This window comes from Odocoileus virginianus, unplaced genomic scaffold (genome assembly GCF_023699985.2).
Source record: "Odocoileus virginianus isolate 20LAN1187 ecotype Illinois unplaced genomic scaffold, Ovbor_1.2 Unplaced_Contig_5, whole genome shotgun sequence".
NCBI classification, from domain to species: domain Eukaryota; kingdom Metazoa; phylum Chordata; class Mammalia; order Artiodactyla; family Cervidae; genus Odocoileus; species Odocoileus virginianus.
In genome coordinates, this window is record NW_027224322.1 from 2,104,212 (window position 1) to 2,173,453 (window position 69,242).

Below are 69,242 nucleotides of genomic sequence, written 5' to 3' on the forward strand. Positions count from 1 at the left end.
AGTCTTCTGCTGGTACCAAGACCCGAGCACTTCCTGTAGCAGGCACTTGGAGTACATGGCCTGCCTATCACTGTGACCCCAGGTGCTTTCTTCTGCCCCCTCCCGCCTCACTCTCACTTCCCTGCACAGGAGGCCAGAGCTGAACAGGGTGGAGGAGGGTGCTCAGCACCACGTCATTATCCTCAGCACAGACCCGGGTCAGGAGTCCTGTCCACCCCGGGAGCACAGGGTCCTGGGTGAGCCATGCCCCTCCTGACATCACAGGAGCACTGCAGTCATCACTCCACAGAGCGTGGTCAGCATCACTGACAGGTGAGTCCTGGGAGCCTGGACCTGGACACATCACCCCCTGTAGCCCCACTGCACTGGGCAGTGCCAGTCAAAGCAGCAGTTCTGAACTTTAATGACAGTAGAAATAGTTAAGGGGTCTTGTATCACCATAGGCTTAAATTCAGTGGCCTGAGATCTTGCATTTCTGGCCAGCTTTAGGTTATGCTCTTGCTATCGGACCTCAGACCACACTTGATGAGCTACAGTTTACGAGGAATAGACACAGAACACAGTCTTTAAAAACAGAGGCTTGTAGACAACACTACATTCTTCTGCTTCCCCTATTAAGACATTTATCAGGCTCAACTCACAGGCAGGTTTACTGAAGCCAGCACTACAGTCACACTAAGTCATTGCAACAACCAAAGGAATGTGTGAGTTTGTTTCTTTCAAAAACCAAGAGCTTGACTTCCCAGATGAAGATGTCAGTCTCTGCTCGTGTGCTTCCCCAGGCATCCTAAGGGTCACTGTTGTGATGACCAAAGGTCACTGAGGCAGATGAATGGTCTTGGGAAACAGAACAGAAACAGGAAGCTGGGAAAACTAGTGGCCACGGGAGCAAGACAGCCAGCCCGGGGTGGTGGGGAAAAGATAGTCGCTCTGGGCACAGTGGCTCTGCTGCGTGTAGGAGCAGGGGGTGGGCAGAGAGGGAAGCAAAGCCTTGGCCTTGGTGAGTGTGAGCGTGTGCAGAGGACAGGGCTGGTAGCACAGGGGTGGGCAGCCATGGAGTGTACAGCAGTGACCAAATCCGCTTTTAGCACCGGCTCCAAACCAATATTACAGCGAACCTGCCTAGACATCCCAGGTCATACTGTCCCTTCTGCTTTCATGTGATGGTTGGAGTCAAGCCTCCCAGGAGAGGGAAACTGGACAGCCTACACTGTAATCAACCTCTCCTTTTTTTGGAAAGTATGGATTCTCTCAACTACCTTCTAAGAGACTACCTCCCCTGCTTAGGGGAACTTGGGGTAATCTCCCCTCCACAGATAGCACTGGTCACCCAACCTCTGCCTGTATACCCCCACTCCCAGGGAACTGACTCCCTCCAAAGAGAGCCAGCTCCATGATACTGCAGATCTGACCCCACAAAATGTGGAATCTGCCCTGAAATAGACTTCCACCCACTCACTAATCTGCTTGCCTTCCAGGGAAGCATGATGGCTCAGCGTCCAACTTCCTTTTTCATTCCTCCGTCTTTAGGCAGAATTCCCCTCAACCACACTTGTGACCATCACACAGCTGGGCCCCAAGTCGGATGAGAGTGTGGTGGTCAACCCTGCTCAAGGCAGACAAGGGAGGTCTGGGCTGTGACAGGGACAGGAAGCAGCACCCAGCAGGAGGACCCAGTCATTGAGCAGATGTGACCATGTTGGTGGCTCCCATTGCTCCAAGCAATCACCCCACAGGGTGTGCCAAGGTGCCAGGGGCATGCAAGTAATGACAGGGGGAGGAAATGCCATGTCCTGAATGCATCACAGCCCCTGTCCTGCCGTTCTCAGACCATGCAGCTGGGCTTTCCCCTGCCCGTGAACTGCCTAACATCTGGGCTTTGCAAGAAAGAGCCCTTAGATTTGCAAGGATGTGGAGAACTCTGTTGTTGGTTGCCATCATGGTCTTATCAGAGATGAAGATGCTGGGATAGATCTCAGGGTCTTCAGGAAAGACCAACACAGCTCCACATTAGCCTGGTGAGGGCTGGTCCCTGATCTGCTCCTGGACTGGTCTGGAGTTAGAACCATCACTGGATTAGTTCCTGATAGTATTGGGTGCTTAATGATTTCTGAAATTTAAAATGAGTAAAATGGGCTGGGAGGTGCAGGATTAGATACTTGAGCAGGTGCAGGAGTGGCACTTCTCAGGACCATCCCCATGGGAAGGGACAGTGTGTCCTAAAAAACAAGGACAGGGAGATGGAAGGCATCCTTATGCTGGAGACTCTCAGCTCAGCAGGACCCCTGGAGCCGTCTCATAGAGTGAGTGTTTCAAGCATACTTAGGATTTAATAAGTCAGAGGAAATGTTTACATTTCAGGTCGATCTGAGCTCATCTGGAGGAGAACTGGGTAGCTGGTGGTCTCTTAGTGAATAGTAAAGTGCTGAGGGGTCCCTGTTATCCAAGAGAAAATGACCTGGTGACCTAGATTGACTTCCTCTTGCTGTCTCCACTTGTTCTCGGCTATCCAACCCTTGTTGCCCAGCACAGGGCCATGCAACCCCACAGAAATGGAAATCTCTCAGAGATTCCTCTTCAGGAGTTCATGCTGGAGGGATTTGAGGGTGGTCCGCAGACCCAGGCCCTGCTCTTCACCCTGTTCCTGGCCCTGTACGTGGTGGCCGTCCTGGGGAACCTCACCATGGTCGTGCTCATCACCCTGGATGCCCGTCTGCACTCCCCAATGTACTTCTTCCTCAAGAGCCTCTCCTTCCTGGACCTGTGCTACTCATCTGTCATCGCCCCCAAGGCCCTGGTCAACTTCCTGTCCTCCTCCAAGGTTATCACCTTTGCAGGTTGTGCCACCCAGTTCTTCTTCTTCTCCATGATGGGCACTACTGAAGCTTTCCTCTTGGCAGTGATGGCCTATGACCGCTTCGTGGCCATCTGCAGCCCCCTGCGCTACCCCATCTCCATGCGCCCCTCGGTCTGTGCCCGCCTGGTGCTGGGCTCCTACTGCGGGGGCTGCCTCAACTCCATCCTGCAGACCAGCTTCACATTCAGCCTCCCGTTCTGCAGCTCCAACCACATCGACCACTTCTTCTGTGATGTGATCCCCTTGCTCCAGCTCACTTGTGCCAACACAGCCGTCAACAAGCTTGTCATGTTTGGCATCTGTGGCCTCATCATAGTGAGCACAACCTTTGTGGTCCTCATCTCCTATGGCTACATCACAGGGACCATCCTGAGGATGCGCTCAGGAGGAGGGAGACACAAGCTCTTCTCCACCTGCGGCTCCCACATGACAGCCGTGTCCCTCTTTTATGGGACTGTCTTTGTCATGTATGCCCAGCCGGGAGCTGTGGGGTCCATGGAGCAGGGCAAGGTGGTCTCTGTCTTCTACACGCTGGTCATCCCGATGCTCAACCCCCTCATCTACAGTCTGAGAAACAAAGAGGTGAAGGATGCCCTGCAGAGACTAGTTCAAAAGCACACAGCCATTTGAAGGAGGGTGGCTGGAGGGACAGAATGTCCTGAGCGCTGGACATGAAAGCTTTGGGGGAGACAGAGGTTTGGTTTGAAGTGTTCGTTCTTCATTTATCCAAGTGATTCTTTCATTCATTTCATTCAACACTGTGGAAGCACATCATGAACCCCACATGCAAGTATGAGATAATGAGACAGATAAGGTACCAGAAAAGTGATGGTGAATGATGGGGCAAGACCCTAATCTTAAAGTTTGAATAAAATAACTGTCAGAGCAGTGGACGGAATATTGAAACAGAATTTATGTCTCAAGTTCAACAACTTCCAGTGAAGGTATGCAACTAGATAAGCTCTCAGGCCATTCCTATCGCTCATTCCCTGAATCTAATGTAAATATGTGCTTGGTAATCTCCCCCTGAACCACCTAGAAGGGGAACCTGAGGACACTCAGCCTTGCCCCTTCCTTGGTGATAGCCTGGGGTCACCAGAGCCAATTAGGGGGAGTTAGGAAGACCACGCTTCCCCTCAACCCTGCAGCAAGACTGTTCCTCCCCTCCCCCTCCTTCACTGATGCTGCCTCCCAGCAAGGCAGCAGGGAGCACCTGCTCCTGCTTCAGAGGCTCCCAGTGCTCCCTGTCCTGGGTCCTCCCCTCAGTCAGCAGCTGGGATCCCCAGGGAGTCAGCACGGACGTTTCATACCCAAAATCCAGTGACCTTCTACCACACAGCCTGACTACTTCTGACCACAGAATGGTGCTTTGTCAGCTCAACCACCTCTGGATAATGATGAAGGTCCTGATGGCTGCCCTAGAGACAGGAAATGGAGAGAGGCAATGCCCTTTCTTGGCAGAGAGCACAGCTCCCTGGCCTTCTGTCCCACACCCCTTGGGAGATCCTGGACTCTCTGTCTTGACCTGCCCATTCAGAGCTCCACCCTCATGCTCCATGGACCCAGCACACTGCCTGGATTCAGAGCCCAGTGGCCTCATTATTGTGTCTCCCTTTGGTGGGGTCATCCACTCCCATGGTCACTATGAGGAGGTGGCCCTGTGGACACAGGGGTGGTCTGTACCCTGTATGGTCAGTAGGGACGTGTCCTGCCTCTCTGATCACAGCTCTCCCTCTCCTTCTCTGCCTGCTCGGGAGGACTGTGGGAGAGGCTGACAGCTTCGCTGCTCACAGTTACTCAGTAGGAAGTGTCTCCAAGGTCTCTGCTTGATTCTTGTCCCCATTCGTCTCATCTCTGAGCTCTCTGCCATATATTACTGTATTTGTCTGATATAATGCATTTCTTTCTTTGAGAAGTTCCCCCAATGTTCTGCTCCACATCTGGCATGCCTTGGTATCTTATGCTACATGACTTTTCCATCTTCCAAATTCTTCCCCTCATTTTTCTCTGGTCATCCTCCTCTCTTCCTCGTAGTCTTTCTCCTCCTCCTACTTCTCTTCCTCCTTCTCCTTTTTTTTTTCCTTCTCCTATTCCTCCTTATTCTCCCTTCTCCTCTCTCTTATTCTTCTTTCATTCCATAGATTTTCAAAGGGATATTTCTGGACTTATAGTATCTTAATTCCTGGATTTATAGTATCTTAGGGCCTTCCCTGGTATCTCAGCTAGGAAAGAATCTGCCTGCGATGCAGGAGACCCCAGTTCAATTCTTGGGTCAGGAAGACTCTCTGGAGAAGAGATAGGTTACCAACTTCGATATTCTTGGGCTTCTCGTGGGCCTCAGATGGTAAAGGATCTGCCTGCAATGGGGGAGGCTGGGGTTCAATCACTGGGTTGAGAAGATCTCCTGGAGAAGGGCATGGCAACCCACTTCAGTATTCTTGCTTGGAGAATCCCCATGGATAGAGGAGCCTGGTGGGCTACAGTATATGGGGTCGCAGAGTCAGACACGACTAAGTGACTAAGAACAGCACATAGAATCTTAATCCAAAATGAGAAAAGGAAACACATTTTTTTCTCTTACAGAATAGTACAATTATCATTCATATGTAAATTAATTATACATATGATAAGGGATTAGTGGTTCTAGTAGAAAAGCATTAATTCTGACTTTGGAATAAATTTAGGAAGTTCATCAGATAGTCAATGGAGTAGAAATTCTCCAATAGTCTGGAAAACATGATTTTTAAAAACTCTGCACATCTCCATTTGTCTGTTACCCAGATTTCAAATTGTAGTGAACATCTCTTTACAATTTGAGAAGTAGTTTATTTGGTTTGTTCATCTTATACATGCATTGCATCCTGTGCCACATAGCAGGTTCTCAGTACATATCTCCTGGCTGATTATAATTTGAGTTCAGTGCTAACTAGCCATTGTACTCCAAAATATACCTGACATAGCTCTAGTTATCTTAATGTGATAACTGTAGAATAAAATTCTTAAATTTGAAGACCATGTTGTAGTTTTAATTCAGTTTCCTTACTTTTTTAAAAGACTAACAATTTTTATTGTTTAAAATAACATTTATATTGTAACCAATTATAAGTGTACAGCTTGTTGTTGAAGTTCAGTTGTTAAGTCATGTCCAACCCTTTGTGACCCTGTGAACTGCAGCACACCAGACTTCAGACTTCCCCATCCTTCACTATCTCCCTGAGTTGGCCCAAACTCATGTCCATTGAGCCAGTGATGCCATCCAACCATCTAACCATCATAAGTGTACAGTTTAGTATTGCTCAATATATTCACCTTGTTGTGTAACAGGTCTCCAGAAATTTTTCATCCTGCAAAACTCAACTGCATACTCCTTCAGCAACAACTCCTTATTTTCCCCTTACCTACACCACTGATAGCCAACATTTACTTTCTATCTCTATGGAAGTGACTACTTTAAATTCCACAGGTAAGTGAAACACAGAATATGCCTTTTCTCTCTGGTTATTTCACTTAGCATAATTTTTTCAAGGTTCATTCATATTGCTGTAAATGAACATATATTCATCTTTTTAAAGGTTGAATAACATCACATCGTGTATATATGCCACATTTTGCTTATTTATTCATCTATCATTTTGTTTGTCTATTCAACACCGAGGTTACTTCTACCTTTCACCTGTTGTGAAGAAGGCTGCTATTGTTGTCCAAATATCTCTTATAGTACTGCTTTCTAAGTTCATACATGCAATTACTGGATCATATAGTAAATGTTTTTTAATCTGGGGGAAAATCTTCAAAGTCCTTTCCATAGTAGTTGTACAAATTTATATTCCCATCAACAGTGAAAAAATCTTGCCGTTTCTCCACTTTCTAGTCAGCCTATGTTCTTTTCCTTCTAAAACTATCCAGAAAACAGGAATAGAGGGAACATACCTCAACATAATAAAATCTATATATGACAAACCTACAGCAAACATTATCCTCAATGGTGAAAAATTGAAAGCATTTCCCCTAAAGTCAGGAACAAGACAAGGGTGCCCACTCTCACCACTACTATTCAACATAGTTTTGGAAGTGTTGGCCACAGCAATCAGAGCAGAAAAAGAAATAAAAGGAATCCAGATAGGAAAAGAAGAAGTAAAACTCTCACTGTTTGCAGATGACATGATTCTCTACATAGAAAACCCTACAGACTCTACCAGGAAAGTACTAGAGCTAATCAATGAATATAGTAAAGTTACAGGATATAAAATTAGCACACAGAAATCCCTTGCACTCCTATACACTAACAATGAGAAAACAGAAAGATAAATTAAGTAAACAATACCATTCACCATTGCAACAAAAAGAATAAAATACTTAGGAGTATATCTACCTAAAGAAACAAAAGACCTATATATAGAAAACTATAAAACAGTGATGAACACAATCAAAGAGGACACAAACAGATGGAGAAATATACCGTGTTCATGGATTGGCAGAATCAATATTGTGAAAATGAATATACTACCCAAAGCAATCTATAGATTCAATGCAATCCCTATCAAGCTCCCAGCAGTATTTTTCACAGAACTAGAACAAATAATTTCACAAATTGTATGGAAATACAAAAAAAAAAAAAAACCTGAATAGTCAAAGCAATCTTGACAAGGAAGAATGGAATTGGAGGAACCAAGCTGCCTGACTTCAGGCGATACTACAAAGTTACAGTCATCAAGACAATATAGAACCGGCAGAAAGACAGAAATACAGGTCAATGGAACAAAATGGAAAGCCCAGAGATAAATCCACCCACCTATGGACACCTTGTCTTTGACAAAGGTGCAAGACTATACAATGGAAAAGGGACAACCTCTTTAACAAGTGGTGCTGGGAAAACTCATTAACCACTTGTGAAAGAATGAAACTAGAACACTTTCTAACACCATACACAAAAATAAACTTCAAAGTGGATTAAAGATCTAAATGTAAGACCAGAAACTATAAAACTCCTAGAGGAGAACATAGGCAAAACACTCTCCGACATAAATCACAGCAGGATCCTCTATGACCCACCTCCCAGAATATTGGAAATAAAAGCAAAAATAAACAAATGGGACCTAATTAAACTTAAAAGTTTTTGCACAACAAAGGAAACTATAAGCAAGGTGAAAAGACAGCCTTCAGAATGGGAGAAAATAATAGCAAATGAAGCAACAGACAAAGGATTAATTTCAAAAATATACAAGCAGCTTCTGCAGCTCAATTCCAGAAAAATAAATGACCCAATCAAAAAATGGGCCAAAGAACTAAACAGACATTTCTCCAAAGAAGACATACAGATGGCTAACAAACACGTGAAAAGATGCTCAACATCACTCATTATCAGAGAAATGCAAATCAAAACCACAATGAGGTACCATTACACGCCAGTCAGAATGGCTGCTATCCAAAAGTCTACAAGCCAATAAATGCTGGAGAGGGTGTGGAGAAAAGGGAACCCTCTTACACTGTTGGTGGGAATGCAAACTAGCACAGCCGCTATGGAAAACAGTGTGGAGTTTTCTTAAAAAACTGGAAATAGAACTGCCATATGACCCAGCAATCCCACTCCTGGGCATACACATCAAGGAAACCAGAACTGAAAGAGACACGTGTACCCCAGTGTTCATTGCAGCACTGTTTATAATAGCCAGGACATGGAAGCAACCTAGATCCCCATCAGCAGATGAATGGATAAGGAAGCTATGGTATATATACACAATGGAATATTACTCAGCCATTAAAAAGAATTCATTTGAAACAGTTCTAATGAGATGGATGAAACTGGAGCCCATTATACAGAGTGAAATAAGCCAGAAAGATAAACACCAACACAGTATACTAATGCACATATATGGAATTTAGAAAGATGGTAACAATAACCCTATATGCAGAACAGAAAAAGAGACACAGATGTATAGAACAGACTTTTGGATTCTATGGGAGAAGGCGAGAGTGGGATGATCTGAAAGAATAGCATTGAAACATATATATTATCAAGTGTGAAACAGATCGCCAGTCCAGGTTGGATGCATGAGACAACTGCTCAGCGCTGGGACACTGGGACAACCCAGCGGGATGGGATGGAGAGGGAGGTGGGAGGGGGGATCAGGATGGGGAACACATGTAAGTCCATGGATGATTCAAGTCGATGCATGGCAAAAACCACTGCAATGTTGTAAAGTAATTAGCCTCCAACTAATAAAAAAAAATGGAAAAAAAAAAGAGTAGCCATTCTGGTACTTGTGAAGTAGTTATCATATTGCTGTTTTTTATCTTAATGTCACAGAAAATCAGTAAGGAGACAGTGCTTTTAAATGACTCATTATACCAGATAGAATGAATTGATATATACAGAATATTTTGTCCCCAAACAGCAGAATACACATTCTTCAAAGTGCATGTGGAACATTCTCTAGGATAGATCACATGCAAGGCTACTAAATAAGTCTCAATAACTTCAAGAATATTGAAATCATAACACACCTTTTTTTCTGACCACAAAGGTATAAAACTAGAAATCAACTACAAGAAAATAAAACTGCCAAAAACCCCACAAACACAGAGACTTAAACAACATGCTCCTAAACAACCTACAGGTCACTGAATTAAAAGAGAAATTTTAAAAATACCTGGAGTCAAAGGAAAAGGAAAACACAACAATCAAAAATCTATGTGATTTGATTGCTAAAACAGTTCTAAGAGTAAAATTTATAGCAATACAAGTCTAATTCATAAAATAAGAAAAATATCCAATAAAAAACCTAACTTTACACCAAAAGAAAATAGAAAAAGAGAACAAACAAAATCCAAATTTACTAGAAGAAATAAAATAATAAAAGTCAGACCAGGGACTTCCTTGGAAGTCCAGTGGTCAAATTCACCTTCTAATGCATAGGGTGCAAGTTTGAATCCTGGTTGGGGTGCTAAGATCCCTCATGTCTTGGGGCCAAAAAAATAAAACATGAAACAGAAGCAATGTTGTAACAAATTCAGTACAGACTTTAAAAGTGGTCTACATTAAAAAAAAAGTCTTTTTAAAATATCAGGCCAGAAATAAATAAATCAGACTAAAAAAATTAGAAAAGATCAATGAAACCGTAATTGGTTCTTTGAAAAGATAAGCGGAACTGATGAGCCTTTAGCCAGATACATTAAGAAAAAAGAGAAGGCCCAAATAAATAAACTCAAGTATGAAAGAGGAGAAGTTACAACCAACACCACAGAAATGCAAAATATTTTAAGAGATTACCATGACCTATTATAAGCCAATAAAACTGACAGCCTACAAGAACTGGGTAAGTTCACAATAATGTAGCTTCCAAAGACTGAATTAGGAAAAAACAGAAAATCTAAAAAGGTCAAAAATGAATAAGAAGATTGAATCAATAATGAAAAACCTTCTAAGAAAGAAAAGCCACAGACCAGACGGTTTCATGGTGAATTCTACCAAACACAAAAGAATTATCAATGCCAATACTTCTCAAACAATTTCAAAGTATTGAAGAAGAGGGAACATTTTCAAACTCGTTGTTCAAGTCCAGCATTACTCTGATACAAAAGCCAGGTAAGGCCACAACAGGAAAAGAAACCTACCAACTATTATCTTTGATGAACATAAATGTAAAAATTCTCAACATATTACTACAAAACTGAATTCAGAAATTAAAATGATCAGTCATATACCATATTCAAATTGGATTTATTCCTGGGGTACACACAAATTTTAAAAAAAGTGATGCAAGACATTAACAAATTGAAGAATACAATCGGATGATTATCTCCGTCCCTCAGCTAGAACAGTGAAGGTATTATGCTGTCCTTGCCAGGTAAAAGCAAACTGCCTCACCACCCTCCTGGGTCTGATGCTAGACCCACCATAACAAATTAACACAAAGCATGACTTATAATGGGAATTTATTCTCTAACAGATCAGCAGGGACCGCTGCCCTTGAAAGCTATAGGAAAACAACAACATCCTTGACATTCTTTCCTCTGTTCCTGCGTCGCTCCAGTCTCAGCCTAGTCTTCTCATGCCATTTGTCCTTGTGTCTTTGTGTCTGTGTGTCCTTTTCTCTTCGTATAAAAACACCAGTATTTGGATTTCTGTTAGTTTTTCAGTGGTATCCGACTTTTTGTGACCCCATGGACTGTAGCCCACCAGGCTCCTCTGTTCATGGGGATTCTCCAGGCAAGAATACTAGAGTGGGTAGCCATTCCCTTCTCCAGGGGATCTTCCTGACCCAGGGATCAAACCCAGGTCTCCAGCATTGCAGGCAGATTCTTCACAGTCTGAGCCAACAGGGAAGTCTTTTGGATTTAGGGTCCTTCTAATCCAGTATGGCCTCTTCTTAACTAATTCATTTGGAAAGAACCTATTTCCAAATAGGGTAATAGTCTGAGTTACCAGGACTTCTCTGGTATCTCAGCTGGTGAAGAATCCACCTGCAAATCAGGGGACCCCAGTTCAATTCCTGGGTCAGGAAGGTCCCCTGGAGAAGGGATAGGCTACCCACTCCAGTATTCTTGGGCTTCCCTGCTGGCTCAGATGGTAAAGGATCCACCTGCAATGCAGGAGACCCAGGTTCATGGGGTCACAAACAGTTGGACACAACTGAGCCACTCTGCCGTCCTCTTAGTATGGTGGTGAGCACCCCTGCCTGTGACGTGACAGACCGGGGTTTAATCCCCTGATGGGGAAGCAACACGCCCTTTGGGCTTCTCTGGTAGCTCAGCTGGTAAACAATACACCTACAAGACAGGAGACCCCAGTTCAATTCCTAGGCCAGGAAGATCCCCTGGAGAAGGGACAGTCTAGCCACTCCAGTAATTCTGGGCTTCCCTGGTGGCTCAGATGGTAAAGAATCCTGCCTGCAATGCAGGAGACCTGGGTTCAATCCCTGGATTGGGAAGATCCCCTGGAGAAGGGAATGGCTACCCACTCCAGTATTCTTGCCTGGAGAATTCCATGGACAGAGGAGCCTGGTGGGCTACAGTCCATGGGGTCACAGAGTCAGACACGACTGAGCGACCAGCACTTTCATAGGCACTACCTGCCCACTAAGTGTGCAAATATCAGGGTGGATGACGATAAGCCGTGGTGAGGGGAAGGAAATGCAGATCTTTGTGAGCCATTGGGAGAAAATAAGTTGTCCACTTCTGGAGGAAATAGTATTAATCAAAAAATAAAGATAAAGCAAGCTGTCTACGCCGTAACCAATGATGTGGTAGTAGCACCCTAACCTACAGAAATATTAGCAGGAGCCCAGAGTGAACGTAGGTTGAGTCGTGGTTTGTGAGAGGAAGGAGAGTGAGGGAGTGGCCGTGAGGACAGGAAATCCATGACGCTTGCTGCGCCCACACAGGGGAACACTGCAGAGAATTTCAGAACCGACCCGGGAAGACCCCCTTGCTGGGCTGTCTGTTAAGTGAAGGCCCCAACTGTGAGCTAAGGACAGCATGACCCGATTCACACAAAGATCATAAAAGAAAGGCTTCACGGGTGTGGACACACCTTGGGCAGACACACACCCAACTGCTAAGAGAGGTAAGGCTTTATTGGGACCAAAGAAAAAGGCATTTCTATTTTACCGTGTGTGTGCTCAGTTGCTCAGTCGTGTCTGACTCTTTGCAGCCCTAGGGACTGAAGCCTGCTAGGCTCCTCTGTCCGTGGGGTTTTCCAGACAAGAATAGTGGAATGTGTTGCCATTCCTTCTCCAGGGGATCCTCCTGACCCAGGGATGGAACTCGCATCTCCTACATTGGCAGGTGGGTCCTTTACCACTAGTGCCACCTGGGAAGCCATCATTTTACTGTATCACATCTTAATTCTTGAATTTCATCAAGCATGTATTTATTCTGAAATTTCACACACACACACACACACACACACACACACACACACAAGGAGAATTTTAGACATGCCAGCAACAACAAAAGCAAAGAACAGAGGGGATTCAGAGTTCATCTCCACATTCCCATTATTCAAGGGGGTAAGGATGTGCCCACATTTCAGGCCTGTGGAGGCAGAGTCTCTGTGTCTGGAGTAGAGACTGCCGTGTGCTGGCCTGGGCACACACTGCCCACCTGCCCCACTTCCTCATGCTGACAACCTCCAAAGATGGGCAGGAGTGAAGGCTGAGGGCCAGGAAGTCACACCTGCCCCTGGGGAGACCCATCCAAGGAGGGGCACTGGGTCCCTCCAGCTTGTCTGTATTCCTCTCCTGTTGGCCCCCCACTGCTTGCTGAAGAATTCAGGCTTCCTGTCTGTCCTGCCTTAGGTCGAGGGGGGTCAGGGGAAGATTGGCCTCAGGACTGCAGCTCCAGGGACCTGGGGGTTGGGAGTCCCAGTGCACTCAGAGCCCAAGCCTCACCTAATTGGCCATCAGAGGCCTCGAGTTCCAGACCTGCAGGGTAGAGAACACCTTACCCCGCTGAGTGACCCAGAGGTGTGGATAGGGCATGGAAGGGCAGGTGAGCTTCCTCAAAGATCCAGTAGCTCCCACTCCAGAATCTGGGGCACCAGTCCGATGCTCTCTGAGACCCCGGGCACCCTCCTAGGCCCCTCCCCACTCTCACTTCACTGCGCAGGAAGGCAGAACTGAAAGGGCAGAAGTCAGGGGTCCTGGTGCCGACTGATTATCATCAGCACAGACCTGGGTCAAGAGCTCAGGAGGCCCTGGGAGAGCATTCCTGGCTGTGTGGGGCTGGGTGATCACAGCCCTCACCTGGACAAGGTAAGGCAGGGCAGCTGCCCTCGGGCCTGCAGGAGCGGGAGGAAATCATGTGGGTAAAGGGGGCAGGGCCATGTGTACAGTGAGCACTCTGGGCGGCTCTCAGCAGGGGAAGTGGGGACACCCTCCTTCCTGGCCAGCCCTGGACTCATCTCGCAGATAATGCCACAGTCCAGGCTCAGAGGCAGTGATGCTGAGTGATGCTGGGAATCTAGACGTGCAGGGGAGAGAAACAGGAAACACTCACATGAGTCCAGTGAGAACTGGCCCCTGCCCCGCTCTCAGCCTGTCCAAGACCTGGTGGGCAGAGGTGCCCAGGAAACATTTCTGAAATTAATGAAGGGTAAACTAAGGAGTGGAACGTGCAGGATTAGACACTTGAGAAAAGAGTGGAAAGCTGGCAGCATCACTGGGAAGACAGGAGGCTGCAGTGCCATTTCTACACTCCAGACCCTCAGCTCTGCAACCTTCCTGGCACCCCCACCCCACCCGACAGTGACTTCAGAGTCCCCACAGGCTGAGTGCTCCATGCATATTTCTGAATTAGAGAATCAGAGAAAATGTTGTCTTTTCAGGTCAGTCTGAACTCGTCCAGGGGACTGGGTACTGAAGGGTTCCTATGCTCCAAGAGAGTATGACCTTGTGAACCTCACCTCCTCCCTCTCCCTGCCTCCCGCCTGCTCTCTGCTCTCTGCCCCGTGTCACCCAGCGCAGGGTCATGTCACCCCACAGAGATGGAAACCTCTCAGAGATGCCTCTGCAGGAGTTCGTGCTGGAGGGATTTGAGGGAGGTCCGCAGACCCAGGCCCTGCTCTTCACCCTGTTCCTGGCCCTGTATGTGGTGGCCGTCCTGGGGAACCTCACCATGATCGTGCTCATCACCCTGGATGCCCGTCTGCACTCCCCAATGTACTTCTTCCTCAAGAACCTCTCCTTCCTGGACCTGTGCTACTCATCTGTCATCGCCCCCAAGGCCCTGGTCAACTTCCTGTCCTCCTCCAAGGTCATCACCTTTGCAGGATGTGCCACCCAGTTCTTCTTCTTCTCCATGATGGGCACCACTGAGACTCTCCTCTTGGCCGTGATGTCCTATGACCGCTTCGTGGCCGTCTGCAGCCCCCTGCACTACCCCATCTCCATGCGCCCCTCGGTCTGTGCCCGCCTGGTGCTGGGCTCCTACTGCGGGGGCTGCCTCAACTCTGGGGTGCAGACAATCCTCACATTCAGCCTCCCATTCTGCAGCTCCAACCACATCAACCACTTCTTCTGTGATGTGATCCCCCTGCTCCAGCTCACTTGTACCAGCACGGCCGTCAATGAGCTGGTCTTGTTTGCTGTGTGTGGACTCATCATCGTGGGCACCACACTCGTGGTCCTCATCTCCTACGGCTACATCACAGGGACCATCCTGAGGATGCGCTCAGGAGGAGGGAGACACAAGCTCTTCTCCACCTGCGGCTCCCACATGACAGCCGTGTCCCTCTTTTACGGGATCCTTTTTGTCATGTATGCCCAGCCGGGAGCTGTGGAGTCCATGGAGCAGGGTAAGGTGGTCTCTGTCTTCTACACCCTGGTCATCCCAATGCTCAACCCCCTCATCTACAGTCTGAGAAACAAGGACGTGAAGGATGCCTTGTGGAGACTGGGGCAGAAACACACAGCCACGTGAAGCAAGGTGGATAGAGACCCAGTGTCATGAGGGCTGGACAAGAGGACTTGAGGGGAGGCACCAGATTTGGTTTGAGGAATTCATTCTTTATTCATCTAATTCATTCTTTCATCCAGCATTTTAGCCAACCCTTCTTTGAAGCACATTATGGACCACACACTACATGTGTGAGATGTAGAGATGAATAAGGCATCTTGTTTGTCACCAAAAATCTAATGGCCCACAGTGGGGCAAGATGCAAAACTTGAAGTGTGTGTAACACGGTGGCAGAGTCATGAGCTGGGAGTCTTTGAAGCACAGCATGGGTCCCAGTTCAACATCAGTTGGTGAAGGTATGTGGACTAGACAAACTCTCTGACCATATCCTTCACTTCTTTATTCAATCTAATGTAAGTATGTACCCAGCGACCTACCCTGGGACAACTAGCAGGGGGCCTTAGGACACTCAGCCTTGGTGATAGCCTGGGCATCCCCACAGCCGATTAGGGGAGTTAGGAAGACCACGCTTCCCCTCAATCCTGCAGCGGGGTTGTTCCTCCCCGCGGTCCCCTGTTCACTGATGCTGCCACCCAGCAAGGCAGCAGGGAGCACCTGCTCCTGCTTCAGAGGCTCCCAGTGCTCCCCGTCCTGGGTCCTCCCCCCAGACAGCAGCTGGGAGCCCCAGGGAGTCAGCGTGGGTGCCCGACACCCAGAGTTCACCATCCAACCTGACAGGTGACAGTGTCCTGACTACTTGTGACCCTAAGAAATGGGACCTTGTCAGCACAGACATCTCGGAATAAGGATGGAGGGCCTGGTGCTGCTGCAGAGAGCAGGGGTGGGGAGGGAGGGGGCAGTTTCCTGGCAGAAGCACAGCTCCCTGGCCCTCTGTCCCACACTCCCTGAGGGAGCTGCATCATCAGTCTTGACCTCCCCATTCAGAGCTCCAGCCCCCTGCTCCATGGACCCAACACACAGTCTGGACCCAGGGCCCATCGTGTCTCCCTGTGGTAGAGTCACCCATTCCCATGGTCACTCCCGAGGGGTTGTTCTGTGGACACGAGGATGGTCTGTTCCCCATAGGGGCAGGGGGACCCTCTGATCACAGCTCTCCACCTCCCTCTCTCCCTGCTCCAGAGGACGCAGGGAGGGGCTGACAGCTAAGCTATCAGACTGCCGCTCCCATTACTCAAGTGGCACCTCCTCCAAGCTGCCTGCTGGATTCCTATCCACATGGTCTTTGGGCTCCAAAACGAGTTCTAAGTCTGCCGTAGATTACTGTATTCATCTGATAACAAATGTGTGCTTGGGGATTCCCCAGATACTCTGCTTCACAATCACAGACCATGTTGTCGTCTCAGGCTACAGCTGTGCCCTCGCATGCACTATCCTCTGCCTCTCTGCCATGATTCTGTTTGTCATTCCATGGAATGTTAGAGGAATATTCTTGGGTCTTCTACTTGATCCAAATTTGGAATATGCATACACATAATATATATTCTTTCCATGCACAAGTGTAGATTTGTCTTAATTCTGTAGAATTTAAAGTCACACACAGTAAGAAACCAGTTATGGGTTCACAGTAAAACCACATTTATCCTGAATCAGGAATAAATAAAAGATCTGACTTTAGATGGAACGAAAACCTGACAATAGTCTGCAGGAGAAAATGTAAAATAAACAAAAAAAAAGCCCAGAAAGCTGTAGATTGTTTCCACCTAAATCACCTACATTTCAGATGGTAGTGACAAACACAGTAAAATGTTAGAGGCGATTCATTTTCCTTTGTTAATCTTATGCGATGTTTTGTATACTAGCTCCACAGAGTAGATTCTCAGTGGTACATGTCTACTGGATGATTATAATTTGAGTTCCTTGTTAACTAGTCACTGAACTCCAAAACATACCCGGCATAGCATTATAGTTATGCGCTCAGATTTGGCGATGATTTCTTGGATATAATTGAAAAGCACAGGAAGCAAAAGTGCAAACAGACAAAAGGACTACATCAAACTCAAAACTCTGTGCATCAGAGACTTAAATAACTGAGAAAAGGCAACATGCTTGATGGAAGAAAATGATCGCAACTCTTATGTCTGATATGGGGCAATATCCAGAGTATATGAGGAATTCCTACCACTTAAGACAAACAGTCTTATTTAAAATGTGCAGAGGATTTGAATAATTATTTCTCCAAAGATGACCTACAGATGAGCAACAAACATATGAGGTGCTCATCATCACTAATCACGGGGGAAACATAAATCAGAACCACAAGGAGATGACCCTCACATCCATTGGAATGGCTACTATTAGAAACGAAAAGCAAAAACACAGGAAAAAAAAAATAACCAGTGTTGGGAAGGATGCAGATCGATTGGAGCTCTTATGCACTGTTGGTGGATAGTAAAATGATGCAAACATTATGGGAAACAGTACAGAATTTCCTCCAAAAATTAAAAAAAGAATTTCCACATGATCCACATTTCAGTATATATCCAAAAGAATTAAAGACAGTTCTCTAAGAGATATTTGCAAACCCAGGTACATAGCAGCACTATTGGTGGTGGCCAAAAGGTAGAAGCAAGCCACATGTTCATTGTGGATGAGACGATAAACAAAATGAAGCTCATACCTATGATGGAAAGGCATCCGCCTTAAAAGGGATGAAAATCCTGTCACCGGATGCACCGCAGATGAAGCTTAGGATGTTGTGCTAGTGAAATAAGCCGGACACAAAAAGACAAAAGCTGTATGATTCTACTAACATGAAGTGAAGTAGTCACATTCACAGAGACGGAAGGTAGAAAGGTGGTTCTCAGTGGTGAGGTATGGAAAAAGAATCATTTTTAAGGGGGGATGGAGTCCAAGATAGAAAGTTCTGGAGGTCTGTTGTACAGAAATGTGGATATACAAATCACCACTGAACTATGTGGGCTTCCCAGGTGGTGTTAGCGGGAAAGGACCCACCTGCCAATGCAGGAGGCAGGAGGCACAGGTTTGGACCCTAGGTCAGGAAGATCCCCTGAAGGAGGGCATGGCAAACCCACCCCAGTATCCTTGCCTGGAGAATCAGTCCATGGGATTGCAAAGAGTTGACACAACTGAAGTGACTGAGCAGGCACTGAACTGTACACTGAAAATTATTTACAATTTTAAAGATTTCTTTGAGGTCAAAAAAATATATAACATGAAATTAACCATTGTAGTCTTGCCTCGCTGCTCTGATTAGGACTTCCAGTACTGTGTTGAATAGATGTGGTGAGAGTGGACATCCTGTCTTGTTTCTGATCTTAATGGGAAAGCTTCCGGGTTTTCATCAAGTATGAAGTTAGCAGTGGGCTTTTCATATATGGCTTTTATTATGTTTAGGTGTGTTCCTTCTATTACTACTTCATTGAGTGTTTGTCAAATGCTTTCCTTGAATCAGCTGAATGATCAGATGTGTGGGAGGTTTTGTGGGGGGCGGAGGGGGGAGTTATCCTTCATTCTGTTAATGGGGTACATACAGTGATTGATTTTCTAAAAACACCTCTTTTGATAGTGTTTACTTACATTCTAGCTCCGAAGTGATCTTCTATCCTGCCACTTTTCGCCTCTTCCCCATCCCTCTCTCTCCCTCAGTAGAGAAAGACATAGATAGATGATAGATAAAATGTGTTGTCATTCAAGCATATTTCTGTAGAAAATGTGGAATTGGGCATGTTGTATCACATTGACAAAAATTTTAAAAGGAAAATCCATAGTAATTTTCAAACACAGTGTACATCCATCCCCCCTGACCCCACCAAGGTGCAGGGCTTAGCCATCTCCTCTTGGCCACTCATCATCCTTGACCGATGGGCCCCTTGCCTCCACTTTAACTATTTTCAGCCCATTTTCAATGCCACTGGCAAAGAAATATGATAGAAAAAGAAGGAAACTCAAATGAAAATACTTTGATAAATTATTGGAACTTATCTGCAGTTAGGAAATCAAATATAAAGTAAAAGATAAGAGATTAACCTATCCATCAGAAGGAAGAAGGATGAGGAAAACAGGGACTCCCACATCACTGAATGTTCTGCATTGGTACAATCATTTTGAGAGAAAGTTGGCCAGATGAGTGGATAAAGAAGGAAGAATTTCATATGATGCAGTTGCTCACCAAGAACAGTGAAAGGACAGAATGATTTACAGCAAGAACAATTCACACGCCTGTCCTTGTGAAAGTTATTGGTGTGAAGAAACTGCCACAGAGGAGAGGGATTGTCATGGATAACTTCCCTGCTGACCCTTAGACGATACTGTGTCACTACACCACCTGATAGACTGCTTCAGCCCCACGGAACCAGAGCCTCTTAAAGGGGAAGGCCTCTAGCCTTTGAGTAATTGGTTAACAAAAAGAAAGATGTAAGAAAAAGAACCTCCATAATGTAAGATTAATATGAAGGTTAATGAGGTTGAGAAACAATATGCCTTTCTACTCAGGATTCACTTCCAGATATACACTTTGGGGGAGGAAAATGTCCATTACATAATTTTCAGTATTGAAAAAAACAAATAAAAAAAGGAAGTGGAAGTAACCTAAAAGTCTCTGTAAAGAAGATCCCACAAGTGGTTGGGGGCATAATTTCACTTCTAAAGCAATTGAAATAAGTGAACTAGAACCTGGAAGGATTGGGAAATGTGATCAAGATCCCTGCAGAATGCATTTTGACATAGAGCTGGAGAGGTGACATAGCCCTGAGACAGGAGAGTGAAAGTGTATGGATGACCTTGCCCGGTGAAAGCAAATTCCCTCACCCCCTCCTGTGTCAGTCGCCAGAGCCACCATAACTAGGTAACACAAACTTGGTGACTTAGAGCAACATGAATTTACTTTCTCACAGGCCTGGAGGATAGATGTTCAGAAGCAAGTTGTCAGCAGTGTCTGCTGTCCTTGAAAGTTCTAGGAAGACACACGCCTCTTCCTGGAGGCTCTGGGTATCCTCGGCACTCCTTCCCTCCTCTGCTCCTGCGCCATCCCAACCTCTGGCCAGGCTTTCCATGCCCTTAGTCCTTGCATCTTTGTGTCTCTGTATCATTTCCTCTTCCTAAAAGGACACCAGTCATTGGATTTAAGGCCCATTTAATCCAGCATGTTCTCACGCTAGCTTATTTGGAAGGACCTCATTTCCAAATAAGGCCACATTCTGCATTCCAAAGTAGATGATTTGTGGGGAGAAGATATTATTCACCTTTGTACAGTGATTTCCATGTGCTTCAAGGGGTATTTATACTCTACAGTTGCTGAGTGTGTTGTTCTATCTGTGTCAAATAGGTCCATATGGTTGATATTTTAATCCAGTTCTAACAAACTATTATCTGCTTGTTTTATCAATTACTAAGAGAGGTATACAAAATATCAGCTATGATTTGGATATATGCATTTGCTTTTAATTCCATCAGTTTTTGCTTTATACATTTAAATTTTCTATTAGCATCATATACAAATTTTTTAATTTTCACATTATCCAGTTGAATTTAATTTTCTTTGTGAAACGCCTCTTTATAAGCTTTTTTTTTCCTGAACCCTACTTTGTGTAATAATTATTGAGCCACATCAGCATTCTTTTTCTTAGAATGTTTGTAATACAACTTTTTCAGGCTTTTATTTATATACTGGTTTTTTATATTAAACATACACCACCTTTGTACTTTGGTTTTTATTTCTATTCGAAATTAAAATAGTTTTTAAACAGATACCTTTACTCTTTATGGATCGAGTGCATGGCCACTTGAAGCATAGAAACAGCTGTGCTGCTGCCCCGGGGAAATATTTCCTGCGCGTCACTCTTCTCATCACTATACAAGGGTGGGGGTGGAGGAGAGCAAGGGCTGTGGGCCCGGAGATCACACTGGCTGCCTGGGGAGACTCTTCAGAGGAAGGGCACTGGGTCCCTCCAACTGGTGTTCCTCCCCTGTTGGTCCCCCACTGCTTCCTGAGGACCTCAGGCTTCCCGCCTCCCCTGCCTTGGGCCGAGGGGGGTCAGGGGAAGATTGGCCTCAGGACTGCAGTTTCCTGGGACCAGGGAGTTGTGAGTCCCAGTGCAGTCAGAGCCCAAGTCTCACCTAATTGGCCATTTGTGGCCTCAAGTCCCAGGTGTGGCAGGTGGAGAGAATCTTTCCCAGCAGGTACCCCCAGGGTCCAGGCACCTTGACATGCTTCTCAGACGATGGGACAAGATGTGGAGGGGCAGATGAGCTGAGTTCATCCCCTTCTCTGCATGCACCAAGCCCCAGGGACCTCCTGCAGCCAGACTCTCGGTGGGACCCCAAGTGCCCCCTCCCATCCTTGTTTCACTGCACAGGAAGCCAGAGGCGGGAGAGGCAGGAGTCCTCAGTGTCCACCGGTCTTCGTCAGCACAGACCTGGATCAGGAGCTTGGAAGACCCTGGGAAAGCAGATCCTGGCTGTGTGCACTTGGGTGTGTCATGACCCTCACCTGGAAAAGGTAAGGTCAAGGCAGCCACCCATCAGGGTTGCAGGAGTGTAAGGCGGCAGCAGGGTTCTGTCTACAGTAAGCCCCCAGGCCTTGTTCTCAGCAGCTGGAATGAGGTCCACTCTCCTGCCTCCCTACCCCTGACCTCAGCTTCAAGGTTGTGGAAGCAGTGCCTCTTTAGCCAGTGAGTGAGTCCTCTGAGCAACCTGATCAGTAGCAGGTTCTGACTCAACAGGTGTGTTTGACTGGAGTGTCTGCATTTCTAACCAGCTCGCAGGTGGTGGTGATGCTCCTGGTCCCTGGGCCACACTTTCAGTCGGGAGGCTTAGCACTGAATGTTAGTACAGGTTATGTTCCACTGCAGAGAGGTGTCCAGCTGCCTTGACCTCATCGAGTGCATCCCTTAGGCTTGGATTAAAGGCCTCCTCATGTCACTGATGTCCATGGGTGACCCTCAGCAGGCTGGAGACCCCTGCTTGTTTGTTGTTCAAAAAACAAAGAGTCTGGCTTTGGAAATGGAAATTTCTATTTGTTTTCAGCTTACCAGGAGTCACTATTTTATCATGCTAAGGGCTTGTCAAGAGAAATGGTCAAGTAATACTGAGCACAAAACCATGAACCCAGAATCTTTGCGTTCACCACAGAAACACCTGCTTCTTGGGGTGTGGGAGGGAACAGGCGGGCCACACGAGCCACCTGTCCCCACTGTGTGTGAATGATCCCCGGGGGTGGGCAGCAGGGATCCATCAGCGTAGTGCCAGCGGGATACAGAGCAGACCGCTTCCGCCCCTCCACCCACGCCCGTCAGCACAGCAGCTCCGTGAATCCGCACGGTTGCCAAGCGGTATCTGTTGCACAGCCCTGCTCTGACCTGAACGGTCTGTGCTGTGACAAAGGCAGGGAGCAGAAAGACCTCAGGGAATTCCAGAGAACAGACAGAAGCCCCGACCTCTAGTTCCAAATGGAAAAGGCTGTCCTGGAGTGATTTGCAGAGCATGGGCTGTGAGTCACCAGTGACCAGCTGGGCTGTTCCCCCTCCACGATTTGGCAAACATCTGCACATGGGCAGGAAGCCCCATGAGAACCTCACGGGTGCAGAGAGCTCTGCAGATGAAATGCCACTGTGGTCCAGGCTAGGAGGCCATGATGCTGAGATGGGGCTCAGAATCTGCAGGGGAGATGGACACGAAACACCCGCAGTAGCCCGGTGATGGTGGGACTTTGATCTCCTTCCAGTTTGGCCTGGAGATGGAACCATCACTAGGTCAAGTCCTGGTGGGCCGGGGGTCCTCGGTAAACATTTCTGAAATCAGTGAATGAGTTTATAAGGAACAGAAAGCATAGGATTAGCTATGGGAGCAAAGAGTGGAAATGGCAAAATTCAAGAGCACCCTTGAGGGGAGGAGAGCATTTACTTCAAAGGAAGAGACAGGGGGCTGCAACTCCATTCTTGCCCTGGAGACTCTAAACTCTGTAACCCTCCCGGCGCTCACCAACCCCTGTGGTAACAAGTCAGAGGGTTCCACAGAGTGAGTGCTCCATGCATATTTATGAAGTTCTGAGTCACAGGCAATACTGCCCTTTCAGGTCAGCCTGAGCTCATCTGGAAAGAGAACTGGGCGGCTGGTGGCCTCTTGGTCAGTAGGCAGAGAGTCATCAAAGGGTCCAGACCATGTCACCCCACAGAAATGGAAACTTCTCAGTGATGCCTTTGCAGGAGTTCATGCTGGAGGGATTTGAGGGAGGTCCACAGACCCAGGCCCTGCTCTTCACCCTGTTCCTGGCCCTGTACGTGGTGGCCGTCCTGGGGAACCTCACCATGATCGTGGTCATCACCCTGGATGCCCGTCTGCACTCCCCAATGTACTTCTTCCTCAAGAACCTCTCCTTCCTAGATTTGTGCTACTCATCTGTCATCTACCCTAAGGCCCTGGCCAACTTCCTGTCCTCCTCCAAGGTCATCACCTTTGCAGGTTGTGCCACCCAGTTCTTCTTCTTCTCCCTGCTGGCTACTTCTGAGACTGTCCTCTTGGCCGTGATGGCCTTTGACCGCTTTGTGGCCATCTGCAGCCCCCTACACTATCCCATCTCCATGCGCCCCTCGGTCTGTGCCCGCCTGGTGCTGGGCTCCTACTGCGGGGGCTGCCTCAACTCCATCCTGCAGACCAGCTTCACATTCAGCCTCCCATTCTGCAGCTCCAACCACATTGACCACTTCTTCTGTGATGTGCCTCCTATGATCCAGATTGCCTGTGCTGACACAACCCTCAATGAGCTTGTCTTGTTTGGCATCTGTGGCCTCTTCATCGTGGGCACCACACTCGTGGTCCTCATCTCCTACGGCTACATCACAGGGACCATCCTGAGGATGCGCTCAGGAGGAGGGAGACACAAGCTCTTCTCCACCTGCGGCTCCCACATGACAGCCGTGTCCCTCTTTTATGGAACCCTTTTTGTCATGTATGCCCAGCCGGGAGCTGTGGAGTCCATGGAACAGGGCAAGGTGGTCTCTGTCTTCTACACCCTGGTCATCCCGATGCTCAACCCCCTCATCTACAGTCTGAGAAACAAGGACGTCCAGGATGCCCTGTGGAGACTGGGCCAGAGACACACAGCCACGTGAAGGAGGGTGGACAGAAAGACCCAGTGTCCTGAGGGCTGGATGGAGAATTCAGAGACAGTGAACCATTAGGAGCCCCTGAAACTTCTCCCACTTCCGAATGGAATGGGATGTGTTGAGGACTCACTGATCCGTTTATTCAAGCACATTGCTCAAAGGCATTTATGAAGCAGACACTCACTATGTGTGAGATGCAGAGACGAACAAGGGTGCCCTGCACCCAGAACTCTCCATGTTGCAAGAAGGAGCAGTGACTCAAGTCACATGAAGACTGAATGCACAGAGCAGGAGGCAGGGGCGGTCCTCTTGTCCCCTCTGTGGGCCATGGTTCTCTGGGTCATTCCATGGGTTTGGGTAGGAAAGAAGTCAGACATATGTGCATTGATCAAACCTGGAAGAAAAGGTGTTTGCATGCGACATACCTCCATCTCCCAACCCCACGTGGGATGCAGGACTTCACCATCACCTGTTGGCAGGACATGACCATCCACTGAGGGCCCTCTGCCTCCAGTTGGCCTTTTTACAGCCCACTTTCAACACCACCACCAAAGAGATCTGTTTAAAATGATAATGGCCAAGGTGTTCCCCGCGGTCAGTAGCAGTGAGTAGGAATAGGTTTGGCTTCAGTGGCTCAGGGCTGACAAGCAGGGCCTCTCAGGGAGGAGCCAGGTCAGTGGCCTGATGTGAACGTGGTGGTTCCACTCGGGGACAGAAGCACCCCTGGGCTCCTGCTCCATCACACCAAGGGCACGGATGACACTGTCGTTTGGGATGATAACCCCAGCCACACAGTACCACCTTCCAAGTGGCAGGATGGAAGACATGAAGCATAAACATATGTACAATTTTGATGTATCTTCAGAAAAAATACTCAAATCATATCCATTCAGGGAGTTCATTACCACCCAGGTCAAGAATGAGAAATTCACCCAATTTCCACAAGATCTTCTCCCCTCATTATAGTCGTTGGCTGCCAGGGTTAACGTGAATCCTGCTTTTAACACACAGATTAGTTTTGGCTGCTGTGAACTTTCAGTGAATAGTATCATACAATCATTCAGTTTATCTTCTGTGCTTTTCTTTTTCTTTTTTTGGCTAACATATTTATGAGATTAACCCATGTGACTGCCCATAATGGTAGTTTTAATTTTTCATTACTACATAAGATGCCACCATATGAAAATACCATAATTTATCCATTCTACCACCGATGGCCATTCAAGTTTATTCAGTTCAGTTCAGTTCAGTTCAGTTGCTCAGTTGTGTCCAACTCTTTGCAACCCCATGGACTGCAGCACACCAGGCCTCCCTGTCCATCACCAACTCCTGGAGTTTACTCAAACTCATGTCCATTGAGTCGGTGATGCCATCCAACCATCTCATCCTCTGTCGTCCCCTTCTCCTCCTGCCTTCAATCTTTCCCAGCATCAGAGTCTTTTCAAATGAGTCAGTTCTTCACATTAGGTGGCCAAAGGATTGAAGTTTCAGCTTCAGCATCAGTCCTTCCAATGAATATTCAGGACTGATTTCCTTTAGGATGGACTGGCTGGATCTCCTTCCCTGTACAAAATTTTTTTACATGTCTTTCGCTGTGAGTGAATCACTGTTGGCATTCTTAGGAGCTGAATGCTCATGCTTTTGACTAATTCTAAAGTTTTACCAAAATGGAAAAGCAACTTTTGTCCCCACAACTAGTGCATGAGAGCTCCCGTTGCTGTGCACCGTCAAGGACAAGCCATTTGTTGCCGTTCAGCCGTTAAGTCGTGTCCGGCTCTTTGTGGCCTGAGGGACGGCAGCATGCCAGGCTTCCCCGTCCTTCACTATCTCCTGGAGTTTGTTCAAATTCATGTCCATTGAGTCAGCGATGCTATCTAACATGGACAAGCTTTATTGTCTATACAGTCCATGGAATTCTCCAGACCAGAACACTGGAGTGGATAGGCATTCCCTTCTCCAGATCTTCCCAGCCCAGGGAATCAAACCCAGGTCTCCCTCATCACAGGTGGATTCTTTACCAGCTGAGTCCACAGGGAAGCCCATTGTCTAACACGGACAAGCCATCTTAACTGCTTTATCAGTTCTAGCCACTCTGCTGGGCATGTGCTCATATACCATTCCACATTTCATGTTTATTTTTTAAATAAACATTAGAACATTAAAAAAAAAAACAGAAATAGACTCTCAGATATATGCAAGGGTTAATAGTCAGCCGCCTGTTGCTCTGGCTAAGCCATGAGAAAATCACCATGGGAAAAGAATAAAAGCAAAATATAGCAATACAGCATAACCCAAATAAAAGTACATCAGGTTGATCAGTTGGGGTCATCATGCCCTGCTAAGCTAAGGAAAAACACATAGTGTGGACCTTGGAACGCCTGGTCAGCGCAAGTTCAGCACACTGCTTGTGCACTCACCAAGTTTTCCCAAGGTATATGCGGGTCTATGATCTCCAGTGGTGATAGCCCTTGTACAAGAAAATAACAAAGACAGTTTAAAGTAATCAATAAAATGGGAGGCATGACCAGGGACACAGGAGGCCAACTTCCTCGTAACACAAGATGCTTTCTGTGTGCCAAGACACTAAATAAAAGTGATGTGGCTCTGAGGAACAGGGCTCTTGATCCAAGCAAGAGGTCTTGAGTCCCCCGGTCCCATCTTTAAAACTTTAATTCTGTCTCTAGTTTCTTTTTCCCAAACTGTGTGTCAACCACTTTCGATCCCTACCTGCTGTGCTGGCCACAGCAGATGTAGCAAGGCTTATGGTTACCAGGGGGTAAGGGGTGAGGGATAAACTGGAGGACTGGGATTGATATATAAGCACTACTATATATAAAAGAGACAACTAATAAGGACCTGATGTGCAGGACAGGAAACCATACTCCATACAGTGTGATGATCAGTACAGGAAAGAATAAAAACAGAGTGAATATATGTGTAACAGAATCATTCTGCTGTACACCTAAAACTAACACCATAGATGTAAATCAGCCATATGCTAATAAAATTTATAAAAACATATTTTAGGCATGTGTGGCCGAAATAAATTTCATAGTTACTTATACATAACAGGAAAGAAATTTATATATTTTTTTACAAAATTCAAAGTATAATAACAATTGAACACTGTTTTTTTGTTATACAAGCCTACCAATGAGAAAAGTTGCAATTCTTTTTAAGGAGGAAGTTTTCCCCTTCTCTGATGGCTAATGAGCTAGACCATATTTTCATATATTTAGCAGCAAGCTGAATGCTCTTTTTGAGGAAGCATATATGTTTTGCCAGTTTTTTCTTTTTCACAAAGATCATAGGAATTCTCAATTTATTTTTGATATGAGTCCTTTGTCGGTTACATGATTTCCGAAAATCTTCTCTCACTTTGCGGTTTCCATATTTATACTTGTATTGACCTTTAAAATTATTTTTGATGAACAGAGGTTCTTAGATTTAATAAGAGTATCAGGCATTTCTTCCATGGCTACTTCATTCTGCGGCATGTTTAAAGAAATATTGTCCATGCAAGATCCAAAAGTATCTCTTTTATGTTTCCTGTAGAACTTTTTTTTTTGTTTAGTCTTTTATGTTAGAACTTATAATTCACATGTTATTAAATCTGTTTTTTTTTATGTAGTAATGGCTTTATTTTTTTCATATGGTTATCCCACTGACCACTTTTTAAATGTTTTTCCCCCACTGCTGTATAGTGTCATCTTTATCACAAACCAAGTGCCTCTGTATATGTGGGTCTGTTTCTAGGTCTTAGTCTGCTATTATTATATTATCCTTATGCTATTTTAGATTGCATCACTAAATATTTTAAAAGTAAAATATAATATAAACTCCTCAGCATGTATGAATAAATGTAACAAATGACATACACTACCTTTAGAAATACAATTTTAACTGTTACTGAAAGACATGAAAGGAGTCCTGAGTAAATGCCGAGACACACCATGACCTTGCTACACAGGGCCTGAGTGTCCCGACAGCATGAAAGCTCTCACTGCAGGGGAAAGGGTGCAGGAGACAGAGGGGTCAGAGGAAAGCTACAGCCTTTACCTAACTGCCTGTTCTTGGGAGACCCGCAGCATCGCTTCTGCCGATCTCTGCTTCTTGGAGGGAAGCAGCAGAGTCCTCAGGGGAGAGAACTAAAGAGCGGCGCGAAACGGGGGGCGAGGTCCCAGGCCTCCCGGCAGTCACCAGCCCCCACGCAAATCATGGGCTGGAAGAAAAAAGTAAACATATAAAATAGTGCTGTTGTCATTCAGTCACTAAGGCTCAGTCGTGTCTGACTCTGTGACCCCACGGTTGTAGCCCGCCAGGCTCCTCTGTCCCTGGGCTCCTCTAGGCAAGCATACTGGAGCGAGTTGCCGTTCCCTTCTCCTGGGGATCTTCCCGACACAGTTATCAAATACAAACCTCTGGCGTCTCCTGCATTGCCAGGTGGATTTGTGACTGCTGAGCCACTGTGGAAGCTAAGAAAACAGAAAAAAAGAAAAATGACAAAAATTACTAATATCAGAAATTTTTAAAAATGCAACTACAGATACCATAGACAATAAAAGGATAATAAAGTTCATCTGGACAATTTTTCTAGATTCCACAAGCATGTTAATATATTTGTTTCTCTCTGTCTGACTTAGTTTACTCTGTATGACAGACTCTAGGTCCATCCACATCTCACAAATGACCCAATTTTGTTCCTTTCAGTAGCTGCATAATATTCCACTGTATATATGTATCACATGGAAACACTGAGAGATTTTATTTCCTTGGGCTCCAAAATCACTGCAGATGTGACTGCAGCCATGAAATTAAAAGACCCTTGATCCTTGGAAGAAAAGATATGACCAACCTAGACAGCATACTAAAAAGCAGAGACATTACTTTGCCAACAAAGGTCCGTCTAGTCAAAGCTATGGTTTTCCCAGTGGTCATGCATGGATGTGAGAGTTGGACCATAAAGAAAGCTGAGCATCAAAGAACTGATGCTTTTGAACTGTGGTGTTGGAGAAGACTCTTGAGAGTCCCTTGGACTTCATGGAGATCAAACAAGTCCATCCTAAAGGATATTCATTGGAAGGACTGATGCTGAAACTGAAACTCCAATACTTGAGCCACCTGATGCAAAGAACTGACTCATTGGAAAAAGACCCTGATGCTGGGAAACATTGAAGGCAGGAGGAGAAGGGGACAACAGAAGATAAAATGGTTGGATGGCATCACTGACTCAATGGACATGAGTTTGAACAAGCTCCAGGAGTTGGTAATGGACAGGGAAGCCTGGCATGCTGCAGTCCATGGGGTCACAAAGAGTTGGACAGGACTGAGTGACTGAACTCACTGACCACACCTTCTTTATCCATTCATCTGCAGGAACAGACACAGATGTAGAGAAATGGACATGTGGGCACCGGTGAGGGAAAGAGAGGGTGGGATGAATCAGGAGATTAGGACTAACATATACACACTACTATGTGTAAAACGGGCTTCCCTTGTGGCTCAGTTGGTGAAGAATCTGTCTGCAATGCGGGAGACCCAGATTCAATCCCTGGGTTGGGAAGATCCCCTGGAGAAGGAAAAGGCTACCCACTCCAGTATTCTGGCCTGGAGAATTCCATGGACTATACAGTCCATGGGGTCGCAAAGAGTCGGACACGACTGAGCGACTTTCACTCACTCACACTCGTGTAAATCAGATAGCTAGTAGGAGCCTGCAATAAAGCGCTGGGAGCCCAGCTCAGTGCTCTTGTGTTGACACATAGGAGTGGGATGGGGCAGGGAGGAAGCGAGGTCCAAGAGGGAGGAGACACATGTATACATATAGATGATTTACTTCACTATATACTAGAAATTAACACAACATTGTAAAGCAATTTTATTCCAATAAAAAAGTAAAAAGAAAAAGGATAATGAAATAATACTAAAATAACTCTATACCCAATAATTTGACAACTTAGATGAAATGAACTAATTTCTTGAAAGACACAAATCTGCCAAAATTCCCACAAGAAGAAACTGACAATCTTGTTATGGCTGTATCTTTTCAAGAAACTGAAGACAGTAATGAATAGCCTTCCAAAACAGAAAGCACTAAATCCAGATGGGAAAACGGATAGGTCCTACCAGACACTTAAGAAAGAAATTATGCCAGTTCTATACCATTTCTTTCAGAGGATAGAAGCAGAGGGAATAATTCCCAGCTCATTCTACGAGGCCAGTGTTCTCCTAATACCAAAACCAGACGCAGACATCACATATGAATGGGAATTTCAGGGCCTAACACAAAGAGTTTTTAAAAAAGAAAAAATAATAATACCTACCTTATAGAGTGGTTGTAGAATAAGTGATAAAATGAGGTAAAGATCTGAGCAGGGAACCCCACCAACACCCACAGTAAAGAATAGCCAGCCCCAATCCATGCTCACAGCTTGTTCTGCAAGGCGGGCGTGTTGACTACACGCTTTGGGACTATTAACCACAATGTATGAAGAACACAGTTCACACTGCAGTGAAGTCATCTGGGCGTGGAGGCGGGACAGGGCAGGGATGGGGGGCACTTGATCAATTAACGCGTTAGTTTTCACTCTAGTCAGTGGGAAAGGAACGTTGCTCTGTCACCTCCCTGAGCATCCAGCATCGGTTCAGATGCTCAGAGGCCATGTGGACATCTCCATGTGTAAATCTTCCCTTCCCGTATCTTGCCCACATTTGCTTAGGTTGTCTGGGTTTTACTGCTGGTTTGCAGGAGCTCTTCATATACTTTGAACGAGCCCTTTGTTAGGAACCGTACTGCAATGCTCCCCCATCTACAGCTCGACTGTTCCTCAATGCTATTTTTGCTGAGAAGAAATTTTTCACTTTGTCTTGAGCTGGGTGTCCTTATAGCCTTTATTTGTGTAGATGAGAAACACGGAGGCAGGTGCATTAACCAGTTTCCCCCAGCTCCCATGTCTTAGAGAGGCAGAACCAGGGCCCCTTCCTGAATGTCTGAAGTAGGGACTCTCCACGGCTCTGGGGTGAAGCCCACTCTGCCCCACTTGGAGGGCCAGCCCGGGGAGGGCCCATCACCTCCATGAGCCTCAGTGTATTTACCAGCAACTGAACACATGATCCTCCTCTCTGGAACATTCAGAGGACTTGGTGGAATATAAATGCTGTGCTCAAAGCTGGCTCTCAATGAAAGGCTTCCTTGGGGCATTATTATGATCATCAGGAAGACGCTAAGTAAAGAAAAAAATCCAGCCAACTGCTTCAGATGTCCTTTCGTGGCAGGCTGGTGGTTTTCCTGTCTCAGCAAGGGCTCCAGCAGGTTCCTTCAACATTTACTTAACTGCTCTGGACACAGCTGGAGACAGAACTGAGCCCTCCAAGTGACAGGATAAATTAAGTCTCAGCAAAATAAAAGCTGAAGTTGAGTCAAAGGAAATAAAAAAAATTTTTAAAAATAAAACAAGCAAAACCAACAGCACTGGGCAAGGGCTGCTGGCTGGAGCCGTCTCCTGGGTCCCCACATAGGCCCCTTCCTACAGGAAGCCTCCGCCTGCCTGCTGACCCCACGTGCCCTTGAGGGGTGCAGAATCAGCTCTGTGCTGCCAGGACGCAAGCCAGTCCTCAGCAGAGCAAAAGACTCTGCGGTGCAGGGCAGAATCCAGCTGAACACACCCCCCCACAAACCCGGACAAACCCCACCCCACTCGCGTGGCTCAGCCAGGCCCCAGCGCTCTCTCTCCAGGGTCCAGGCTCAGGGGTCCAGCCAGAAATCAGTCCCTCCTTCACAGCTGCTGGTCCTTGACGACGAAGGCCAGGCCTTCCTGCTCCGCTTCAGCTGCAGACCGGGAACCAGCTTGGGCAGACGCAGGAGACGGGAGGAAAAGCCTTCCAAGCACGGCCCTCCACCCAGCGCCCCTCATGGCTCGGGGCCCCCTCTCCCGCCTTGCTGGCCATCCGCTCTCCCACCTCGAGGCCCTGCACACACCGGGGCCGCTCTCCTGCCCTCTCCTGAGGCCTCTTCTCCCACTCACCTCAAGGTCTGCGTTCCCCACAAGGGCCTCCTCCAGAGAGGGGCTGGCCCCTGACTGCCTGACCTCACACCTACCCCCAAACCCCCCCACCTGCCCCACAACTCCCCACACCTGCTCCCACACCTGCTCCCACACCCCCCCACCTACCCCCACAACTCCTACCTGCCCCAACCCCCACCTGCCCCCACAACCCCCCACCTGCCCCATACCTGTCCCCCCACCTGTCCCCTCACCTGCCCCCACATCCCCCCACCTGCCCCCCACCTGCCCCCACAACCCCCACCTACCCCCACAACCCACCTGCCCCCACAACTCCTACCTGCCCCCACACCCCCCACCTGCCCCTAACCCCCACCTGCCCCCACAACCCCCCACCTGCCCCCACACCTGTCCCCACACCTGCCCACATACCTGCCCCCACAACCCCCCACCTGCCCGCATACCTGTCCCCACACCTGCCCCCACATCTGTCCCCCCGCCACCTGTACACTGTGTTTCCACAGGCCCTTCATTCGCTGTCCTTCCCCTCAGGTCTGGGAGCTCCGTCTTTTCTGGAACATGCACACACGCACATATGATCATACACACACACACGTGCGTCATCACAGCCTGTGGGCCAAGGTGGGTGCAGAGGGCGAGGTGTCCCTACACACATGCATTTGTTGTTGTTCAGTCACTAAGTCATATCTGACTCTTTTGCGACCCCATGGACTACCGCCCACCAGGCCCCTCCGTCCATGGGATTCTCCAGGCAAGAATACTGGAGTGGGTTGCCATTCCCTTCTCCAGGGGATCTTTCAAGCCCACGTCTCTTGCATTAGCAGATGGATTCTTTACCCCTGAGCCATCAGGGAAGCCCCCTGCACACATGCATGGCAGTGTTAGTTGCTCAGTCATGTCTCTTTGTGACACCGTGGACTGTAGCCTCTGTCCATGGAGATTCTCCAGGCAAGAATACTGGAGTGGGTTGCCATTCCCTTCTCCAGGGGATCTTCCTGACCCTGGGATCGAACCCTGGTCTCCTGCACTACAGGCGGATTCTTTACCATCTGAGCCACAAGGACGCCCTGCACACATGCATACTCACCCTACATACACCTTCACATACCCAGTGAAAGTCCTGTACATCAGTTCAGTTGTCGCTCAGTCGTGTCTGACTCTTTGCGACCCCATGAACCGCAGCACACCAGGCCTCCCTGTCCATCACCAACTCCTGGAGTTCACCCAAACTCATGTCCATCAAGTCGGTGATGCCATCCAACCATCTCATGCTGTCATCCCCTTCTCTTCCCACCTTCAATCTTTCCCAGCATCAGGGTCTTTTCAAATGAGTCAGCTCTTCACATGAGGTGGCCAAAGTATTGGAGTTTCAGCTTCAACATCAGTCCTTCCAATGAACACCCAGGACTGATCTCCTTTAGGATGGACTGGTTGAATCTCCTTGAGACTCCAAGGGACTCTCAAGAGTCTTCTCCAACACCACAGTTCAAAAGCATCAATTCTGCGCTCAGCTTTCTTTATAGTCCAACTCTCACATCCATACATTACTGGAAAAACCATAGCTTTGACTAGACAGACCTTTGTTGGCAAAGTAACATCTCTGATTTTTTTTTCATTTATTTTTATTAGTTGGAGGCTAATTACTTTACAATATTGCAAAACAGAAAAAGAGACACAGATGTATAGAACAGACTTTTGGACTCTATGGGAGAAGGCGAGGGTGGGATGATCTGAGAGAATAGCATTGAAACATGTATATTATCAAGTGTGAAACAGATCGCCAGTCCAGGTTGGATGCATGAGACAAGTGCTCAGGGCTGGTGCACTGGGATGACCCAGAGGGATGGGATGGGGAGGGAGGTGGGAGGGGGGTTCAGGATGGGGAACACATGTAAATCCATGGCTGATTCATGTCAATGTATGGCAAAAATCTCTGATTTTTAATATGCTGTCTAGGTTGGTCATAACTTTCCTTCCAAAGAGTAAGCATCTTTTAATCTCACGGCTGCAGTCACCATCTGCAGTGATTTTGGAGCCCGAAAAAGAGTCTGTACCTCAGATGAACAGGCATAAATGTGCCAGGTAACAGCCCCGCTCCTGCCTCTTAGCTCCCCACCCACAGGTACCCATGTAATCCCCTCCAGGTCCAAGGCCACACTATAGGGGACGTAGGGCTCCCCGAGGTGTGCCTGCACCATCACTTCCTCATCCGTGATCACTCATTCTGTTTCCATATTGTTTCCCGGAGGAAAAACGCTAGAATCAACATCATGTCTGGGTTCTGCCGGGTCTCCAGTCTTCATTACCGTCACTACGTCTCTTCCAAAGAGACCACGACACCCCAGAGTCCCACCCCACCCCCACCAGCATGGGCATCCCTCATCACTCAAAGCCTTTGCCCTCCAGCAAGCAAAGTGGCGTCCTGCTGGCTTAATGGACATTTCGCCGACTTCCTGTGACCCTGAGCACCTCTAAGTGCCCCTGGCCGTCTGAGTTGGTTCTGTGAACTGGCGTCTCAGTGAGCATCGGTCTCCAGCGCGCGCCTCCTTCGTGCCAGTCTGTGAAAGTTCTCTGCGTCAGCAAATGTTAACAGATCAGCCCTTGGGGACCCAGGTTTCCTGTCTTCCTTCCTAATCTGCTGAGTGTCTCCTGGCTTCGTTTTTGGTCTCAGTGAGAGAACGCAGCCTTTGACCAAGGGCTGGCACCCCTCTGCCCCCCAAACGCTGGGTGACCTGGGGCAAGTCAAGGGTGCGACAAGAAGACAGCGTTTCCAAGGACAGGAACTCAAGGGGCAGGAGCCCTGGCCACTGGCCTCTTGAGGGACAGAGGGGCTTTTCATTCCAGCACCTTTTTCTCATTTTGACATCAAGCAGAACTCACAGCAGTCAATTTTCTGCCAATAATGCTGCTTCCTGAGAGTGTCACTTGCTTTGGAAGCGTCCCTAACCCAGCAGCTCGCATGTGTGGCGGTAAGCCTCCTCTCCCAGCGGTCTCCTGAGCCCTGATAAAGCGCGTAAGCCTCCTTCCACTCAAACAAGGGGCCAGGGCAGAGGCTGAGGGACAAATGGTTTCCCTCTACCCAGGAAGACAAAAAACTCTAAGGGCAGGGAGAGCAGATGTTTCCTCCAAAGGCCTCCACTAGTCTTCACAGCTCAGAGCATCGAAACAGCTCTTTCTCCACCTTCCTCCCCAAACCCAAATTCCCAAGAACCCAACCCCAATAACCCACATGCTTCTTCACGTGGTTCTTACAGGCTCCCTGCATTAGAAGCTCTCACTTCCAAAAACCTGCAATTCAACATGGATCCAGACACCCCACCTTAGCAGACAATACTCTCCAAGTCAGTCCCTGCCATGGCCACGAGCGAGGGTCCTCCTCCGAGCACCTCCCCTCATCCAAAAGGGCCTTCCCAATCCTGAGGTCTGAATGGGCACAGCCCTCATGGCTCACAGACCGAAGCGCAGCCACTGCTGACGGCCAAACACCCAGTCCTTCCCCACAGAGCCTTCAGGCCTGCTCCGAGGAGCCCCCTGAGGAAGCTGGACTGCCCGGTACGCGACCTCAAGAACAGGCCCCAAGACGCCTCTCCCTGGAGTCGGGCTCTGCGGCTCCTGCTGGAGGCCCTGCCACTCAGTCTGACGTGGAAGCAGCATCGGGTCCCAGGGCAGGGCCTCCCGTGATGGGCCCCGAGGCCCTCCTAACCTGGCCTTTCCCGGGATGCTGCCCTCATGTTGGCCCCTTGAGCTGCTCTGGACAACTGGTCCTCCCTCCTGGGGGCCGAGCTCCACCTGGAGGGGCACACGAAGAGCAGAAGCCCACTCGGCACTCACGAGATGATGCTTTGCTCTATTTAAAATCTCACCTGTTTCTCAGTAAAAACGGCTCTTTCATAGACAGGCCGTCAAGCTGCTCCATTTGGTGGTTCTCACAGCGAGAGGGAATAGCCTGACTCATCTAAGTGGCTCTGCTCTGCTCAGGGCTGTGGGAACCACCAAGTCGTATGCCCGGGGTGTTCCTGATCGAAGATACATTCCTCAAGACTGATGTGAGATCCGAGTGTTCACAGCCATCATCAATTGCTGAGCTGGACCAGTAAGCTGCCCCCAGAGACGCTAGGCTCGCCTCTGAAATGGACCAAGGCACGCATTTCTCAGGTGGGCGGCGTCTCCTTCAGTCATTACCAAGCTACCTGTTTCCTGAACCCTCAGGTCTGGGGGCAGCAGCTGCTCTGACGTCAGAGCCAGAGAACACGAGGTCCATGGGGATAGGACACGGGGCAGGAGAAGGTCTCACACAAGCACCACCTCAGCAACTGTGAGCTGTCAGAAATCACTCAAGGTCACAATGCAAAAAGCGCACTGTGTGTTTCTATGTGGAGACCTGTTTCTCTTAACATGCAACACACACAGCGGCATACATACGCACGAGATGTCCAGGGATCGCAACATTCACTCAAAATGCAAGAAGCAAAGTTACCCTGCAAGTAATAACATCACTTTATTTTAACTGAAGTCAAGGACAAAAGCTGGCCACATTCAGAATTTAACAGGCCTCCTCCAGATGGTTAAAACCTTCTTCTCTTTCTTGGCTAATCATCTCCTAAATTCTAGCAATTCCCACAAGTTCTCTGGAACCACCTGAAATTGTCCTTTAAGGAGACCCACCACACCACCACGTGGCGAAGCTTGACCAAATGCACCGCTGGACACACCTCACTGGATATCATCATCGTCAAAGAGATCTTCAAAATCTACAAAATGAACAAAACCACAAATTGATGATCACACAAGGTCAGTAACTGAGGACATAACATAAAGGGGTTATGCGGTCGTTCAAACCAGAGAGAAAACAGAAGACAATCTGATCAACGACTTCCCGGCGACGGGCTCTCAGCTTTGCCCAACTGGGGCTGACGCAGCCCAAGAGGACAGTGATCCAGCGGGCACCTTCAGTCTGCCTCCATTCAGACGGCGACCTCGAGAACACACGCGGCAGGCTCTGGACCGTGAGCGCAGCGCCGCACCCGTGAGCACGGCCAGGGCCCCCCTCGTGTGGACGCTGCGTGGAGGTGAAGGCGCGGCTGGCGGAAGCCCCCGGAGGCTCGCAGCCTGAGAGGAAATGCAGGGTGGCCAGGAGGAAGGTGGTGGAGGGAAGGAGCGCTGTGAGAACTCAGAGCCCGTGAGAGGCTCCCGTTAAGTCAGACCTATAGTTAGCGTGAAAATCACAGCCCGAGCCCATTCCCACTGGAAGGGTGCACTGCGTCTGCAAGGGGTAAAACCTAGCTCAAGGTTACCGGGTCCTTCCGTGTCCTTCTGCGTAAATCTTCTGAACTTCCCCCACGGGCATGTATTACCTTCACAGCGAGGGGGAGAACACTAAAATCCCGCTCACGTGTACCGCATACCGCGGAGGTACAGAGTAAACGAACCAGAAAGAGGGCCACCAGTCCCCACACGGCTGCTTCCAGGGACGTGCAGGGACCTTGCCCCCACCCGTCCCCCCAGCACCCGCCTCCTCTCGGGGCCTGGCCTGGCCTGGGGTCCTGCAGCCCGGACCGTGCAGATGCCGCCTCCTGAGACCCGCCCTGGAGGCACTATGCCTGCCCATCAGGCTCCCGTCCCCAAGCTGTCCCGGCCCGCCCCCTCTCAGGCGCTGCTGTTTTCTAAGACATGAGTGAGGACAGCAGGCCCGCTTCAGGGCTAGAACCCACTGCCTGGGGGACAAGAGACCATCAAAACCATCTGTTCAGTGAGTGAAAAGGGCTCAGGACAAGCCCCTCCACACGCCACTGGGCTTCCTGGCAGGGAAGCGCCTCCCGCACGTCGGGGCCATCACAACCGGCCGGGCGGCGTGCCTGAGCTCCTTCCCTTTTCTGCCAGAATCGGCCTCTGAAGGAGAAAGGCCCTCAAGCACCCCTGTGCTCTTCAGGCAGGGCGGCCTGGGTCCCTCCCGCAGAAGCTTCTGTCAGAACTAAAGGGCTGCTGCTGAGAATCCGTGAACGTGAACCCTAGACACAGCCAACTGCCTGCAAGCCCCCAGGCTGGCAGGAGGAGCGGGGTTGGGTCATACCGGGTTGGCGAGCACACACCTCTGCCCAGGTGAGGCTCACAGGTGGCTCCGGAGAACGCTCAGACCGCTGCACCCTGTGCCCCCCAGCACCCGCTCCCCTAGAGAACTGAAATGCTACTCAGTTCCGGGGGTCCAAATGTCACCTCCTGTCCTCATGAAGCAGCCTGGCTTCTCTATTGAGCCAACAGGGGCCTGGATAGAACAGAGAAAATGGGCTCGGGTGTGAGAGCGGTCTGGGGCCAGCAAAACCCAACAGGGCCAAGATAACATCCTAGCTGCCACTGACCAGTGACCAAAGTCCTTTGTAGTGACAGGCACCCTGCATGAAAGAAGGACGAGAGAGAAAACACCACTGAGCTCTCCTGAGAAAGTGGTCTTGTGTTTCTACTTACGATTTAACCCTCGGTAAGGATTATTAAATCTGTAGGAAAAACACCCTAAGAAATCAGAAGGCAACAAGAGAAATACCCCCTCAAATGTGGATGAAGACTTCCTATAAAGTTCTTTTTTAACTGTTATTTCGTAAAACTCCACCCATGTTCCTCAAACGAGCACTGAACTCGTACACAACAGCTGCTGGTCTCAGAGAAGAGGCAGGGGGAGCAGGAGAGTGGCTGTCACTCTGCACAGGCACCCAGGACAGGAACCCAGGCGAACGGACAGGAGCACAATCGTCAGGGGTGCGGAGAGAGCCTGGCGGGCGGACGTCGCCCCAGTCTCAGGCTCAGACTCCACACTTGGCACGTGGGACAGGAGCACCTCTCCCTCCTGAAAACCAGGGCTGCCCATTTCCCACAGCTGCACCGCAGTCCAAGAATGACAGAGGACCTGGCCACGACCCACGTCACTCATCTCGCGAAGCCACTCCACCCCATAACCTGCAGAAGAAACACAGGCTGAAACTGGCAGGCCAATCCCGGCATCCTTACCATTGAAGAAGTCTGCGTGAACTGCCTTTTCATTGGCTGCCAAGTCCATCAGGAGCCCAGTGCTGCCTCCTGCCTGGGGGGGAAGGAAAGGTTATGTCAGCCGGGTTTTCAGAGAGAATGAAGGGTAAGTGCCTCACGGGCTCCACACCACTGCTGGGCAGAAAGTGTCCAGGTCAGGGACCAAGTTCAGTCCAGGGAAGGAAGTGGCTGGAGCAGGGGTGAGGGAGGCAGCATTTGGAGGAATGACGGGAAGGTCCCTCGGGTCTTGGGTTCCTAGGCTCGTCCGTGCTGTTTACAGAGACTCCTGCCTGGACGGCAGCTCTCCTGCACACAGCGCAGGCAGGGGCTGCTGTCCCCACTGTGTCCTCTGCCTGGCCACAGAGGCCCGAACTGAGCCCAGGGATCCCGCTGCTCTCAACGCCCCCTGCTTCTTCCGAGGAGTAAGCAGTTTCCCCTGAGAAACTGACCTGCTCACCTGGGCTTCTTCTGGTGGGGGTGTCATCACAGGCCACCCCTCAACGCGGGCAGTAAAACAAAGGTCAGGATCAAAGCTGGGGGGCGTCTTGAGGACTCTTGAGTCTCTCAGGTCACACGGGGACACTAGAGCAGAGGCCTCTGGGGGTGGCACCCCGGCCAGCCCGACACCCCCCAGGCTGTCTGTCCACCTCTTCTGGCTCAGACAGCTGAGCACCTCCTGAGTTCCCCATAGAGAGGCGGGCGGCTGCTCTCAGCAACCAGGGTTCTCACAGGCCTCCTCCTCTCCTCAGTTAGCTAGCACCCCCCCGCCACCCTGCACCCCACTGGAAGCCTTCCTCCCTGGAGGCCTGGCCTTCATTCAGAACCTCTTCCGGTCTCCTGTTCCTCGGTTCACACCACCCCACTCTCTCTGCCCATCTGCGGAGCCCATCACCCCACAGGAGAGGCTTCCAGGGACCCCACACCTGCCTAAGGCAGCGCCTGGAGTGAGGGCTAAGAAGCAGGGTGAGTGCAGGGGCGACAGCCTCCTGCAGAGGGGTATGGCGAGCCCGCCCACCCCAGGACAGCGGGAAGCAATTCAAGATCTGGGCCCGCGCCCCTACCTCCCCCCAACTCCCGGCTCATCCCCTGAGCTCTCTCTCAGGCGCCTAAAGGCCTGGCCCGCACGTTAAGCCAGATGACCTTGCCTTCCCTTAGACGCCCTCCCCCGTCCCCAACTACCCAGCACGGCCTCCGGCATCTGGCTGCAGTCAGCTGCACTCCTAAGGCTTTACTGGGCCACCCCTACGCCCCGGGAGGGCTTCTATCAACCTGCACCGCCAACCTCCCCATACACTTAGGGCTGGCAATGACTCTGTGGCTATCTCCAGGAGCACGCAGGCTGGGGCTGTCCCCCCGCCCCGGGCTCTTAAGAAAGAGAAACGGAGGCCCTGACCCTGGAGACCACGGAACACCAGCACCACAGGAACCTCCTGTAACCCACAGGAGCGGTGGAGGCAGAAACGCTGGACCGGGCACCGCGCTGCGCACGGCCCCCACAAACGGCCCTCTCCCCGCTCCCCGGCGGGCGCCCGCTTCCCTCCCGAGCCCCGCCGTCAGCCGGGCCCTCGCCTCCCCGCCTCCCAGACCGCGGCTCGCCCCCGCCGCCCAGCAGCATGCCCTCCACAGCGGGGCCCACACCCAGGGGTGCCCTCCAGGCGGCGGGCACCGACGCTCACCTCAGCCCCGGCCGCCGCCCATAGGCTTCCCAGGGGCCCAGCGCTAAGGCAGGCACCGCGGGGAGGGCGAGCGCTGGGCCCTGCAGGCCGCTGCCTTCTCTCGGCGCGGCCCCAAAGCGCGCCCGAGAGCCGGCCGTGGAGCCGCTCCCGCCCGGCTCGGCGCGGCCCGCCTCACCTCGTCCAAGTCCACATACGGCCCGGCGCCCTCGGGAAACATCTCGTCCACGGCCGGCTTCATGCTCTCACGCAGTCCCGGCGTCCCCGGCTCACTTCCGGCCCGCTGACTGCCTCTTCCGGTGCGTGCCCCGTCTTGGCAAGTCTAGACGCTGGAGGGCGGCCAACTCTATGGTTTCCCCCCCCCCCCCCCCCCCCCCAACACCACCACCATTTGGCGAGTCTAGACTCCGGAAGACCTTCAACTCTATGGTCTCCTCCTGCATTCGTCTTGACTAGGGCCGGTTGGGGGAGGACAGTCCTGGTCTGGCCTGGGGTGGACAGGGTCTTGGCTCCCTGTCAGCACGTAAGGGAAGCTGCTTGATGACTTCACGGTGACGCAGACAGTTTGGCCCTAATGGACTGGCACAGATAGGTGCCCAAGAAATTACCCATTAAAAATGCGAGTGCTGAACAGAGTGAAGGGCAATCAGAGAATGGAGAAAATATTTGCAAACTGTGTATCTGATAAAAGATTAATGTCCAGAATGTACAGAGACCTCCTAAAATGCAGCAACAAAAAGCAAAGTGGCCCATTAAAAAATCAGCAAAGGTCTCAAATAAACATTTCTCCAAAACAGGTTTATAAATGATCGGTAAACCCATGAAAAGATGCTCGGCGTCACTGTTCAACAGCAAAATGCAAACCAAACCATAATGAGATACCACCTCACACCATCGAGATGGCTGCTATCAGCACCCCAGAAAATAAGAAGTGTTGGGGGAGTGTGGGGAAATGGGAACCCCTGTGCTCTGCTGGTTGGGAGGTAAAATGGTGCAGCTGTTCTTGGAAACAGTATGGACGTTCCTCAAAGATTAAACAGATTTGCCAAGCTTTAGCCCACCAGGCTCCTCAGTCCATGGGATTCTCCAGGCAAAAATTCTGGAGTAGGTTGCCATGCCCTCCTCTAGGGGATCTTCCCAACCTGGGGATCGAAACCAAATCTCTTACATCTCTGGTGTTGGCAGGCAGGTTCTTGACCACTAGCACCACCTGGGAAGCCAGATTTGCCATATGGTCCAGCAATTCCACTTCTGGGCATATATCCAGAAGAAATGAATGCAGGATCTCAAAGAGATAGTATTTGTACATCTATGTTCACAGCAACATTTATCACAATGGTTAAAATGTGGTTCTTCACGATGGCTAAAATGTGCAAGCAACTCAAATAGGTATGAATCAACATTTGAATGAGCAAAATGCGGTGCATCCATGCAATGGACTATTATTCAGCCTTTAAAAGGAAGGAAATTCTTACTGCATCTGCCATGCAGAAGAACCTTGAGGACACCATGCTCAGTGAAATCACCAAAAAGCAAATATATGATTCCACTTATATAAGGTTTGTAGAGTAATCAAATTAATAGAGACAGAAAATAGGACAGGGCTACGGGAAGAGGAATTAGTGTTTATTGAGGACAGAGTTTCAGTTTGGGAAGAGGAGCTAGTCTGGAGGTGGAGGATGAGGACTGTTGCATAACAGTGTGAATGCACTTAATGCCTTTCAAAAACAGCTAAGATAATAAATCTTATGTTATCTTTATTTTGTCATAAGTTTTTTTAAAAAGAATGTGAATGAGAAGGGAGGGCAAGAGGGAGGGGCAAGAGGGTAGGGAAGGAGAGCCGGAGATGTTTGAGTGACAGTTTTAGAAGTGGGTGGGCTTGGGGGGCTGGGCTGCCAAGAGTGGGGGTGGGGGAGGGGAGGGTGGCTCCAGGGAGACAGGAACTGAACTGAGATCGAGCTGGGACTGTTGCCGGGTCGGGCGTGGGTGGAGCAGGGAGAAGGGAGAAGCGACTGGACGTGTGGGTGAGCCTCCGGCGTCACTGCGACACGAGTCACCTCAAGTTCCTGAGTGAAAGTCAGAGCAGGAACGCTGGGTCCGTGGCACCAACAGGCTCCCCTCCTGAGCGGTGATGTCGCAGAGGTGGAGCAGGGACAGGGGCAGGCTGGGGGACACCGAGGGCATGGGGGCTGGGGATTGCTGCTGGGGATCACATCCAGCCCATATCCTTTGAGAGTCAAAGGGCCCTATTCGTGAGTGCACCAGGACAGAGGTGTGGACGAAGAATGCGGTGTCATATCGGTAAATAAACAACGTGAGGCCATCGGGCCATCAGCCTCTGCAGCTGCCCCCGACCCTGCACCCAGAGGGGATTCAGAAGGAAGAAAGGCAGGATGCTGGCCCCAAACAGCTGAGGTGCATGTCAGAGCAATGGATTCAATAAGCCCAGATTCTTGTATCTTCCCAAACATAGAGAAGCACCAAATTCACTAACTGGAGATGTCCGGTTTTCTTTAATGAGCAGTACTCTTTTTCATGTTCCAACTACCTAATCTTCTTTGGTAAAAACTCCTATATATTCTGGCTCCTCCCTTACCTCTTCAGGACAGCCCGTCAAAGTGATCTGAGAGGCTGTCTCCCCAGCTTAAGGTGTCAGTATGTCTGCCATACTAAGATTGTGGCATCCAGTCCCATCCTTTTGTTTACATAGACAGGGAAAAAGTGGAAGCAATGACAGATTTTATTTTCTTGAGTTCCAAAATCACTATGGACTGTGACTGGAGCTATGATATTAAAAGATGCTTTTTCCTTGGAAGGAAAGCTATGACAAACCTAGACAGCGTTTTAAAAAGCAGAGACATCACTTGTTGATAAAGGTCCATATAGTCAAAGCTATGATTTTTTCCAGTAGTCATGTATGGATGTGAGAGTTGGACCATAAAGAAGGCTGAACACCCAAGAATTGCTGCTTTTGAACTGTGGTCTTGGAGACGACTCTTAAGAGACCCTTGGACAGCAAGGAGATCCCACCAGTCAATCCTGAAGGAAATTGACCCTGGATATTCACTAGAAGCACTGAATCTGAAGCTGAAGTTCCAAGACTTTGGCCACCTGATGTGAAGAACTGACACATTGGATAAGACCCTAAGGCTGGAAAAGATTGAAGGTAAAAGAAGCAGGTGGTAGAGGACGAGATGGTTAGATAGCATCACTGACTCAATGGACATGAATCTGAGCAAACTCTGGGAGATAGTGAAGGACAGGGGAGCCTGGTGTGCTGCAGTCCATGGGGTTGCAAAGAGTCAGACACAACTTAGCAACTGAACAACAGCAACATGTCTGCCAAATAAAACACAGTTCTCAACTTTTACGTTATGCATCTTTCTCAGTCAACATGGGCACCGGCTGCTGGGCACAGTGGGCGTGTGTTCCCCCAGCCATCATCAACCGAGGCAGGGATGAGAAGACAGTGGCCATGGGTGGTGCTTGTCGGTGAAGCGGGTTGTGGGGCGGGAAGTGGGGTGTCTGACTGTAGGGGGAGACTAGAGGGGTGCACAGAGGAGAAATGAAGCTGTGTGTGTGCTCAGGTGAACGGGGAGGGTCACAGCCAAGTCTGAGTCCTAAGCGGGGAGTGAGCTGCTCCTGGGCCGCAGGCAGGCAGGTAGGGTGTCTGCCGAGGATGGCTTGGTTATGGGTGTTTCTTCTGAGAACAGGAGGAGGGCAGCTAGGCCTTGAAGACGTGGATTGCAGCTGTGTGTCCTGAGCAGCTGTGGGTGTGTCTGAGAGGGGACATAGCTCCAGCCAGGGCACCCCAGGACCTTCCTTTGGAGGCACGTGGGGTGGGGTCCTTGGAGCAGCCTACGGGGGTATCTGGGGCCTTCACTCTCCAATGCTCGGCATGACTGGGAGCACGAACATCCTAGTGGCATGTAAATGACCACGCACACACACGTACACATTTATGAATTAACACACAGGTCAGTGCCATGGGAAGACTGCTGTCCAGAGGGGCAAAGGTGCCTTTTGTCTGGTGTGTTTGGTTGAGGCCCAGTTGCCACAGGTGGGCTATCACAGGAGCCAGGAATTTTTGTGTCTGTAGTTAACTTACCCCGGAGAAGGCAATGGCAACCCACTCCAGTACTCTTGCCTGGAGAATCCCATGGATGGAGGAGCCTGGTAGGCTACAGTCCATGGGGTCACAAAGAGTCGGACACAACTGAGCAACTTCACTTTCACTTTTCACTTTCATGCATTGGAGAAGGAAATGGCAACCCACTCCAGTATTCTTGCCTGGAGAACCCCAGGGACAGAGGAGCCTGTGGGCTGCCATCTATGGGGTCGCACAGAGTCGGACATGACTGATGTGACTTAGCAGCAGCAGCAGTTAACTTACAGAAACCAAACTCAAACTAGCTCAGGGGAGAAAAGAAACAAAGCATGTATTGGCTTCTCCCAAATCGACTGGCTAGGCCAACAGATCTTTCTCTTGAGAATTTAAGCTGGGGCACGGAAGGGAAGCTGCCCATTGACCACAGGAGGTGGAGCAGAGGGAAAGGCAAGAAGCCTTGCTGCATACCTGGAGCCAGTGGGTGGCTCCCGAGACCGCCGCCTGGACACCTCGGCCACCTCCCCCCTCACCCTTCTGGGGCCCTTACCCACCTGGCCTGGTGTCTGAGCCAGAGGCGGGGAGGCAGCTCTGAGTGAACTTCCCGGTTCATACGCTAAAGGGCAGACCTTGAAACTGCACACGGATAAATTCATTTCCATCACATATTTCCACCGAACATAAAGTGCAGCACGTAAGTTTCATGAGACCTTACACAATGCTTATTACATGTGCTAGTTTCTGTGGTTAAATACTAGCACAAAACTAGTATCTAAAGTTAAATGGGCTTCCCAGGTGGCTCAAGGGTAAACAATCTGCAGGAGGCACAGGTTCAGTTCCTGGGTTGGGAAGATCCCCTGGAGAAGGAAATGGCAACCCACTCCAGTACTCGTGCCTGGAAAATCCCATGGACAGAGGAGTCTGGCGGGCTGCAGTCCATGGGGTCGCAAAAGAGCCAGACATGACTTAGCAACTGAATAACAGCAAAAAAGTTAAATGGTAAGCACTTTCTGTTATTTTGCTGTAAAAGAAAAGCTAGTTGGAGCCCATGAAACCAATTTCTTCACTGTCTGAGCAAGTGTGACCTGCAGCTCTTGCACCTGGGCGGTGGGGTCCCCGCCACAGAGCAGCTATCCCGGGCGGGAGGACAGCCCCTGACACCCTGTCCGTGCTGTCTGTGAGGCCGTCCGCTCCTCGGTGCCCAGGATGGGCAGCCCACTCCCCCCACCCCCGAGTCCCTGAGCCTGCAGCGCTGGCAGTCACAGTCTGGGGCCTTCGGCTTGCAGACCCAGTGCCCAAGCCCCTGGAGACCCTGAAAGACCAGCTGCCCCAGGGTGAGCTCAGCATGACCAGTGGTGGCTGGGCAAGGCCTCCAGCCCAGGATGACCACTGCAGATCCGCTCACTGCCCAGCTTGGTGGCCAAAGGTGGGGGCCCTAGGGCAAGCCTGCCTGGACAGGATCTGGGTTCTGTCAACAAGTCAAGCAGTTGCCTGGTGTCTGTGTGCCTCAGTTTCCCCACCTGCGTCCCAGGGCCCCTCCTAGGTTCAGCATGAGGATGTGGGAGAATTGCAGCTGGTGCTCGGTGGACAGAGCATATTGTCTGAGCTCCCTGCCGGTCAAGAGGGGCCAGGCTGGTTCATCAGGCGAGAGGGAGAGGGGCTGAGCGGAGCTGCTTCTCCAGAGAAAACTGAGAACGGTGGCAGGTATGGTGCATTCGAGCCAGGAGTTTATTAAGGCCGAGGCCGCCCAGCTCCCGTGGGCAGGGGGCCCTGGCCCGCCTGCTCACTCCTCCCTGTAGGGGACGTGGAAGCCCAGGGTGGACCCCAGGGGGAAGTGGGCGAAGAAGGTGCGGGCCATGTCTTCCAGCTGGGGGTAGGCTCCCAGGGCCTGGAAGTGCTGCACGTAGTTCCAGAAGTCAGACGTGGAGAACGGCCAGTAGGGCGTGGCCGGCAGCTCGGCGTAGGGGTCTGGAGGGAGGCACGCGGCTCAGGAGCTGGGCCAGCCCGCGGCGCCGGGGCGCAGCCCCTGATCATCCGGGGAGCGGGCTGACTCGGCCCCGCCCCTCAGAGCCCCTGGCTGGGGGCAGAGGAGGGGAGCGGGGCCAGGGGAGGGGGGTCTGGCCCCATCGTCATGAGCAGGGTGGAAACACCGTGGTGGGATGTGGGGGCATCCAAGGGGGGAACCCAGAGGAGACCCTGGCCCCCAGGCCTGGAATCCGGATGCTCTGCCCCGAGATGGGGAGTCAGATGGGAGTGCCCAGTCCTGGGGGCCGCAGGGGTCCCTCCTGCACAGTGTGTCCCCAGGGAAGAGGCTCCAGTCCCTCTCCACGTGGGGCTCGACCTCCAGCCAACCCAGGGCTTCTGCTTCAGCAGCTTGGGCCAGAGGCGAACTCCCACCAGGCCCCCCATCTGCTGGGACCAGACACCCAGACCAGAAACAGGACCCACACCACCCACGAGACCAGAGACCAGAGTGGTACGGTACCTCCCTCCTCCTGCACCGGCTTGGCCCCTGCAAGGGAAGGGAGAGCAGTCACCCTGAGGCCCCCAGGCGGGACCCCACCGCCCACCAGGACAGTACAGGATGTCAGGCGGCCAGCACCTGCCAGAGGTGCCAGCAGGAAACAGAGCGCCAGCCCGGGCAGCAGGCAGGCCGGCATCTCTCCCAGCAACCGATGTGCTCAGGTCCACCTGCGGCCGGAGGAAGCCAGACCGGTGAGACCACCCAGGCCCCAGACCCCCGCCTCCCCCGCCACCCCCGGACCCCCGCTTTCCCCTGCCACCCCCGCACCCCCCGCCACCCCCAAACCCACGCTTTCCCCCCGCCACGCTCGGACCCCCGCCTCCCCCCCCATGCCTGGGCCCCCACTTTGCCCTGCCTGGGCCCCCACTTTGCCCTGCCACCCCCTCACCCCCCGCTTCCCCCCATCACCCCCAAACCCACGCTTCCTCCCCGCCACCCCTGGATCCCCGCTTCCCCCTGCCACCCCCAAACCCACACTTCCCCCCGCCTGCCACCCCCGGACCCCCGCTTCTCCCTGCCACCCCCAGGCGGGCACCTCCCAGGAAAAAAGCTCCAGTAACAAGACACGTTCTCAGTGTTCTCATGGCAACTTCGATGTCAGTGGCCTCGTCCTTCTGGGGCTAAACCCACGATTCAGAATTGGTGGCCTTATCTCTCTGAACTACTTAAGGATGGCCCCGGGTGTCTGCCCTCCTGGTGGTTACCTTGCAGCTGCTCTTGCCCGGCCCTGCAGCCAAGGGGCGCCTGCCGCAGGCGCTCAGACTCCTCCTTATAAAGGGCCAGGGGCGAGACGTCAGCTCTGTGAACCCTCAAACTATTTCATCCCCACCCAGAGGACTGAGGGCGCCTGTGACTCTGGCAGACTGCCAGGAGTCCATCCACTCTGGGAGTCTGGTCCAGAGATCAAATGGGAGAAAGTTGTCTTTGCACAGAACTAAGATTTTTTAGGACTGAATTCAACATCGATTCCCAAAATAAACTGCTTCCTTTCTACCAGGAGAGAGACGGCCTAAGTCTGACGGGGTTGCAGGAACAGGGCGGTCACAGGGCTGCCCCAGGGACAGGCAGGCAGGACGGGACCCTTGGAAAGCCACCAGCAGCCCCTGCCCACAGGTCGCCGTTGAGCCCAGACGGCAGGAAGGGAGGGTGTCTCCAGACCGGTGCCCTCCAGCGTCCCTGCAGTGATGGAGTGTCTCCAGGCAAGACAGCTACTCAGGGGGTGACCATCACAGGTTCCCCAAGCATGGGGTACCACTCCCCAGACAGGGAGGAATGATTGTTACCAAGTCCACACTCACTCTGCTGGCCGAGAGACAGGTGTTGAGGCAAGGAAAACAACTTTATTCAGAAAGCCAGCTGACCAAGAAGACGGCAGGCTAGCCCCTCAAAATAACCATCTTTTGGGGGTCTGGATGTCAGGTTCTTTTGTAGGTCAGAGATGGGGGGAGGTGAGAAGCAAAGTAAAAAAGGCCATCAATCTTGCAAACTTCTCCTAGAATGGCAAGCCTCAGGCAGGGGATGTGTTGATTTCTTCCTTCCTGTCATCTACAGGTGGACCGGGTTCTGAACAAAGGCACTTTGGTTTACAGTCAAGCGAAGCAGCAGGATTCTCCGAGGCAGGCCGTTCTGTATAATCATAATCACAAAAGCGACAGAAAGCAAGTCAAAAATTCCCAACATGGAGTCAGAATTGGCCTCTTCTCTGCAACGGGGTGTCTTCTGGCAAAGAAGACCCGGTAGAGTTTAGGGGTTCCTGTCCCAGCTTCACCAGAAGAGGTGGTCTGCTCAACCTTCCTGCCATGAGGCCAAACTCCAGACCAGACTCTGGGTTTTGTTCTTAGAAATCTGGATTTTGTTGTGCCTACAGGAGAGGAATTCTCTTAGCGCAGCTGTGCTGGGGTCTTCAACTGGGCACTCTGTGACTGTATCTGGGTCCCCAGGACCACCCCCTTGTTGGCTAGCCGGAGGCGGGGTGCCCAAGGACTCAGCAGAAATTCAGGACAGAGAAAGGATGCAAAGCAACATCAGTGAAAGGAAGAGGCAGGCGGGGACAGGTTGGGGACCAGGCATGAGCTTCCAGAGCCCCTCCTCACACACAACATGCCAAGCTCCCCCCGCCACCAGCCAGCAGGTGCTGTCCTCCCCGGAGCCCAGTAGACACACAGCACCCGGGGCTTTTGCTGGGGGTGAGGGTCACAGGCACCTGTGCCTGGGGAAGGTTCCAGAACCCCAGAGGAGGTGCTCCGCTGGCAGGAGCCTCACTCGGCACAGACGTTTAGAGGCAGCAAGGCCCTTCCCAAGGATCCTCCCTGGAGCTCCAGCCCAGGGCCAGCCTTGAGGGCAGCCCTCCTGAGCAGGTCGGCGGCTCTCTCAGCTCTCTCGAGGGGGCAGGTGGGCCTGCCTGTTGACTCTTTTCTGCACGGCATAGTTTCCTGGTTCTTTGTCTCCTGGGCTGGAAATTTAAGCTCTGAGCTCACTGTTTTCTTTTCCCACATTCTCCAGCACATCTAGAAGCTGCCAAGCCCAGTCCTTACTCCACAGCCTCACTAAAGGGCAGAAGCCACCTGGTCCCCTGCACCTCGGGGTCCCCTGCACCTCGGGGTCACCTGCACCTTGGGGTCACCGGCACCTCCTGCAGGTTCTTGGCTCTGGGACTTGACTTTGCACTTGGCGCCGTGGTTGATGGAGGCCCCTGACGTCAGACCAGAGAGCCAGCTCCCGAGACCGTCCTGACCCGTCTGGTCCCCTGGGATGCTCTCCTAGCTCCACTACTCCGCCGACAGGGCCACTAGTAGCCTAATGGGATGGCGGGAGGAGGGGGGGAGGTATGCAGGAACAGGACTTCTGTGGAGTGTGTGTGTAGGGGGAAGCCGAGGAAGTGGAGTCTGGAAGGAGCGTGGGAAGCAGTCTCTGTGTGGCTCTCACCTCTGTGCCTTCAAGGCCCAGCATCTCAGTGGGCCTGAGACCCCAATGTTCATGGGGAAGGCAGAGCTGGATGATGGGGAGGGAGCAAGGACCAGCCCGCCTGGCCGCCGTCATCACCGCATGTTGTCCATCGCTAACATTGTAGTGAAGAGGAAAGAGGGGAATGAGCTTACTCTTTCTCCTTCCTAAGAACAAAGAAGATAAAGAGCACAGTGAGCAGGCCTGAGCATTCCTAGTCTTTCTGTTTCAAGGGCTCCTAATGCTGTGTGTCTGTAACTAAGTTTGTTTTTCTACCCACTAACTCTGCAGGAGCTACAAGTCACATTTTCCCCTTGGACTCTTTGCTAAATGCATCCCCTATCTGGTGTTTGCCTTACAACACACTTCCCCTTGTAGTTAGACATCAGAGAGACAGCGGCAGAGCCACCCAACTGCCAGAGTCGGTTCCTGGGTGACTGGCGCCAGTTTATGACTGTCTTTGAAACAAGGAAGGAATCAAGATCCTACCCCCTTTGTTCTTATCACCGACCCCTGAGCCTGAGCCCTTGACTTATACAAGCCCCTAGACTCCTCATGGGTGGGGTGGGGGGCGGGCACAGTTCTTGAGGCATGAACCTACTGTGTCCCCCTCTCTGCTGGCTGAGAGTCAAATCACCTTTCTATTTCCTCCAAACTCTGTCTCTGTATTTCTTATTTGGCTTCAGTGAGCAGAGAAGGCCAAGGTTTTGGTGGCAACATGAACAATTTCATGTGTGAAGACAATGTGCAAATGTCCCTATGATGTTAGGAAAAAATGAAATAAAATTACCAGTACTTATTTTACAACTGTTTACTTAACAAAAACACTCAATGTAGAAAAAGTCTACAATTAATGAGCAGTGATGATGTTGGGAGCTATGGGTATGTATGCTTTTTCTTCTTTCTGGGTATAATATATTCCTTAATTTATTATTTTTAATTTAATTTTTATTTTATATTGGGGTATCGCTGACTGGTGGCTCAGTGGTAAAGAATCCGCCTGCCAATGTAGAAGACTGGGTTCAATCCCTGAGTCAGGAAGATGCCCTGGAGAAGGAAATGGCAACCTGCTCCAGTATTCTTGCCTGGAGAATCCCATGGACAGAGGAGCCTGGTGGGCTACAGCCCTGGGGTCTCACAGAGTCAGACGTGGCTTGGTGACTAAACAACAGCAGCACAGTTGGTTTACAACGTTGTGTTAGTTTCAGGTGCACGGCAACGCGAGTCAGCCGTGCGTTTGTCTTTTTCAGATTCTTTTCCCATTTAGGTTATTACAGAGTATTGAGCAGAGTCCCCTGTGCTATACAGTAGGTCCTCGTTGATTGTCCATTTTATATATAGCAGTGTGCATATGTTCATCCCAAACGCTTAATTTATCCCTCTTCCACTCTGTCCCCTTTGATAACTATACATTCGTTTACTTTTATAAAGGGGAAAAAAATCTTAAAAAAAAAAAAAAAACCCACCGCCAATCACTCCCTGTTGCTCAGCACTCTGACCTGCTGGCCTGGTCAACCGTCCAGGTCCCCCATCAGCACCCCCAGGTCCTCCCCACACCTTTTCTCACCTCCTGAGTTCTGCTGGCCTGCGCGCAGACCCTCCTGGGCCCACCTGGAGGGTCGCACCTGGAGGACCGCCTCTGCAGAGCCCCACTGGGGCCCGCTCCTCTGCCCCCTCACCCGGCAGCCCTCCCACAGTGACCCCCGTGGGGGCTGTGCCCACCCAGCCGTGTTCGGCTCGTGTTCGGTGGGACCAGAGCCCTGCTTCTCACACGGCCCAGGACCCTGACAGAACGGAAGGCAGCTGTGATTCAGCCGGTGGGGGCACGGAGCCCGGGGCCCGGGACTCCCCAGGAGGTGTCCGTGCTAGGGCTCCAGAGCACACGTAGGGAGGGAGGCCGAGCAGGCTGTCCACACGGAAGTGTCAGAATCGCCAAGGGGACGTGGCAGAATGCGCCTTCCCGGGCCCTGCCTCTCAGAGTTCTGATTCTAGAGTTCAGGGGTGGGCCCAGGACTCTGCACCTCGACTACTTCACCAGGGGTCCGAGCAGGTCCAGGGCCAGGCTTCGAGAGCTGCTGTCCAAAGAAGTCCTTGACCCTGGTACACACGGGGACCACCTGCAGACTTGTAACTAGGCGGCATTTCCAGCCCCCATTCTCCTGGGGTGGACGCTAGTGTCATCGGTCAGGGATAGGGCCCAGGTCGCGGCAGTGAAATCTCTGGAGCGCGGTTGCCTACATCCGCCCCCGCCCCGCACAGGACCGTCTGAAGTCCGCCCCCCACCCCCCGGACACCTGCCTGCTTTGAGAAGCAGCTCTGGCTGCAGGCCCTCCTGGAGGAAGTGGACAGAAGCCGCCCGTCTGCCTCCTGGGCTCACTGGGCAGAGAGAAAGGGGTGAGGGGTGCGGGGCTCAGGGGTCTCACCTGGGAGCCTTCCTCCTCCCTGCCTCACCTGCACCAGGTGAGGCTGGCCTGTCGCTGCCATCAGGCGGTCTCGGGCGCCCCCTGCCGCCCGACTCAGGCACACCAAGCGCGGCCGCCCACCGGGGTCTCGGGAAGGACCGAGGGAGCCCGGGTCACGGCCCTTTCAGCTGTCCCCACACAAGCCAGACCCTGGTTCATTATGAAGCCCTAAAGCCACAGGTTCCCCGGACACGGCCTTCCTGCCCTCGCTTCCTGGAGGCTCCTCCTCCCCGAGCCCCTCCCAGGACCACCCTCAGCTCAGGGTGGTCAAGACGCCCCCGCCCCCAATCGAGGTCTTGATCTGCTTCGGGGAGTCTCAGTCCTGGCTACTCGTGGCTCGCAGGGCCCCTGTGGACAGCCCGCCTCCGGGGACCCCAGGAGTGTGCCCGCTGCCTCAGCACTGGGGGGTCGGGGCCAGGCCGGGCTCACCTGGTCAGCGTGGGAGCCGGGTCCTGCTGGCCACTCACCTGGCGGTCCCCGTGCCGCCCGCACGCCGCCCCAGGGCTCCTTCGGAAGCGCACGCCCCGCTCCTGCAAGGGGGAGGGGCACCGCTCACCCTCACCTATTTGTTCCCGCGCCCACAGCCTCTGATTGTACTGGTCCTTCTAGGAAAAGGATTTGTAATTCAACGTGACATCTAATGAACGGGAACAGAGTTAGGGGATTGAGGACTCAGTTGCCTTGGAAAGGCCCACTCAAGGTGGCCACTGCCGGAAACTACGTCCAGGTGGACGTGGACGGGGGATGCAGGAAGGCTGGAACCTGGACTGTCCCTGCGCTCTGAGGGATCCCACGCTGGACACCGCGGAGGGCGCGTCCTGGAGTGGGCTGCAGGGGGCGCCAGGCCCACTGGAATCCGAGGAGAGCCGAGCCCATCTGAGATTTGGAAGTTAAATGCCTAAAAGGCCCACGTGACTCTCCCTGAAAATCTTTCCTGCCTCTAGGGGATTTGTGAGCATTTCTGGCCAGGTCCCAGTTCATTCTGTGAGAAGCCTTCTCCTGAGCCCAGGGGACCCTGGCCTGGAGTGGAGGGACGCTGGGCAGTGGGGAGTTTACAATAGCCCAGGGTGGGCAGAAAAATGCAGGAAGCCCCAATACTAAAAGGCATTCATTGATTATTTGAGATTCTGGTCTACCTGGACCTGTATTTGTATTTGTAGAAACGACAATCCTGCCAAGCTCAGGCCCCACCTGGCCCGCAGCGCCAAGCTCAGGCTCTGCCCGGGAGCCAGGACTCAGGGCTCAGGCGGGCAACGGGGACTCCAGCCCTGGAGGTGGAGCAGACGCTGGAGGGTCTTTTCTGAGCTTGCTTCCTCCTGGAGGATCACAAGGACGGCACACAGGATGGCAGCTGGCCTGCAGCCCTGAGCTCCGGGCCCTGGACACCCAGAGTCTCCGCAGCTGTCTAGGGCTGGCCCAGCTCGCTTCGCCATGGAGAGAACCTGATGGGGCCAGAAAGGTGGGCTGGACCGTGCTGGAAGAGCTCCGCTTCTCATAGGAGCCTAGGGACCGCAGGGCCAGGATGGGGGCACAGAGGCCATGCCCCAAGCTCCCAGGACTCAGAGAAGGAGAAGCGTCCACATTAGATGTGAGCTGTGACGGGGGCCTTTGACGCACCCGCGCTGGACAGGCTGTGTCCCCAGGCCTCCAAGGCCCCTGGGCACCAGGGCCGTCCTCCTGGAGATGCTCCCCAAGAAGGCCTCAGGGCCTCAGCTCCGTGGCGGTGGAGGACTCGTGTACAGGCTGTAGGTGAGGCCCCGGTTGGCTGGAAGTAAAGGCCCTGGAGACAGAGGCCCCCGGGCCCCACCTGTGAGCGACAGGAGGCTCCGGACGAAGCTGCCCCCTCCTCCTGCCAGGGTACTGAGATTTCCTGAGGGCCTCCCCCACGCCAAGAGCCCCGCCAGCACCATCCTGCAGTGGGCGTGGCCAGCGCGCCCTATCCGAGACATGGTCCCGGGGGACATGGTCCCGGGGGCAGAGGCGGGCGTCTGGGTGAAGCTGTGAACTGAAGGGGCGAAGCTGGAACAGGGATGACCTGCTGCCCGCCCAGATCCCAAGACCTCAACCTGCTGCCCGCCCGGGGCTCCTGAGACCTCAGACCAGAGGAAGCGCTGATCGGGGTCTTGTATCTTACGGGTTGGGGCCGCCCCTGGGGCTAACCCCCGACTCCAGGTGCTGGGTGTCCAGTGGGCTCCTGGAGTCTCTGAGAAGCATGGGGTGGTGGGGGGGTTAGTGGTGGGTGAGACCTGGGCGCAGCTGGGCGCTCTGGCTAGGGCTGAATGGGTGAGGTGGGCTGGGGGCTGCCCAGGCTTGTGTGCCCCTCATCCTCCCAGCACACACGCCCCCAGGGGACACAGTGCAGGCCCCGAGGCTGGACCAGAGCCAGGTCAGGTCTACACTGCCCTCGCAGCAAGTCGGATAGCGGTCTGTGTGCCGGAGGGCACAGTGAGCCTCCAAGGCACCTGGTCACCTCCTCGCATGATAACAGGACGCTCACTCAGGTGACCTCATCCCTGGGGGAGGGTGGCACAGAGCCCATGGCATTTGCTGAAGTCCTGGCATCTTTTGGCATTCTCTGTGCCAGGCTCCGCCGTGGACCATTTGCAGAAATCCTCACCTCCTGGTGCGGCCAGAGCCGTCCCTCTCACCCCCACTTACTGGGGAGAAAACCAAGGCACTCAGAGCTGGGAACAGGCCAGGGCGCACTGTGAATGGTGGGGGCCCCAGGCAGCCCCACATGAGGGTCAGAGTGCCCTCCTTCCCCCACACCGTCCCCCGGTGGGTGGCCTCCTTCAGAAGCGTGGCTGTGAGTCCCTGCCTCTCAAGCCTGCTCCCGGGGGTCACGATGCTGCTGGTCTTCTGAGGCCCCTGGGCGTCAGGAGCTGCTGCCCTGACAGAACCGTCCAGCCCGTTGGCCCTCTAGGTGTGGCTTATGACCTGCTGCAGTGGCTCCGGGCCCAGTGACCTTGGGCTCTGCCCACAAGGAGCCCAGAGGGTCTTTTAACCCCTGGCTTCGGGAGGACAGCCAAAGGTTCCTGAGACTGACCGGAACAGAAGGCCAGCAGCTCCCTGGGCAGTCACTCGCGGTCAGCCGTGTCCAACACCGCGGGGTCCCGGCTCGCCTTCCCTAGGGGCAGGGAGGAGCCCAAAGGTCCTGGGGCAGGGACCAGCTCGATGCCCCCGCCCACCCCCAGCCCCTCTTCTGCTGGGCTCTTGGCCCCTCACAGTCACAAAGCCGCTGGCAGAGGCTGGCTCGCGGCCCTCAGATGGATCCTGCATCAGAGGGGTGAGTCCGTCCACTGGACGTCCTGGAGGGAGGGTTTGGGGGGTGGGGCAGGCATGCTCCAGCCGGCCACGTGTGCCCACCCCCACTAGTGCCCCGCAGTCCACAGCTTGCACAGCCCACCTGCTCTCTGCAGGCAGAGGGTGCAGGATGGGGGGAAGTCCTGCCTCCCAAGGCTGGTGGACAGAGGGGTTTTCCTGGGACCCAGGTGAGAGTCGGGCAGGAGAAGGAAGCTGGGCAGGGTGGGTGGAGAGGAGGGGGTCCAAACCAGGCTAGGGGTCCATGTGCAAAACTGGGAAAAGTAAGGGGACCAAGGTGACCCCCGGGATCACACTCGGGGCACCCTGCAGTTTGGAGAGTGGGGGGCGTCAGGGTCCATGGACAGGCCCCTGGCCAGCCCCTCCCCAGGGAGCGGGGTCTGCCATGGCGCCTGGTGTCACTTGGGGCTGCAGTCACTTCCACAGCTCGCCCCGGATCGCTGCTCTCCAGACCTGTCCCCCGCGGGGGTGCATGGTGGGCCCCGGGGCCTGGGTGGGCGTGCCTGGCAGGGGAGGGTGGAACCAGGCGGGCACACAGGGCTGTCATCCAGGTAGAGGTGGGGGGTGCGCGGGAGCCCAGCGGGTGGGACCCCAGGAGAAGCCGGCCACCGTGGGATCCCCTCCCGGGCTCCGTCCTCCCCACAGATCCTGTCCCCGGGGAGGTGACCGTGGGCAGAGACCTGGGTCACGTGCGCATGCTCCTCATTCATGGGGCCCAGTGCCCGCCGGGTCTACTGGCTCACTGGAGGGTCCGGTGAGCATATCCGGCACTTCACCTATGCCTACAAGCCCCAAATCCCTGACACGTTTTCAGTAATACAGTGAGGAGGGTGGGCATGATGTGGAAACTGGCCGGCTTCTTGGCCAGGTGTGAGGGTGTCTGGCCTTCCTCCAGGATTGGCAGGCTGTGGGGGGCGGTGGGGAGCTGGGGAAGGCGGGGGGCTGTGGGGAGGTCTGGGGCGCTGGGCTGGAGGGTATATTACAAAGTGGAGGGTTTGGGAGCTTTGCTGTTTTATCCACGTTCACTGAGGTCATGGGGGGCACAGTAGAGGGGGGCACAGATCACTGACCACACGTGTGGTCAGCCCTGGTCACCACCTACGGGGCTGGTCAGTGGGCTGAACCAGGCACCCACCGCCCTTCCCCTCACACCAGCGCCCTGGCTTGTCATCAAACACCCCGAGGGCACAGCCTCCCTTCACTTTCGTGGGTCTGCCTTCTGTGTCCGGAGCGGGCTGGCGTCCTCAACCACTGGACCCCCGGCTAAGCGAGACTCCTCCGCCCTCCCCCTCGTCTCCCAGGAAAGCGGAGTGGGCAGGTGAGGTCCGGGAGGCAGTGCCAGCATGGAGGGGTGCATGCGTGGGGTGCCCCATCCCCACGCCGCAGGCTCCAGGCCCTCGAGGCAGGCGTCCTGCGTTGCCCAGGCCCACCCTGCAGCCAGGGGCCTGCTCGGCCTGAGCCTCGCTGCCCCTCAGTCCCCGTGAGGTGCCCTGTCCACTCAGACCACAGGCTGCAGACCGGCCCCCCCAAGGCCCCTCTTTACAAGGTAACTCGTCCAGCCCCCAGAGAATCGCCTGTCTCCTTTCCAGACCTTTTCCCATTCAGGGTCTTGGGGTGAGCCTGGTGCCTTAGGAGGGTCTAGGACCAGCTCTCAGGGTCAGCCCTGCCCGGGGTGCCTCGCTTGGCCCCCCAAGACCCGGGAAATGGGGAGGGCCCTTGGGCTGGGGCCTTCGCCAGAGGCATAGCCAGCACACCCTCCCGCCCCAGCCAGGCCCCGGGCACCCAGCCGCTCATCCCAGATCAGAGGCGACTTGTGACAGGGAGGGCACCTTGGCTTCTGGGCCTTCCTGCCCCCGGCAGCCGTGGGACCCTGAGCCAGTTACCCAGCACCTGTGCACCCCAGTCCCCTCATCTGTGAAATGGTGCCTTGGGCGCTGAGGTCTAAGGGCTGCAGGGGGCCAGAGGGGAGGGTCCCCGCACACAGGGGGCTCCCAGCCAGTGTCCGTGCCCTCACCCGAGCCTCGGGGCCAGGCTCTGCACCAGGGACGGATAGCGCCCTGGGGGGCGGGTGGGGAGGGGGTGTCGCAGAGCTGGGAAGGACCGCTGAGTCCCCCCTTCCGGAGGCCCACACACCTCTCTGCAGCCCCACGGCCCGTCCCCACTGGCTGGCTGGAAGGACTCGCTCCCTGGACCATGATGACCATCCATCCTGCCGCCTGGACCCGCAGCAGTGAGGCGCCTGAGACAGACTGGTCCAGAGGGCAGAGCCTGGGCTCAGACGGGCTCCTACTGTCTTGGGTCTGGCCCGACCTCTGACAGACTGTGAGGCTGGCTGGGAAGGCCCACGGAAACACGACTGTGGAGACTGCAGGACACTGGACACAAAGCGGAGAGCCTACACGCGTCCAAGCACAGAGGCAGATCACGTGAAAAGAATGAATTCAAGTGTCACTGGATCTCTCTGGCCACCGTGGAAGCTGGGGGACACAGGAAGCCCGGAGAGACAGGAAGGTGCTCCAGTCCTTGGACCGGGCCAGGACACTGTGCCTGAAAGATTCATCAGCCACCACTGGAAGAGAACAGGGTACGTTTGGGCCCATGCAGACTCAACACTTTACCTGCCAGGCTCCCTGTCCCACGCCTCGCTGACCCTGAGAAGCTGCAGGTCGAGTGCTTCCAAACAAAGGTGGGGGAAGTCCCCGAGTGACACATGTCCTGCAGGCCCAGGGATGCCAGGAATGAGCGAGATTGTCAGTGGAAAAGGAAAATGGAAACAGTAGATCATCTGCGCATTTGAGCACTTGTGCAGATATTGATGGCATTTGAAAATTCTGAGAGAGCGCTGGAATTATAAACAGGGCTTCCCTGCTGGCTCAGACAGTAAAGAATCCGCCTGCAATGCAGGAGACCCAGGTTTGATCCCTGGGTTGGGAAGATCCCCTGGAGAAGGGCATGGTAACCCATTTCAGTGTTCTTGCCTGGAGAATCCCATGGACAGAGGAACTTGGTGGGCTACAGTCCATGGGGTCAAAAAGAGTTGGACTGAGCGACTTTTACTCACTCACTTGCATGGAAAACTATGCTTCCTCCTTTTTTTTTTTTTTTCCAGTAAAAGCAAGGTAGCAACTAACTTGGATTGGGGATGGGATTTAAAGAGAAGGAAATACCATCGGAATGCACAACTTAGTGCTGTGGTTTTGCGTTGGCCAAAAAACCTTTGAGGTCTGAATATTATTTTACCCAGACTTTGAGGTTTGCTGTGAGACAGGGAGAGAGAATCAGAGTGAGACAGGACGGCTTCCACAGACAAAGTCTAAGATGGTAAAGAGGGAGGCGTGTGTGCCGTACCTGCTCCAGGGTAACCAACCACTCCTAACGACAGACCCCACCCGGCAGACCCAGGCTGAGCGGGGGAGGAATCCAGGCACAGGGGCAGCAGGGTCTCCTGACCTGGGGTCTCAAGGTATCGCCGGGGGGCCTGGCTGGAGAAGGAGCCCCCTCACTCACAAGGCTGTTGTCACTGTTCAGATGCTCAGTCGTGTCCGACTCTTTGCAACCCCATGGACCGCAGCACACCAGGCCTCCCTGTCCATCACCAGCTCCCGGAGTTTGCTCAAACTCATGTCCATCAAGTTGGTGATGCCATCCAACCTTCTCATCCTGTGGTCCCCTTCTCGTCCTGCCTTCAGTCTTTCCCAGCATCAGCGTCTTTTCACATCAGGCGGCCACAGTATTGCAGCTTCAGCTTCAGCAAGGCTGTTGCCAGGATTCAGAGCCCTGTTGGCTGTGGTTCCGTGCCATCAGCACCTCTCCGTGGGGTGGTTCCCCTCTGACCACTGGGTTCCCCTAGAAAGAAGGTTCTGACCCCAGAGAGAGAGAGAGAAAGAGAAGGTGATCACGATGGGTCTTTCTGGGCCCGCATCCCAGAGGTAAGTTTGCCCGTCACAGCTGCCAGGCTGTCTGTGTTAGGATCCATCACCGCGCTCACGGGAGGACACGGACACCAGCAGGCCAGGGTCATCAGGGACCATCTCGGAGGCTGCCCGCCGCGGGGTGTGGGTTAGTCAAGGCCTCCAGAGAAACAGAACCGACGGAATGGGTGTATAAGGACAGAGGGAGAGAGGTTTAGCTTAAGGAGCTGGTTCATGTGAGTGAAAAGCCCCAAAACCAGAGCAGGTGGGCAGGCAGGAGCCCCGGGGAGAGTCGGGGCTGCAATCTGGAGACCAGCAACAGCCTGGAGACCGATTCCTCCTTCTTGGGAGAACTTGGTCTTTTCCCTCAAGGCGTTCAACCCACTGGACGAGGCCCATCTGCATTGTGGAGGGTCGTCTGCTTCCATTTAAAAAGCACCTTCCCAGCAGCACCTAGACTGTGCTTGAGCAAATGCCTGGGCACCGCAGCCTGGCCAAGTGGCACATAGAATCAGCCATCACAGGTGTGACCCTGTTCTTCGGACGTAAGTAGGTGAAGGCCAGAAGAACAGCTGGCAGAGGCGAACGTGGCTGCTCCCAGGAGACGCAGGCTGGCAGCCTTTCTCCCCCCAGGTGGGGTGTGGGGGTGTGGCCAGGAGGCCTGGGCTGGGGAGGGCAGTGTGGCACCAACGGCCCTCTGCCACGCTCGTCCGTCCCTCTGCCTAACCCCGGGGAAGGCTGGGGGCCCGCGTGACGAGGGTCTGGAGGACGCACAGTTTACCGGGACACTTGCCTGGAGGGGTGTGGTCTGAGGTGGGGAGTCCTGTTCTGCCTGGACCACGTGGGGGCAGGGAGGGCTGCTGCGTAGCCGTGGCCAACGTGTTCCACTGGGCACGCGCAGTGCCCGCCCCACCGGCGGGCTGAGTGTCCGCAGGCAGTGAGGGGCTAGAGGAAGCTGACGTCGCTTCTCAGACGTCTGCGGGGTGGGCTTTCAGCGGGAGTGGGTGTCCAGCAGAGGCTGGCCATGGTGGGAGAGAGGGCCCTGGAGGAGGGGGCGGTTCCTGTTCTGGGAGCAGGTGTGGGGGACACCACGTGAGGCCCAGGGCCAGCCCTGTGCCCAAGGAGATGGGGAGGTGGGGCGGTCACCACCCGCTGGGCCCTGCTGGCAGCCGGGGCTGCCAATAGCACTTCCTCCCGCGGTGGGAGAGGGGCCTGCCAGCAGCAGACCCCGAGGAGGATGGAATCTCCTCCCCCAAGCCGGGCAGGACTCCGCCTTTGTGAGGCCTCCATGCCGGCCGGGGACTCCAGGCCCCGCCATGTCGAGGCTCCTAATTGCAGGAGGGAGACCCAGGCTGGGCCAGTTTCTCTGCAGCCTAAAATAGATCCATTGTCTGCCCCTATTCATCGCCACATAAAAGCCGGATTTATGGGAACCAGGGCTTGGCGTGTTTCTCAGCCCAAGTGAGGCGTCCGGGCAGCGGGGCCCCGTCCCGCGCCGTCGGGGGGCTCCCTGCCCTCCTGCCTTTGAGGGTCTCTGCTGGGAGCTGGGCGCCAGCCCTCCTGGCTCTCCCTTCCCTGGTGACGGTGGGAACAGGTTGATAACAGGGCAGGTTGCCTGGCTCCCTTCTCACCAGTCGTCCCAGATTCGTTGATTCATCCGAGAAGCAGGTATTGTGAGCCTGCGACGCGGGGAGCCGGAGGCCAGGGCAGGGCCAGAGCCGCGTCCAGGAATTAAAGGCTGGAAATGCCTTTTGAAGCCGGGCTAAATCCGGCTCCTTGGATGGCCGGGAGGCAACCACGGGCCTTGAAAGCGGAGCCTCGCCTCCTGCCTCGCTCCCGGGGAGATGTCAGCCGCGGGCCCCCTAAGCCGGCCAAACAATGGGAACAGGCTGCACACAGAAAACGATCTTTCCCGTGAAACAGAGAGGCAAGCTGGTTACCACCCCTCTGCAGGTCCCAGCTCTGAGCGCCTCCTGCGGTTCAGGGCCTGGCCTGGACCAAGCTCTGGCGTTCCCGCCCCGCCCGGCCCAGCGCGGTGCACACCCACGCCCGGGCGCCCAGTGTGTGTCCTGCCCGGCCGCAGCCACCCGCGTGGCTGCATCTCCTCCTCGCTTGATACACTTTGGATCTCTGCCCGCCTCCGGATGCTAGACTCACCGGTCCTCTGCTGAGCTGAGGAGCTCAGCTGCTGAGACTCCAGGGTGGAGCTCGCACCACGGACCGGGAGGGGACGGCGCCCGGGGTCCGGCCGTCCCGTGTATCAAGGGCTGTTCAGCGGGACCCCCGGCCTCCACCCCCGATGCCAGGAGCGTTCCTGGTCAGGACAGCCCAGACGTCTGGACGCTGTCCCGTGTCCCTGGGGGCAGACTCACAGGGTGAGACCCTTGCCCCACTGTCTCCCAAAGCCACGTCTGCGCAGCAGGTCTCCTGTGAGGCCAGGATGAGCTGCACCTTGTACTCACGGTTTCACTGGGTGTGTGAGATTGATCCCTCCATGGGACTCCCCGCAGAAGCGAACCTGCTTGGACGTGTGCAGCTGTAGCATCGGGACTTGTGTGAACCTGCTCCAGGGCTCTGGGAAGTCCCAGCATTGAGTTCACAGTCCCACGGTTTTGGAAATTTTGCAAAGAACAGAAAACAAACCAGGCCCTGATATTTTCCCGACAAGAGACTCAGCCTGTTTTCTTTGCTCTGGTGTCCGTGTCCCCGGAGGCAGACTGGCCACGGGCACCCGGGGACTGTGGAGGACATCTCCAGCCCGGGTCTTATTGGACCCGTTCAGAGGGTCTGCAGTCCCTCTGGGCGAAGGTGAGTCATCACTAGCCAGCCTGGGATGAGTGGGCTTAAAGGAGTGGTCCTGCACCCGCCCTGCTCGCTCGCCTGGAATGGTGGTGGGGAAGGGCAAGTCCTTTCCTGCCTGGGCAGGGAGTCGGCTTGCCTGGGCAAGGGATGCCTGGACAGGTACACATGCTTTCTGGGTGTGTCTGTGGGGGTGTCAGAGGAGACCGGCATTTGAGTCGGTGGACTATGTAAACGTGGGCCAGCATCCCACTGTCCACTAAGGCCCACGTGAGACAAACGGTGGAGAAAAGACACCTTTGCTCTCTGCTCCCGCTGAGACCCCATGGACATCCATGCTCCCGGTTCTGTCTTCAGACTCAGACTCAACTGACTAATTAAAACCTGGGTGCACAATGAGATGCTCACCTTTTTTTTTCCTTAAACAGAAATGTGCAAATTAAAACCTCAGAATCCCCGCCTTTAGGGCAAGTCTCTCGGTTATGGTATCTGGATACAAAGGTACGAACAGGGAGCACCTCCACGGCAACGCACCTCACCTGCCTGACACCCTTCGTCCTGAGCGAGCCCGGGGGCTCCAGACGCGGACAGAGGGCGAGATGTCCATGACACGGTGGGACGGCTGGTCAGGCCGTCGTGGGAAGACTGGTGAAGGTCTTGGAGACGGGCTCTGTAGCCCAGCCCAGACGGCTCCCCCACCCCGCTGCCCCTGCCCCGCCCCCACAGCTTCACCCCTGCACAGAGCACCCCCTTCTTCTGCACTCGAGAGAGCGCACCTCTTTGACTTCACACCCCCATCCATGCAGCATCATTCCTGCCACCCCCTGAGCTCCCCCGACCTCTGCCCTTTGCCCTCCTGCCCCCCAGACTCAGGAGACTCCCGCCCTCCTCGGTCCCTCAGATGCAGAAATTATCGAGGCAGTCCGGCCCTTGAGAATCAGAGGACCTGGAGCTGATTACCAACCGTTTCTTAAGGACAGAACCTTCCAGAAGCAGTGACGTCCGTCCACTCTCTGATCTGCCTGCCTTGTCCCGTCTGCTCCAACGTTCACTCCTGTTGACCCCCCTGCCCCACTGCCACTCTTGGGACCCTTGAGAGGATGCTGGGCCCACTGGACAATGCGGGACCACCTCTCCCTCAGGGGCCTTGCCTTCTCCACAGCCTCAAAGTCCCTTTTGCCACATGGCCTGCTGGGTCTCAGCTCTGGGATCGGGACATGGACCTCTCAGGGCCATGGATGTCCCTCCAAAGGCCCAGCCCTTTGCCCAGGAGACTGTAAGACTCTAATTCAAAGACAGGGTGGACAGGGGCCTTCCTGAGACTGGAGGGTCTCAGTCGGGGAATGAGGATCTTTCTGGAGAGGAGCCGGAGGCACCTGGGGAGACGGCGCTGGCTCTGACCTCTGGGCTGGGGGCGACACAGGGCAGTCAGGCCCTCCTCCAGGGCTGTGTCTCCCCTCCCCTCCCTGCCCCTGGCTGGTGGCTGGGGCTCCAGGGAGCTGTTCTAGGGTCACAGAGGCCTCGCGTCCCCCACGACGGTGCTCAGGGCCCCACGTCCTCCAGCAGCTGTTCCAGAAAACTGTGCCCCATGCAGCCGAGGCCCACAGCGTCCTCTTGAAAATGATGCTACCCCCAGTGTGGCTCAGGATCGGGGCCCTGAGGCCTCTGCTCGCCCTCTCTGCCTCGTGTCCATCTGCCTGCCGCTGTGCCAGCCTCGGTCTCTAGCCCTTGCTGCAGACAGGTGGACAGACAGACAGACAGACGGAGGCAGACGCACCTCTCCTGAGGGCTGAGCAGAGCAAGTGGCCCCAGGCCGGCCCTGCGGCTCGGGCGATGCCACTGGTCCTGGGCCTCTGCAAGCTGTGAGGCTCTCTCTGCGCTGGGCGGTGGGGGCACCTGAGGGAGACGCCGGGTCCCTGACTTGGGGGTGGTGGTCATCAGCATGTAGGGCGGGGCAGGGAGGGGGAGCAGAGCAGGCTGGAGCAGGAAGACCCCGAGGGTGCGGCCGTGGGGGGCCCAGCCGGCGGGAAGCGGGGGGCATCAGAGGAGGAGCAGCCGGACACCCGAAGGGGCCTCACGACGGGGGCTGCCTCTCTGGTGAGGTGTCCAGGGAGAGAGAGAGGGTGGGCAGCCGGAGTGCGCAGGAGGGAGGCCAGCTTCCCCAAGCAGGGGGCTCTCGGGAGGGCCCAGGAGGGGGTCAGAGAGGAGGAGAAGGTGGGAGCTGGGTCCGGATGCCGTCCGCAGGCCACCCGGAGACTGGGGTTTGGCTTCAGTGGGCTCGGGAGGGACGTGTTCAGGGTGGGGGGGTCCCCTGGGGACCACGTCGGGGGGCTGGGATGCAGCCTCTGGGGGAGGCGCAGGCTGGGGCGGGCCACCTACGGGGGAAGGGGGAGGGGTGTGTGTGGCTCAGGGCATCACATTCGCAGGAGGGGACTCCCCGATTCCAGTGCCTCCCCCCACCCCAGGGGGCTGAATCCACTTCTCTGAGGGTTGCGCCGAGAGCCCCTCCACCCAGCACACACAGGTCACAAGCCTCAGGGTTCTCGGTGATCAATTGCTCACTTGGCCATCCGCAAATTGTCTTTCAGGAAATTGATTTTCGGTGAATTTCCCTAAAGTGGCCGGTGGCATGGTGACGGATAGCCTCGTTTCCTGACACAGCGTGAGCCTGGCCTTCCTCCAGGAGTGACCGTGAGGGGTGGGAGGAGGGTCTGCGGTGGAGTCCCCACAGCTGGAGCTTCCCCGCCCGGCGGCCAGGAGGACCCGGTGCCCACGCCCGCCTGGGGACCCTGCACACCTGTCCCGATGTGAGTCAAACGGTCAGCCCAGAATCCAGCCCAGAGGATGGAACCCGAGGGGCCTTCGAGGGCCAAGGCTGGGCCCCAGAGCGGCTGCCAAGCGGGGGAGGGGCGCTGCAGACAGGAGAGAGTTTGCAGAGACGGCGACTGGGTGCAAGGCTTCGGAGGCCAAACCTGCGGGCACGGCCGTGGGGGGAGGAGCGCAGAGGAGGGTCTGCCGTGGGGAGACCTGGGTCTGCAAGGCGGGGTGCAGGGGGCAGGGCCCAGGGTTCCCTCTGCTAACAGGGCCAGCACCAACCTGACCCACAGGGGAATCTGCCCTGGAGACCCCTGGGCAGCGGTAACGCCCCCAGGGAGACGTGTGGAAGTCCCGTCCCCAGTGCGGGACTTTACTAGGGAGTAGGGTCATCACAGGTGTGATCGGTGAAGGGAAAACGGGGTCTCCTGGAGGAGGGTGGGCCCACAGGGACTGTGCCGAGTGTCCTCGTAGGAAGAAGGACACTGGGACTCAGACACACGGAGAGATGGAGGCCGGGGGAAGACGTGGGCTGCCAGAAGCTGGGAGAGGCAGGAAGGGTCATCCTTGGAGCCTCTGCGCAAAGCCTGGTCTTGCCAACACCTTGATTTCATACTTCTGGCCTCAGAACTTTGAGACAATAGCTTTCTGTTCTTTTAAGTCCCCCGTTTTGTGGTGCTTTGTCGGTGGTGGCCCCAGGAGACTACCGTACCCCCTTCCCCCCGGTGTGTCCTGCATACAAGAGGTTCTCCAGCCTTCGGAGGGATCCTCAAGGTGACTGAATTCTTCCCTGAGAGGGGCCACGTTCACCCAGGTAGCTGATGGGGCGTGTGCTGGGCCATCTCCATGGTAATGGAGCACTTCCACCAATCAGGGCTGGAAGAGGCTGCCCCCAGAGGATGCGGCCCTGCTCTGAGGGGAGGAGGACAGGGGACCTGCAGGGACCTTCCCACAGGACCCTCCTCGGCCTCCCTGAGCCTCGGGAGCCCTGGTCCAGACAGTCCAGCCCCACAATCTCTTCCCCCTCACCTCCTCCCTCCCTGTCTCACCTCCTAAATTCCAGCTTCTTTAGGACACCTGAAGGGAAGCCCAAGAATACTGGAGTGGGTAGTCTATCCCATCTCCAGCGGATCTTCCTGACCCAGGAATCGAACCGGAGTCTTCTGCATTGTAGGTGGATTCTTTACCAACCAAGCTATCAGAGAAGCCTGTAAATCAGCTATACGTCAATAAAGAATAATTTTTAAAAAAAGAAAACTAAGCATATACCAAAAAATATAAGGTAAAATAAAATAGAATGTGGTTACAAGCTCAAAAAAACCCACCACCTGGCAAGAAGCAGCAACGCGGCCTCCCTCTTAGGCAGCGTCCCACATGGGCCTCTGGGCGTGGTCCAGACAGCTCCTCTGATGGGGTCCAAGGCGGACATGCGGCTGGTGGGGCCTTCAGACTCCCTGGCCCGGGCGGGGCCGCTGATGGACCAGGGCGTGGGCCCCTGCCAGGAGGACAGCCCGCATCGGAGTCCACCCTGTCCATCTGTCCCTCCTTCTCCAGGCCCCCCACCTCTTCTTCCCTCTGTGTCCATTCCCCCTCCTCTCCGGGGCCCGCCGCCCCCACCTCCAGCTTTGTCTCTGGGTTTCTGGCCACTGGATTTGGACACAGCTGTGAACGGCCCTCGGGATTGGAGATTCCACGTGGCTCCCAGTGCCAGAGTCCAAGGCAGCTAACCACCCCGGGCAACTTCACGGCCTGGAGAGACCCTGTCCCCTGCCACCACGTCACGAGCCCTCTGGGGACAGGCTGTGGCCCCGGGAGCAGGCCGCCTGGTCCCAGTTCTGTCCTGTGAGGTGAGCCGCCTGTCTCCCCCAGGCCTTGAGCTCTCTCCTCACCTGTGTGCCCGGGATGCCCGCTGTGACCTGGAGATATAGAGCTCACTGTTGTGGTCAAGGGCATGTCCCTGCTGTGCCCTCTGCCTGGACAGTCCCACAAACCCCCCGGGGCCCAGGCCGGGTCGCCAGGGAGGCCTCCTCCCACCATCAACCCCCTGCCAGGAGCTTACTCGTCACACAACAGGGCTGAGCCACGGAGGACCCATGGATGGGTGCCCTGAGTTGGCTTGGGAAGGGTCACCCTGGCCTCCCCGGGACGGCTTGTGCATACCTGCCATCCTGTGTGTGTGTGAGTGTGTGTGTGTGTGTGCGCGCTCAGCCGTGTCGTCATCACAAACGTGCTCTGGTCAGTGCGGAAGGGTGTGGGTCCCGAGACCAGGCAGCTGGGATGTGACTTAAAACCTGAAGGCCCGTGAGGACCTGCCGAGAGGCCAGGAGGTAGACCCGGCCACAGCCCCATTCCTGCACACCCTCCCTGCCTCCCCTCGAGCCCAGAGTCAGAAACTCCACCACGCCGAGCCAAGCTCTGATTTCTCAGAGTGGCCCGTTGGCTGTCCCCCGGCCGAGCTCTGTCCGTAGAGTGTCTGCCAGGGGCCACGTCCCTTCTGCTCCAAGAAGCAAGAGATTTTCTGAAGAGGCAGGATGCGTAGCTTTCTTCAATCTCAAGGGGCAAGTGGTTAAGAATGTGATTACAGGCGTGTTTTCTGAGATTTATCTTGCTGCTTTATTAAGTCAACATCATCGCATCAACTGAGAATTTTACTTTCCAGGCTGAGGTAGAAGTTTGTTTGTATAATAACAGTGACAAAGGTGAACCAGTTATTCACATATTGTCATTCACTTGATTTTGGTTAATAGATTAAAGACTCAACTATGACCCAGCTGGGTTTCCCTGGTGGCTCAGACGGTAAAGAATCTGCCTGCAGTGTGGGAGACCTGGGTTCAGTCCCTGGGTTGGGAAGATCCCCTGGAGGAGGGAAAGGCTACCCACTCCAATATTCTTGCCTGGAGAACCCCATGGACAGAGGAGCCTGGCGGGCTACAGTCCATGGGATCAGAGTCAGACACGACTGAGCAACTTAGCACATACGGATAATCTGACTATGCTTTGGTTGCTGGGTTGGTTTCTGATAGTAGTTCCTTTAATTATATAAAAATAAAGAGCTAGTCATTCAGTCACGCCAGGTGGGGTAATCCTGACACCATTTCAGAACCAGTAGGGGCCAGTTATTGCTCGTCAAAGTTAGTATGAAGGTAGATAGTCAATGGCATTGTTCCAGGGAAGGACCTTTGCTCTATTACAAGTTCAACTAAAGGGATGTTGTCTGTGCACTGAAATTACACACAGTAACCCATCTCTAGGAACCCTTCCCCCAGGCAAGGAGCTTTAAGCTAAAATACCTTTGTTTAGCTCACAGGGAACA

General features: G+C 53.1%; 5 protein-coding genes and 2 long non-coding RNA genes across 7 annotated transcripts; 3 read left to right on the forward strand and 4 right to left on the reverse strand.

Moving 5' to 3' along the window:
* The first annotated feature begins 2,536 nt into the window (after positions 1-2,536).
* Positions 2,537-3,487, forward strand: LOC139033848 (olfactory receptor 9S13-like). Its single transcript, XM_070463605.1, has one exon. The coding sequence runs from the start codon at positions 2,537-2,539 to the stop codon at positions 3,485-3,487; it is 951 nt and encodes a 316-aa protein (XP_070319706.1).
* Positions 3,488-14,298: 10,811 nt separating this feature from the next.
* Positions 14,299-15,649, forward strand: LOC110150289 (olfactory receptor 9S13-like). The gene has a single exon (XM_020913219.2). It carries the CDS (start codon positions 14,327-14,329, stop codon positions 15,275-15,277), a length of 951 nt encoding a protein of 316 aa, XP_020768878.2. The 5' UTR covers positions 14,299-14,326; the 3' UTR covers positions 15,278-15,649.
* Positions 15,650-23,391: 7,742 nt separating this feature from the next.
* On the forward strand, positions 23,392-24,342 carry LOC110150305 (olfactory receptor 9S13-like). The gene has a single exon (XM_020913234.2). It carries the CDS (start codon positions 23,392-23,394, stop codon positions 24,340-24,342), a length of 951 nt encoding a protein of 316 aa, XP_020768893.2.
* Positions 24,343-26,448: 2,106 nt separating this feature from the next.
* On the reverse strand, positions 26,449-32,388 carry LOC139033835 (uncharacterized). Its single transcript, XR_011486322.1, has 2 exons — positions 28,756-32,388; positions 26,449-28,558 (listed from the first exon to the last, which is right to left on the reverse strand). It is a non-coding gene; the product is annotated as an uncharacterized lncRNA (long non-coding RNA).
* Positions 32,389-36,833: 4,445 nt separating this feature from the next.
* On the reverse strand, positions 36,834-41,342 carry COPS9 (COP9 signalosome subunit 9). The gene is made up of 3 exons (XM_020913217.2): positions 41,229-41,342; positions 39,360-39,432; positions 36,834-37,111 (listed from the first exon to the last, which is right to left on the reverse strand). The coding sequence occupies exons 1-3, from the start codon at positions 41,289-41,291 to the stop codon at positions 37,074-37,076; spliced, it is 174 nt and encodes a 57-aa protein (XP_020768876.1). The 5' UTR covers positions 41,292-41,342; the 3' UTR covers positions 36,834-37,073.
* A 5,524-nt stretch (positions 41,343-46,866) lies between these two features.
* Positions 46,867-48,497, reverse strand: OTOS (otospiralin). Its single transcript, XM_070463615.1, has 4 exons — positions 48,384-48,497; positions 47,758-47,846; positions 47,641-47,667; positions 46,867-47,123 (listed from the first exon to the last, which is right to left on the reverse strand). The coding sequence occupies exons 2-4, from the start codon at positions 47,813-47,815 to the stop codon at positions 46,939-46,941; spliced, it is 270 nt and encodes an 89-aa protein (XP_070319716.1). The 5' UTR covers positions 47,816-47,846; positions 48,384-48,497; the 3' UTR covers positions 46,867-46,938.
* A 502-nt stretch (positions 48,498-48,999) lies between these two features.
* LOC110150290 (uncharacterized) lies at positions 49,000-52,553 on the reverse strand. Its single transcript, XR_002317686.2, has 3 exons — positions 52,190-52,553; positions 50,605-50,789; positions 49,000-49,305 (listed from the first exon to the last, which is right to left on the reverse strand). It is a non-coding gene; the product is annotated as an uncharacterized lncRNA (long non-coding RNA).
* Between the last annotated feature and the right edge of the window lie 16,689 nt (positions 52,554-69,242).

Bases quoted from the DNA above. Each gene is read 5' to 3' on its own strand.
- LOC139033848 (XM_070463605.1), top strand. From the start codon at position 2,537: ATGCAACCCCACAGAAATGGAAATCTCTCAGAGATTCCTCTTCAGGAG.
- LOC110150289 (XM_020913219.2), top strand. From the start codon at position 14,327: ATGTCACCCCACAGAGATGGAAACCTCTCAGAGATGCCTCTGCAGGAG.
- LOC110150305 (XM_020913234.2), top strand. From the start codon at position 23,392: ATGTCACCCCACAGAAATGGAAACTTCTCAGTGATGCCTTTGCAGGAG.
- COPS9 (XM_020913217.2), bottom strand. From the start codon at position 41,291: ATGAAGCCGGCCGTGGACGAGATGTTTCCCGAGGGCGCCGGGCCGTAT. The intron at 39,433-41,228 runs GTGAGGCGGGCC...CTTCCCCCCCAG, and splicing joins CGTATGTGGACTTGGACGAG to GCAGGAGGCAGCACTGGGCT. The intron at 37,112-39,359 runs GTAAGGATGCCG...TTCATTTTGTAG, and splicing joins TCACGCAGACTTCTTCAATG to ATTTTGAAGATCTCTTTGAC.
- OTOS (XM_070463615.1), bottom strand. From the start codon at position 47,815: ATGCCGGCCTGCCTGCTGCCCGGGCTGGCGCTCTGTTTCCTGCTGGCA. The intron at 47,668-47,757 runs GTGCTGGCCGCC...CTTCCCTTGCAG, and splicing joins CCTGCTGGCACCTCTGGCAG to GGGCCAAGCCGGTGCAGGAG. The intron at 47,124-47,640 runs GTACCGTACCAC...GCCTCCCTCCAG, and splicing joins GCCGGTGCAGGAGGAGGGAG to ACCCCTACGCCGAGCTGCCG.